The following is a 55,312-nucleotide window of genomic DNA, read 5'->3' as shown; positions in this document are numbered from 1 at the left end:
AAGCACCCCTGTCTTTCATATATATTAAACATATTTTAGCTTATATTATGCATCTGATAATTCCAGCACGTTAGGTCCTTGAGCCGTGATTCTTGCTATTTGTTGTTTCTGCGAATCCTCCCTTGGGGTACCTTTTGCCTTACACATTTTATAATTTCTTTTTCTGAGCTCATGTTCATGGAGTTCTATGAGGTTTGGCAGGGAGGTTCTGTTTCCCCTAGAGATTATTTATATTTACTAATGACCGGTGCTGGGGGGCAAACTGCTATCCACCAAGCACCTTCTATATTAATCTCAACTTGGGGTTTTCAGACTATGCATGTTGTGTGAATCTGAACCAAAATCCCACAAGAGAGTGGGTTTGGGTACAAATTCTCAAAAAAAAAAAAAAAAGAAAAAGAAAAGAAAAGACATTAGTTGCTTGCTATTAGAGAAAGAACCAAGACATACATTTTATTGCCATCTAACCCTTTCATGGAGAGTATAACCCTTCAGGGCAATTATCCCAAAGCAATCACTAGCTTTAACACTAGCTGAATTCAAGCTTAATTAAGTTTAATTTTTGGCCTCTTAAAGATTTCCCTTAATTTCTTCAAAGTTCATCTACGCATTTACAGAGGATTGTTGAAATATATTTTATGGTATGTTTTAGGTGTCTTTTACTACCGTGTGTCTTGTTCGTCTCATTTTGTTGTCACCTTGCCCTAAATGAAGTATTCCATGGGTCTTCAAACCCTGCAGCTAACCTCTATTCTTTGTCATTCCCTGCCAAATATCCTTCCATCAGGCTCCTAGTAAAAATATATAATGTGTAAAGTTTTAAGTCCCTTGGTAGACTTGGTACAAGTAATCAACTATTCCAAGAATTTAAGAGATACATGAAAAAGTCACCAGTTATTAACTGCTTTGCCATAATTAGCGAATCTACTGCATTCTGAGAAAACTGTCTCTATCTGGTTAGGAAGGAACAGGCAGAGAAGGTCTGGGATTCCAGCATTTGAATTGAACAATTAATGGAAACTAAGAATGGGAGTTACACATTTTTTTATGACAAAGCAAAGTTCCACTGATGTAGTTACCAGCACCATTTTTACCTTTGTTTCATAGGGATAAGACCTGACACAGACCAGTTCCAAGAGGAAGGCCGCCTAGGAGAAGTAGGGTCAGCAGTCACCATCAACCAAATACTGGAAGTCAAAGAACACCATCATTATGTGTCTGCTGAAGGCAACTATAGGAGATGGAGAGAATGACTGCTGTGTTAACCTCCACCTGGCCAGAAAAAACTTTCCTAATCCAGGAAAACAAAATGTCTTGGGTCCACTTACATTAGCAAGTGCACTTTTACCTTTTCTAATGTCAAGTTGCCAGCCAGGGAGTTCCACTTTGAAAAAGAAGTGTTTCGCCAAATAAACCAAGTCCTTATTTCCTAGATGAATTACTCACACGGCAGAGAGGTTTTTCTGTTATTTATTCAACATATTAACCTTCTTTTGGTTTTTCCTCACCTGAAGCCATGGATGGGACTTCAGTGAGTTCCCTTTAGCTTCCGGTGTGAAGATAACTGTTGTCTTACTGTGAATCATGGAGACTGTGAAATCCACACCAATGAGTGTGTACAAGAAGTAGGCAGGAACAGGCAAGATGGTAATGGCGATGAGGATGATGAGCAAGACTTTAGCCCATGATGGATAAACTCGGATCACCTCATTGGACTGTGGAGAAAGGGAAGGTTTAGAATACCCAGGTTCTCTGAAATGGAAGGCTGTAGAGGTTCGGGGTAGGTCATGAACCAAGGCCAGAGACTAGATAACTGAATCTCTAAGGGAACCAGGGAATAAGGCGACAGAGTCCTAGAGGCCAGAGGAGATTGGAACGTCCTCACCCACTCCCTACGGGGTTCTGGGGTCTTAGAGGGAGGCTCACAATGCTCGAATCCCAGGCCAAGTAGGTGAGGTTCTTCAGAAGCAGATGAATCAGGGTGCTTACAAACAGGACTAGCAGCACAAACGGAGACAGAAAACCCCACAGCCAACGATAGATGGGGGATATGGGGCGGCCCAACATGGTAATCAAGTCTGCAAGGAACCTGAGAGGAAGGGCCACAAGACTTTGGGGGGCCTTTTCAGGCTTTATCCAGCCTTGGGGAGGGGTCAATACAAACCCAGCCCGGGAGACAAAGTTTCGCATTTCTTAAACCTTTCTGTTCACCTCCACAACCAGTTTTCTTGCCTCTTAATACATCACCTTTCGGTCTGATTTCTGTCCTAGTCCCAAGATTTTTTAAAAAACAAAACCCCTAAACACTTCTCTCTTCCATCACCTTTAGAATCAAAGTCAATACATCTGGTTTCTAAATGTAGTTTCTTCAAGTTCACATATCTAGCTTTCTTTGGTACACCTTCTTAGCCCCAACATGGATGCACATCGGGTTTCTTTTGCCTAGAATGTCCTCCTCCTTTCTTTCCCTTGACAAACTCCCCTTCCTGTCTAGATTCTGTTCAAGCACCCCCTCCTTGCCTTCTTTAGATAACCATTTGTGTTCCCAGAGTGCCCTTGGCTGCCTCTATCATAGGCTTACTATCCTGCCCCCAAATCTACCTAATGTCTTCTTCTTTCAACTCTGAGAGCGGAAAACTCAATGTAATTTATCCCAGTATCCTCAGTGCTCACAAGGCCTGCCTGGTGTGCCTGCTTGGGCACACCTGGGTAATATGTGAGAGTGAGTGTAGAATCAGCAAACTGATGCCAAGAGCCACTATCGCCTAGAAACACCGCCACATTTGGATTACATGCTGTTTCTCAAATGTTAGTGTGCATACCATTTACTTGGGGGTCTTATTAAAATGCAGATACAAATTTAAAGGTTTGGGGTATAGCCTGAAGGTCTGCTTTTAAACTCCCAGGTGATGCCAATGCTACTGTTCCAGAGCACACTTAGAGAAGCAAGGGATTACCTGCCCACACTACCCTGGTTAAAATTAAGGTTCAGGAGCCACTAGGACTTGATATGGACTGTCCACCACTTTTTCATTCTCCACCTGTTTTCTCCAGGAATTAGCCCATGCTTTCTCCTTCCCACCCCTGGGGGCTCTCCAAAAGCCTGGGTCAGAGGCCTGACAGTGAGAGCAGGAGGGCAGTACTCCCTAGAGGCTGTCGCTGTGTGGATGCGTGACTGCAGATCCGGGGCTTGGGGCATCACCTCCTGGCCCCATAGATCCAGGCCATGGCTATGTTCTCCAAGATGATAATGAAGAAGAGGGGCAGAGATACCCAGTAATCATCCAGCAGGTTCACATAGTAGCTGCCCGAAGGCCTCATGAAAATGAGGCTGCCCAGGAACATAGGCACACAGACGCCCACTGAGGGAAAACATCAGATTTGGATCAAGTTCAGAATTCAAACTAGGTTGTGTAAGAGTCCCAGTAGGGTTAAGCTCAACAATGGTGTTAGGTAGGAGTGGGACCATAGATTAGAGTACCTGTGAGCAGTTTTCTGTATTTCCCGAGGGAAGAGAAAGTGTCCTGGAGGGGGGTAATGATGCCCTGCGTGATTCCGGTCATGGTGCTCAGCCCTAGGCTCACCAGCAACACGAAGGTGGTGATGGCCCAGAAGGTGGACCCGGAAAACACACAGATGAGATCAGTAAATGCCACAATGGCCACACCGGGACCCTCCATAACCTGTGAGTGAAGGGAGGAAGAGCAAGGGCTCTGAGCTCATTCTGTAGAATCCTAACTGCTTTCCTGCCCCCTCCCCTAGGAAACCATCTGTAGCTCTGTTAATAGACATTGTTGAATTCATCTGGCCTTGAGGCATGAGGACTTCATCCGGCAACAGCTGCTGGTCTGGCAACTCTTTGGGATGGTATGAACAGGCTTATGTGAACTCCAGTGCTTGGTGCTACAGAGGCTACAACTGCCTTACTGCAATAGCGTATGGTAAACCTCTGTCTTGGTTGTCCGGGATGCTGCCAAGAATTGTCTTTCTGGATTCTAGAGACATCTCTGCAGAGCTGAAGTTTCTGGTGCACTGGGGAGGGGCTTTGAGGGGAACATGAGGACCCCATCCCCAGTCCTTACCTACCTCCTTCAATTCTTGAGCTATGCTGCAAGTGGACACATAGGGTAGGACCATGTCTTTGAGTCGTTGAGGGAGGCTCTTGAGCCACCTGGAGTAGATGGAGCTTGGATGAAGATACATACTCTCTGGAGGGCTGGCCTCGACAGGCAGCACCCTGGAAGCTATCAGACCCAGCACTGTCTCGGCATTCCTGGGGACAGAGGTAGAATCACATAAAACCATTATGGCCCTTTAAGATAACTTCTCTTCTCTTCTACATGAGAAGGAAAACCGCTAGTCTAGAGTTTCTGAACTGCACTGCAACCTAGGTCTCCAGGGTCCTAGTGCTACCTGTTGGACACCTACTTTCATAAGGCGTCTGCCGAGGCCAGAGTTTTTCTGACTCACGCGGGGCCCTGGAGCTGGTCTTTCATACAGCTTTCATACATCATGGAGGGCTTTAGGACGTGTACCTCCTACTAGACAATCTCAGGACAATGTTAAATCTTCTCCACTTTCCTGACCAACTGGCCTCTCTAGTCTCCTAAAGTATAACTCTTCACTTTCTCTACTTCGGCCACACTCAACTATTCGAGCTGCTGCAACCAGCCATGCTCTCCAGCATGCCCAGATCTTTGGCACACGACATTATCTCTGCCTAGAACCACCCACACTCTGCTCCTGCTCAGTCTCCCCCAATTCTACCACTATACTGTTCTCCATATGCAAATTCCTACAAACGCTCATCAACTCCCTGAACTCTATTTATTGCCATGGAAAGCTATTCAAGATCTATTTCCATAAGGGCAAGTCAACAAGCTGCAGGAAAGTAGTATGGTTTCATCCAGTTTTTTCAATAACGTGTTTCTCTATGTAGGTCTAGGAATGGGAAACACTTGAAAGACCACTAGCTGTGGTTATCTGTCAGGAGACACACTGAACTGGGAAGTGCCTCCAGGAGGAAGTCTTCTCTGACTGCCTCAGGATGTTAACAGCTTGCTCTAGTGCATTTCTCATCACCCCTACTAACAGTTCTCATCTCCTTGTCATTATCTATTTAGTATCTCCTTCAAAAGACTGATTTTCCCGAGGGCAGGGATAATGGTCTGCTTCACCACTGGTTGTGTTCCCAGAACCCAATACAAACACAGGGTTGTCAGACAGATGTTTTATAATTGTCTGATGAGTATTTTTAGAATGAATCTCACAGGAGAAGAAAATCAGGAATGGGTTAAGGGGACTCTGGTGGGGCAGTAGCTCCTTTATTATTTTTTCTTATCTAATGATTCCACTGAAGCCATTCTCCCAATTTTCCATGGCAGACCCCAGTTAAGAATGGGGTGAACACAACTTTGAAAACCTCCAAGTTTGAGGGCTTCCCTAGTTTAGAAAGGCAGATCTGAAAGAGATAGAGTTGGAGTGATTCAGGTGTTTCAAAGCTTCAGGAGGCTCCTGTCTGAGGGTCCCATATTGACTGAGCCAATAGCCCTGAAGGATGGGGGCTTAGACTGGAATTTCTTGAGCTATTTCTCAGACTTTGGTCTTTTTGATGATCTCCACATGAAAGATTGGTCTCACCTCATGTAACATCTTTCGGTGTTCTCTGTGGCCACGTGGCCCATTATGGCAAATACAAACACGGTGGCAGTTAGCGAGGCAGTCAAGTTGAGAAGAGCCACAACAAAGGCATCCATGACACAGTTGTTGGCCCGAGGGATGTATGAGCTGATTGCAGTGAAGCTGCCAAAGCCAGGGCCCATGGATAAAAAGAGCTGGTTCCCTGTCCGGCGCCACACTTCCACAGAGTACAGGGCTGGCAACTGGGGAGAAGTACTGTGTAAACTGGGATATAAAGGGAAGTAAACCATGGGGTAAACCATGATGCGATGGAGGATGAGAAGGCACTGAAGGAGGGAGCCCGGAGGGCCTCTATCAGAAAAACAACAATTCTGTCCCTGACACCCCCATGTGGATAAGAGGATCAAAGGGCAGGGAACACCTCACCTTGGCAGCCAACAAATTCTTGAGACCAAAATGTGCACCTTCCAGCATGAGACTCCGGATTAGGAGACAGAAAAGGATGAAGTAGGGAAGGAGTACTGAGACATACAGCATCTGAGTAGGAAGTATGATTCAGAAATAGAGGTCAGCAAAGGCAGAAGCTGGGACAGTGGGATCCAAGACTACTGAGAGTCAAAGGTCATACTAGAAGGAGTTAGAAGTTGGGAGACCTACAGGCATCAAGTTAGGAGAATATAAGGGGGGGTCTCAGAAAGAAAGGAGTCTATCGGATTTTAAGTTAGAGGATGGCTCACCTTTCCAGTGGACTTTAGTCCTTTGATCATGGAGACGCAGATAATAAACCAGGTAACAAAGAGAGAGACACTGAGGTGCATAATGGGTAGCCCACCCACTTCAATTTCATCTGTGGCCTTCAATACATTCCGGTACCAAAAGTATGTGGTAGACGTTGTCCGCTCACATTCAGGATCTGAGGTGAACTCGCCATGGAGGAAACTGCAAGACCACAAGCCTCCCTCTTCCAGTCCCCCTCCACCCGCTCCTTCAATCTCCATCATCTTCCTGCTCATGCCTAGTCTCTCAGTGATCCTCTTCCTTCTTCATTGCTCTAACCTTTTACAGCCCTCCCACTTGCCCTTCTCTTCCCTCTCTTCTCACCAAAAGAACTGGAGTTCTTCAGTAAGGGGCACGTTGACCAAGGCAGTGGAGACTGGAAAGACTGAACCAAATAGAAGAGATTCCAAGCCATGAGCACACTGTAGTACGAGCCCACGATGCAGCACACCTAGGGACCATGAAGAGTTCTGGAGACAGGAGAAGAAAGGAAGGCCAGCAGAAGGGAGGGGATTTGACCAGAGGACTGTGGGACTGAAGAGACTTGACCCACAGAAGTGAAGTCATGGGACCCCTCCCAGGACAAGGAACTGTTGGGGTTGGAGCGGGGCATTAAGGGTAGGCCTGGACAGCCCAAGATTCCTTACCATGAAGCTGCTGTACCCCACACCACCCATCCAGGGGCTGATGACCTTCCATACACCAATGCTGCCCTGACGCATCCTCTGACTGGCTGCCATCTCCAGGAATAGAAGAGGAACCCCGATCAAGTACAGCATGAGGATGTAGATGATGAGGAAACTGCCTGTGCAGGGGGTCAGGAGGGCCTCTGAGAACCACCCAGCTCCTCAGTACCTGGACTTCCTTGGGGACTGGGAAAACACGCCCCCCCCCCAGTGACCTCCCTCAGAGCCACCAGCATCAGGGCTCAACTGTTTCCACATCCCTCATAGTCTCAAGTGTCCCTTAAGTCCCCAGTTCCTGGAAGACCAGAGGCCCAGTTTCCACTCCCTCCCTTAATCTTGGCCTTCAGCCCCACCATCCTCACGAGCCTAAGTGTTCCGATATCCTGCTCACACCCACCTAACACGCTAGGTGTTCAGGTACCTGGCTCCAGCATTGGTGGTACAGTGGTGAGCACAGCTGCCATCCAGGTACCTGGTTTCTGCCCTAGTCAGGTTCCCAAATCCCCCCACCCCTACATATTTCAGAGACCCCAGAGTAGCTAGGATAGTCGTCTGGCTCCCCACCCCCTTCTGGGTCCATGATTCCTAGTCCCCAGGCTCACCACCTCCATTGTGAAAACACAGATAAGGAAAGCGCCAGATGGTGCTCAGTCCCACAGAAAAGCCCACGTGGGCCAGCAGGTACTCAATTTTATTGGCCCAAGATGGTCGATTGGTGGGGGGTTCCTCCTTTGGCTCATCCTTGTTTATGGTCTCCAGTATTTCATCATTATCTTCATCAGACCAAATGTATGATGACACCGTGTCACACTTCTGTTCCTCTGCCATCAGTTCCTCAATAGCCAAATCAGGCTTTAAGAGCTGGGAAGCTGAGGTAGTAGCAATCAGGGATTTGGAATCCAAAGGTCTAGAAATCTGGGATTTCTCATCTTGGGCCTCCGTGTTTTCACTAACAGATGTCATCCTGGGTGGACTCTAGTTCCTGCTTCTGCAGGGATGGGGCTTCCTTCTTTGTTGACCTTAAGGACATCAAGAACTACAGACTTCAGACACATGAGCTAAGGAAAGACAAGACTCATCCCATAAGAACCACTGAGGCCTCCCAAACCCTTTCATCCTTATGTGAGAAGAACATGAAGTCTCTACCTCTGAAAACATACCAAGGACATGCATGACTCTGGAAGGTAATAATTTTAAAATAATACTATCTACAATAATACCAAAAGACATAAAAGGTCTAGGAATAATTTTAACAAAAGATGAGCAAGGTCTTTAGACACACACACAAGTGCACACACTAAAATATTACTGAGAGAAAATAAAATGAAGAGATAGAACATGTTTGCGAAATGGAAGTATAACAATGTCAGTTATCCCCAATTTGATCTATAAATTCAATGCAATTCTTATTGAAATCACATCAGGGTTTGGGGGAAATTGACAAGCTGACTCTAAAATGTACATGAAAAGCAAAAGCCCTAGAATAGTTAATACAATATTGACAAAAGAGAACCCAATGTAAAGACTAATTATAAAACTATAATAATTAAGAGAGTATGGTATTGGCACAGGGATCTATGGCACAAATAGGTCCATAAATCAATATCCTATACTGTTTAATACAGTAGCTACTAGGCACATATGGTTATTTAAATTAATTAAAATTAGTAACTTTAACAAGTTAGTTCCTCAGTCATACTAGCCATATATCAAGTGCTCAGTAGCTGTATGGCTACCTGTATGTCTATCAAGTGCTCAGTAGCTGTATGGCTACCACATTGGAAGGACAGATATCAGGCATTTCCATTACCACAGAAAGTTCTGTGGATACCTCTGGGAGAGAGTTCAGAAACACACAAATATGAACGCCTGATTTATAATAAAGATGGCATTGCAAAGCTGTAGAGAAAGGGCATTCTTTTCAATGAACACTGGTCATTAGAGCACTTGGAAATCTACACAGAGATAAACGAATTCTGCCCTCCCCAACTTCACATATTAAACAAAAATATATTCAGAGATTGAAGTTCTAAATGTGAAAGGTAAAACAGTAACACTTCCAGATAAAAAACTTGGAAGAATATCAAAAAGGACATAAGGGGCACCTGGGTAGTTCAGTGGATTAAGCTGCTGCCTTCGGCTCGGGTCATGATCTCAGGGTCCTGGATCAAGCCCCATGTTGGGCTCTCTGCTCAGCAGGGAGCCTGCTTCCTCCTCTCTCTCTGCCTGCCTACTTGTGTTCTCTCTCTGTCGAATAAATAAATAAAATCTTAAAAAAAAAAAAAAACTACTGTGCTAACAAATGAAAACCAAAAATAATTTTAAAAGGACATAAAAAGCACCCATCATAAAGGAAAAGTTTGACACCGTGGATTAAATTAAAAGGAGAAAATTCTTCAATGAAAACTTTGCATTAAGTAAGTAAACAGGGGCGCCTGGGTGGCTCAGTTGGTTAAGCATCTGACTTCACTTCAGGTCAAGATCTCAGGGTCCTGGGATTGAGCCCTGTGTCAGGCTCCCTGCTCTGCAGGGGGCCTGCTTCTCCCTCTCCTCCTGACTCGTGCTCTCTCTCGAAATCTCTGTCTCTCAAATAAATAAATAAATAAAATCTTTAAAAAAAAAAAATAAGGGAGTAAACAGACAATCCCTGGAGCAGAGGAAGATATTTACAACGTATGTGGTAGACAGAACAATGCCCTTCTCCAAGATATCCACATCCTAATCCCTAGAACCTGTGAATATGTTACCTTGTGTGAAGAACACTTTTTAAATGTGGTTAAGTGACAGATCTTGAAATGAGATGATCCTGGATTATCTATGATGGATGCAATGTAATTATAGAGTCCTTTTATGGGAAAAGGGGGTAGGAGAGTCAGAATCCAAGGAGAAAATGAGATGGCAGGAGCAGAAGTTAAGTGATGCGCCTTGAATGTGGAAGAAGGGGCCATGACTCAAGGAATGCTAGCTGGAAAAGGCTAGGAAATGGATTTTCTCCTGGGTCCTATTTAAGGAATACAAGCATGCTAATACCTTGCTTTTAGCCCAGTGAAACAGATTTCAGATTTTTGACCTCCAGAACAATACAATAATACACTTATGTTGTTTTATTTTTTTAAAAGATTTATTTATTTATTTGACAGAGAGAGAGACAGCGAGAGAGGGAACACAAGCAGGGGGAGTGGGATAGGGAGAAGCAGGCTTCCCGCTGAGCAGGGAGCCTGACTCGGGGCTGGATCCCAGACCCCTGGGATCATGACCTGAGCGGAAGGCAGGTGTTTAATGACTGAGCCACCCAGGCATCCCACATTTATGTTATTTTAAGCCACTAAGTTTGTAGTTATTATGAGAGCAAAAGTAGGAAACTAACAAAATATATGACCAAAAAAGGGTTGTTTCCTAAACAATATCTGTAACAAAGAAATACGTACAAATAAATAAGAAAAAGTAGACAAGTTATAAAGTGGAGGGAAGGGGCACCTGGGTGGCTCAGTGGGTTAAAGCCTCTGTCTTCAGCTCAGGTCATGATCCCAGGGTCCTGGGATGGAGCCCCACGACCCACCTGCTCTTCGCTCAGCAGGAGCCTGCTTCCCCGCCCCTCTCTGCCTGCCTCTCTGCCTACTTGTGATCTCTGTCTATCAAATAAATGAATTTTTTAAATTAAATTAAATTAAAAAAATTTTTTTAAGTGGAAGAGAAAGCTTGGACAAGCTTACTCATATACTAAAGATATACAAATTGATAACGATTGGAAATGGTGGTCATTATTTTATAAATCTTCCAACTTTCCTGTATGCTGATTTTTTCATAATAAAATGTTGGGAGGAAACCACAATGAGACCACTATATACCCCTAGATGAGTTAATATTTAAAAGTCTGATTAAACCAAATGATGGCACATTTGGAAACTTCTGGAATTCACACACACAGTTGGTAGAAGCATAGATTGGTATTACTTCAGAAAACTAGTTGAACAAAACTATATACCTTAAATACTTTCTTGTTTTATAATTCACTCCAAAGTGATCATCTAAGAGAAGTATATATCTAAGTACAACAAAACCCATGTCCAAGAATGCTGACAGTTGTGCTATTCCTAACGGTCCAAATCTGGAAACGACACAGATCTCCTTCAACAGCAGAACAGACCGGAGACAGTACGTTCATATAATGGGTATACAACAATGGAAAGAGTGAAATGCCGATATGCACAACAACGTGGATTAATCTCAGAAATATTACTTTGAATGAAAGAAGCTATATGAAGTTCAAGAACAGGCAAGACAGACTCATGGTATCAGAGGCCAGGATAGTGTACTTACACTGTGATAATTTATCTACTTATAATTATGATTTGAACATACTTCGAATGTGATACTCTAATGACAGCTTATCTTAGGGGTGCCTGGCTGGCTCAGTTGGTAGAGCATCCAACTCTTTTTTTTTAAGATTATTTATTTATTTATTTATTTGACAGAGAGAGATCACAAATAGGCAGAGAGGCAGGCATAGAGAGAGAGAGAGAGAGAGAGAGGAGGAAGCAGGCTCTCCGCTGAGCAGAGAGCCCCATGCGGGACTCCATCCCAGGACCCCGAGATCATGACCCGAGCCGAAGGCAGCGGCTTAACCCACTGAGCCACCCAGGCGCCCGAGCATTCAACTCTTGATCTCTGGGTTGTAAGCTTAGTTAAAAGAAAGTTTATCTTAAAAATGAACATTGGGGGCACTTGGGTGGCTCAGTCCGTTAAGCGTCTGCCTTTGGCTCAGGTCATGATCCCAGGGTCCTGGGATGGAGCCCAGCGTTGGCTCCCTGCTCCGCAGGAAGCCTGCTTCTCCCTCCCCCTCTGCAGCTCCCCCTGCTTGTGGGCTCACACTGTCAAATAAATAAAATCTTAAAAAAAAAAAAAAAGAAACACTGGAAAACAAACCAACAAAAACCCCTGGATTTCTATATAGTAATAATAAACAGAAAGTAGATTTTAAAAAAGAAAGATAGCACTCACACAGCAACAAAAACTCTATGGTATCAAGAAATAAACCGAAACATTAAACCGAGACCTCAAATATGCAAAAAGATTCCATGTTCATGAATATACTCAATACTGTAAAAGGATAGAATTTCTCCCCAAAATTGATTTGTAGATTCATTTGATGAATTTATAGATTGATATGATGAACTGATTATAGATTAATGCAATTCCAATCAAAATCTCAACATAATTTTTCATGAAAGTTAACAAGATTTTACAATTTATATAGAAGAATAATGTGCTGAAAATAATGAAGAGATTGCCACTAAGTTCTTTGTCACTGGCCAAGATGGAATAACATAGTGATACGCAACTAGTCTCTTCACCAATAACAGCTAAAACAGAATATAAGAAACAACAACCTGAGAGCTTTGAAAAGCAAACTGGAGAAAAAAAAAAAAGGCAGATTGGGGAATTAAGTTACAGCCTTAATAATGACTTACAAGGTGGGGGGTGAGTTTCGTATCTCTTTCCCCTCTTTTTTCCTGATCCAAGAATAAGCCAAACCACATAACTGTGCAACAAGCACCAACAGCAGAAACTCCAGGAGAAGTCTCCTATTTCCAAAGGACCAGGAAAAGTGAGCTTCTATGCACCAGAGAGTGGGGGGCGGGGGAAAATACCAATTTTCCCTTCTCACCTCAGAGGCTCACCCTGAACTACACAAGCAGAACAGATGTGAAGAAGTGCAACAAGGTTGTGACAACTGAACAATATAAACCACTGCCCGAGTCATAGACTGACTCCAGGGCGGCACATGCTAATACAAAAAGCACAGCAAAGGATTTGAAGATTGAACTAACATTGTTACCAGCACCCACATAAGATATGGCAAAACCTGCTCTCTGAACCTACCCAGGCTGATTGCCTCCTAAAACAAATAAAGCAAACAAAACTCAACATCTCCACAGGATTTTTTTTTTTTTTTTTACATTTTATTTATTTATTTGACAGACAGAGATCACAAGCAGGCAGAGAGGCAGGCAGAGAGAGCGGAAGGGAAGCAGGTTCCCTGCTGAGCAGAGAGCCCAACTCAAGGCTCCATCCCAGGACCCCAGGATCATGACCTGAGCCAAAGGCAGAGGCTTTAACCCACTGAGACACCCAAGATGCCCCATCTCCACAGGATTTTTAAAAAATTGTTTTTTCTCCACAGGATATTAACATGATCCTGAGTTCACAACATAATATTAAAAATTCCCAGGATAAAATCCTGAATTACTCATCACTTACACACACAGAACAATCTGACCATTTCTCAAGGGAAAAGACAATTAACAGATGTCAACTCTAAGATGACCCAGACGGTGAAATTTATTATTTTTAAAGACTTTATTATTTTTAGAACTGCATATATTTTTCCAGCTTCATTGAGGTATTATGTACAAGAATGTATATATTTAAGGCATAACATGTAATGTTTTGATATATGTATACAGTGAGATATGTCACCCCATGAAGTTAATTAATTTATCCCTTACCTCACAGCTATTATTTGTGTGTGTGTGTGTGTTAAGAACATTTAAGATCTACTCTCCTAGAAATTTTCAATTAGACAATACATTATTATTAACTACAGTCATCATGCTACACATCAGGTCTCCAGAACTCATTCAGCTTATAATGGAAAGTTAGTACCCTCTGACCAACAGACATCTCTGCATTTTCTCCCTCCCCCCATCCCCTGGTAACCATTCTTCTACCCTCTTTCTAGGAGTTTGACTTTTTAAAAATTTCACATATAATTGAGATTAGCAGTATTTATTTGTCTTTCTGTACCTGGCTTATTTTACTTAGTATAATGTCCTTGAGGTTCACCCATGTTGTTGGAAATGGCAGGATTTCCTTCTTTTCTAAGGCTAAATAATATTCCATTGTATGTATATATACATCACATTTTCTTTATCCAATCATCTGTTGATGGGACACTTAGGTTGTTTTCAAATCTTGGCTATGGTGAATAATGCTACAATGAACATGGAAGTGCCGGTATCTCCTCAAGATACTGATGTCATTTCCTTTGGCCGTGGACTCAGAAGTGAAATTTCTGGATTATACTAGTTCTATTTTTAATTATTTGAGGAACCACCATCCTGTTTTCCATAATGGTTGTACTGATTTATATTCCATTTACATTACGGTGTGTAAGTGTTCCCTGTTCTGAATACCCTTGCCAATGCTTGTTATCTTTTGACTCTTTGATAATAGCCATCTTAAGAGTATGAGACTCATGTGGTTTTGATTTTGCATTTCGTTGATGGTTAGTGATGTCCAGCACTTTTTCATACACCTATTGGCCATTTGTATGTTTTCTTTCGAAAAAGGTCTATTTAGGTGCTTTGCTCATTTTTTTTCTTTTGCCACAGAGTAGTATGAGTTCTTTATGTATTTTGGCTGTTAATACCTTACAGCTTGTAAATATTTTCTCATTCTATAGGATGCCTTTTTATTTTGTTGACTCACTTTCCATGCAAAAACTGTTTTTGTTTTTTTTTTTTTAAGATTCGTTTATTTGACAGAGAGAGAGACAGCAAGAGAGGGAACACAAGCAGGGGGGTGGGAGAGGTAGAAGCAGGCTTCCCGCCAAGCAGGGAGCCCGAAAGGGGTTGGGGGGGGGGGACTCCATCTCAGGACCCTGGGATCATGACCCGAGCGGAAGGCAGATGTTTAATGACTGAGCCACGCAGGCACCCCTGTGCAGAAGTATTTTAATTTGATGCAGCCCCTCCTGTTTAATTTTTCCTTTGGTGCCTGTGCTCTTTTGGTGTAGTGAGGACCTATTTAGAAATTGTCCCTGCTCCCCTTCCCCTAGGGGATTTACAGGTAACAAAGTCCAGATACAAAGGTGGGTCAGGCCAGGTGGAGACATCCAATCAGTGAGGGGGCATGCATACTGTCTCCCTGGTTACCAAGGAGTATGGGCCCCGCCCTTTGGGAGCCCTTTTGGCGCCAATCCCATCAAGGTGTAATAGGCTGGTTCAAATGTCTACTAGGGTAAATTGTAACTCAACTGGTCACCTAGCATCACTGTGGAGCTTCCTGTGTGTGTTACAATCTCACTGGCCACCTGTGCGTGGCCAGGCCAGACCGCATGACCTTTGCCCTTAAAAGCTAACCTGTGAAACCGAGAAGGGTCGCCCTCTCTTGTAAGATGTGCGGCTGGAACGTTCCGTTAGATTCCTGATGCTTGGCGCGAAATAAAGCTTTGCTTGACCTTCGCTTTGTATCAGTCTCGCTCCTTTAATCACGGACCCATTATTGGGGCATAACAGTGTCATAACCCAAAAAACCATTGTCGAGACTAATGTCAAACTTTTCCCATGTGTTTTTCTAGGAGTTTTAGAATTTCAGGTCTTACATTTAAGACTTTAACCAATTTTGAGTTGATTTTTGTGTATGGCATGAGACACAGTTCCAATTTCTTTCTTTCGCCTTTGAAAATCCAGTTTTCCCAACATATTTATTGAAGAGAATATCCTTTTCCCCATTGTGTATTCTTGGCACCTTAGTTGACTGAACATGTGTGGGTTTACTTCTTGGCTCTCTATTCTGTTCCGTTGATCCCTGTGTCTGTTTTTATGTTTTTATTACTGTAGCTTTGTAGTATGATTTAAAATCAGGAAGTAAGATGCCTCTGACTTTGTTCTTCTTGCTCGGTATTGCTGTAGGTACTTGGGATCTTTTGTGACTCCATATGAATTTTAGGATTTTTTTGTTTCTCTGAAAAATTGTCATTGGAAATATAATACCTATAAAAATAGGCACTGCATTGAACCTGTAGACTGTGTAGGGTTATACTGACATGTTGACACATACTATTTGTTATTAATTCTCCAGTCCATGAACACAGTATTAATTATTTGTGTCTTCTTCAATTTCTTTCACCAACATTTCATACATTTCAGTGTACAGATCTTTTACCTCTTCGGTTGAATTTATTCCTAAGTATTTTATTCTATTTGATGTAAATGGAATTGTCTTCTTAATTTCTTTTTCAGATGGTTGTTAGTGTATGGAAATGCAACTGATTTTTGCATGTTGATTTTGTATCCTGCAGCTTTACTGAATATGTTTATTAGTTCGAACAGTTTTTTTGAGGAGTCATCTGCAGACAGAGACAATTTTACTTCTCCTTTTCCAAATTGGATACCTTCTTTCTCTTGCTTAATTTTTCTGGCTCAGACTTCCAGTACTATATTGAATAACAGTAGTGAGAGGTAGCATCCTTATCTTGTTCCTGATTTCAGAGGAAAACATTTAAATTTTTCACCCCTTAGTATGATGTTAGCTGTGGGCATGTCCCATATGGCCTTTGCTGAGGTACATCCTTTATACCTAATTTGTTGAGAGATTTTATCATAAAATAATGTTGAATTCTGTTAAATACTTTTTCTGCATCTATCAAGATGATCATACGGCTTTATCCTTTATTCTGTTAATGTGGTATATAATGTTTATTGATATGAATAAGTTGAATCATGCTTGCATCCCTGGGATAAATATTACTTGATCATGGTATATGATCCCTTTAATGGGCTGTTGAATTCAATTTGCTAGGATTTTGTTGAGGATATTTGCATCTACGTTCATCAGAAAATTTGGCCTATAATTATCCTTTCTTATAGTCTCCTTGGCTGGCTTTGGTATCAGGTAATGCAGGCCTCATAAAATGAGTCCCCAGTCAAGTCCATAGACAGCAGGTCTGTTAACAGGCCTAGATGGCTGTAGCTCCTGCCAATCCCTGGTTGCACTTGCACCATGTCTCTGGACAAGTCCCCAAGTGGGAAGACAGACTGTGGCAGAGTGGGCTGGAGCTGGATCACAGGACTGCTTCAAGTTCTGCCATCAAGAATTAGGTCAGCCTAATTCTGGGCTGGCCTCTTCAGCTCAGAGGGGCAGTTTCTCACCAGTTTCTCTGGGTGGTCAGAACTGCTCCCAACCATGGCAGAGAGGGGTTGGCACTCAATCCCAGGGCCATTTCAAGGAACATAGCTGGGACTGACTTTAGGGTCTACATCAGGACTGAGGTTGGCAAGCCTGCTATGAGGAACACAGACGGGCAGTGCTGGATCCCTGCATAGGCAGGACAGAGATCAGGGCTGAAGCCAGGTCACAGAGCTGCTTCAGGATCCAAAGTCAGAATCAACATTGGCTGGACTGTTACCAGGATGATGTCTCCCACAGGGCCCCTGTGGAGGCAGGTCTGACCCTAGACTGGCAGTCAGAGTGGGGCTGGAGCTGGATCACAGGGATGCTTCAAGGATCTGCAACTGGACCCATGGTTAGCAGGCCTGACACTGGGACACGGATGACCGTGGCTCCTCCTGGAGCCTTGATGGATGGAACTGGATGCAGGACTGTAGCCAGGTGGGCGTGCAGCCAAGTCCATAAGGAGATGGAGTGATTTTCATTCTGCACCCAGATACATATTTGGTTGGCCTGCCACCAGGGCCAGTGCCTTCTCAAAGCAGTTTTCCTTAGTCCTGGAATTTCCTGGGATTTCACAACCTCCTACCAGAATCCCACAACTCCCACAAAGGCACTTTTGTCTGTGGATGGCTCCCAGATTGTTTTATGTGTAGGGGAAAGTGAGCTGGGGACCTCTTATTCCACCATTTTGCTTATTAGAGGGAAAAAAAACCCTAGACAAAGATATTAAATCTTTATATTTAAGATATTAAATTACCTCACTCTCTGTGAGGTAAAGGTGAAAACTCTTGAAATTAATGGAACATAGAAGTTTTCAGCAGAGAAACAAACAAACAAAATAACCAAACGGAAATTTTACAGCCAAGAAGTAAAAATGGAAATTTAAAAATTCATTAGATGGAACATGAAGACAGATCATTAGAAATGATCAAATCTTTTCTTAAAAAAAGATTTTAAGTAATCTCTATACCCAGTATGGGGCTCAAACTCACAACCCCAAGATCAATAGTCCCATGCTCTTCAGACTGAGCCAGCCAGGTGCACCTGAAATGGTCCAATCTGAAGAACTGAGAGAAAAAAACTGCAAACAAAATGAGCAGAGTCTGGGGACCTATAGGACAATATCAAAAGTCCAAGAATGAGGGAGAAAGAGATGGGTAAAGAAAAAAATATTTGAAGAAATAATGATGCAAAACTCCCCAAATTTGGCAAAATATATAAATTCACAGAATATATGTGATATATATATATATTATATATGAATATATAAATTCAAGAAGTTCATCAAATCCTAAATAGGAAAAAAAACTCAAAGAAAGCCATGTTCAGGCATATCATAACTGTACTGCTAAAAGGACAAAGGGAAGAATCTGTAAGGTAAACAAAGAAAGACAACAGATTACATAAAAGGCTAGATCAGAATAGTTGTGGATTTCTCATTAGAAAAGATGGCAGCCAGAAATAAGGGGAACAGTAGCTTTCAAGTGAGAACAGGAAAAACGGTATCATCACATAATTCTATATCCATAAGAGATATATATCCTTCAGGAATGAAATGAGATAAAAACATTCTCAGATAAAGGAAAACTAAGAAAATCCCCCACTAGCAGACCTGCTCTAAGAGAAAGGCTAAGGAAAGTTCTCTGGGTGTTAGTGAAATGGCATCCGAGGAAAGCTAGGAACATCAGAAATGAGAGGATAAATTCCGCAACAAGTAAAATGGACTTTTCCCCCTCCTTTTATAGACTTTCTTTAAAATGTTTGCAGTTGTGGGGTGCCTGGCTGGCTCAGCTGGTAGAGTGTGTGACTCTTGATCTCACGATTGTGAGTCTGAGCCCTATGTTGGGTACACAAATTACTTTTGTAATTTTAAGGGTGCCTGGGTGGCTCAGTCAGTTAAGCATTCGACTCTTGATTTTGGCTCCAGTCATGATTGCAGGGTCATGAGACAGAACACCATGTTGGGCTCCATTCTCTTTCTCCCTCTGTCCCTTACCACCTCCCATTTGCATGCTCATTCTCTCCCTCTCTCAAAATAAATAAATAAATACATAAATAAATAAAATATTTAAAAAAATAAAATGTCTACAGTTGAAAACAAAAAAACACTTATGATTGGGGAGGCTTTCAATGTATATAAACATCATATAAGTGACAACTATAATTTAAAGGGGAAGGGTTTCTTAAGGTTATAAGGCTTCTATATTTACTTGAAGTAATAAAATATTAGCTCAAGTAGTCTGTGTGAAATTAGATATGCTTAATATCATTGGTTCTAAGATGCCTGGGTGGCTCAGTCGGTTAAGTGTCTGCCTTTGGTCATGTCATGATCCTGGGGTCATGGGATCGAGTCTCACATCCTCCCTCTGTCTCTACCTCTCTCTCTCTCTCTCTCTCTCTCTCTCATGAATAAATTTTTAAAAAATCAGTTCTAGGGACGCCTGGGTGGCTCAGTTGGTTAAGCAGCTGCCTTCGGCTCAGGTCATGATCCCAGCATCCTGGGATCGAGTCCCACATCAGGCTCCTTGCTCAGCAGGGAGCCTGCTTCTCCCTCTGCCTCTGCCTGCCATTCTGTCTGCCTGTGCTCGCTCTCTCCCCCTCTCTCTCTCTCTGATAAATAAAATCTTAAAAAAAAAATCAGTTCTAGAACAACCATTAAAAACCTTAATTCAAAGATATATAACTAAAAAATTATAATACATTAAAAATGGAATCCTGGGGTGCCTGGGTGGCTCGGTCATTAAGCGTCTGCCTTCAGCTCAGGTCAGGATCCCAGAGTCCTAGGATCGACCCCCAAGTCGATCCCTCTCCCACTCCCCTTTGCTTGTGTTTCCTCTTTCACTGTGTCTCTCTCTGTGAAATAAATAAAATCTTTTAAAAAAATGGAATACTGGGGCACCTGGGTGGCTTCTTTCAGTAAAGCTGTTTTAAAAATGAAGGATAGGGGTGTCTGGGTAGCTCAGTGGGTTAAGCCACTGCCTTTGGCTCAGTTCATGATATCAGAGTCCTGGGATCAAGCCCTGCATTGGGCTCTCTGCTCAGCGGGAAGCCTGCTTCCCCCCCCTCTCTCTCTGCCTGCCTCTCTGCCTACTTGTGATCTGTCAAATAAATAAATAAAATCTTTTTTAAAAAATGAAGGATGGAAAATATGTCCTATGCAAATATCAAAACAAATCTAGAGTGGCTGGGTTGATAACACACAAAGCAGATTTTAGAAAGTAAAAAAAATTCCCAGGTTTAAGGAAAGATATTACATAATGTTAAAAGAGTTGGTCCACAAAGAAGACAAAACACCCCTGAATATATATACACTTTGAAACAGAGATCCAAATACATGAAGCAAAAAGTGATAGAAATGATAGGAGAAACAGAGAACCCACAATTACAATTTGAAACTTCAACACTCCTCCTGCATAATTCACAGACCAAGCAGACAGAAAATCAATGAGAACATAAAAGACCTAAATAACATTATCAACAACATAATCTAATTTATATCTCTAGAATACTTCAACAACAGCAGAATATACTTTATTTTCAAATGCCTGCAGCATCCACTAAGAAAGATCATATCCTGGCTCATAAAACAAGTCCTAACAATTATAAAAAATAAAATCAGGGCACCTGGGTGGCTCAGTGGGTTAAGCCTCTGCCTTCGGCTCAGGTCATGATCCTAGGGTCCTGGGATTGAGTCCCACATTGGGCTCTCTGCTCAGCAGGGAGCCTGCTTCCTCCTCTCTCTCTCTCTCTCTCTCTCTCTGTCTGCCTCTCTGCCTATTTGTGATTTCTCTCTGTCAAATAAATAAAAATAAAAAATCTTTAAAAAATAAAAAATAAATAAAATAAAATCATACACAGTATGTTATCTGACCATAATAGAATTAAACTAGAAGTAAAAAACAAAGATACCTGGGGCACCTGGGTGGCTCAGTCCGTTAGGCATCTGCCTTTGGCTCAGGTCGTGTTCCTGAGGTTCGGGGATCAAGCCCTGGGTTGGGTTGCCTGTTGGGAGCCCACTTCTCTTTCTCCCACCACCTCGTGCTCTTTCTTACTATCTCCCGCTCTCTCAAATAAATAAATTCATAAGAACAAAAACCAAAAAAAACAAAGATACCTTAAAACCCCTACATGTTTGAAAGTAAAACAACACACTTAAAAATAATCTATGGGTCAAAGAAGAATTGTTAAGGGAAACTGGAAAATATTTGCACTAGACATAAATGAAAATACAACATGTCAAATTTTCTGTATTGCAATTAAAGCAATGTTTAAAAGGAAATTTATTATCACCAATGCTCACATTGGAAAAGTGAAACAAAAGAAGAAATCCCAACGTTCTCAGATAAACAAAATCTAAGGGAGTCTATTACCACTAGACCTGCCTACAAGAAATGCTGAAGAATATTCTGCAGGGTGAAATGAAAGGACACTAGAAGTTAATTTGAGCCATATGAAGAAATAAAGATCTCAAAAGGTAAATTATGGGTGATTATAAAAACTGTATTATGTAACAATAGTTTTTAACTCCATATTTTATTTTCTACATGAAAGAGGATTTCTTTTTTAAAAAGATCTACTTATTTATTTGAGCGAGAGTGAGCAGGGGAAGGGGCAGAGGGAAAGGGAGAGAGAGAATCTCAAGCCTGACACGGGGTTTAATTTCACAACCCTGAGATCATAACCTGAGCTGAAATCCAGAGTCAGACGTTCAACTGACTGAGCCACCCAGGTGCCCCAAAAGAGATAATTTCAAGAAACCAATACATTTTTAAAAATTATTAGTTTAAAAATTGGCTTTATTGTAACCTATGTTTGTAACTCCACATTTGGTTTTCTATAGAAGTTAAGATACTAGTGCATTGAAATGAATTATTAGTTTGTGTTTGGGAACACACATGTAATTTTGTGACATCACCAACCAGAAAGAGTGGTGAGAGAGCTATAAAGGAGTAGAATTTTTATATGTTATTGAAAAGTTGGTAGGGATTCAAATTAGAGTGCTCTAATGTTAGGATGTTTTATGTAATCACCATGGTAACCACAAAGAAAATAGCTCTCAAATATACAGAAAATGAAATGAGAAAGGAATTTTAACATTGGACTACAAAAAAACCCAAAAACCCAAAAACCAAACACCAAAGAAGACAGTAATAAGGGAATAAGCATGGAGGGACTATAAGGCATATAGAAAGCAAATAACAAAATGACACCAGTAAATCTCTCCTTATCATTAATTACTTTAAATGTAAATAGATAAACTTATCTAATCAAAAGACAGGTTATTTTCAGAATGTATAAAAACACACGATCCAATTATATACTGTCTACAAGAGACTCACTTTAGATCCAAAGACACAAATAGATTGAAAAGATAGAAAAAGATATACCATAAAAATAGAGAGCAAGGGTGGCTAAACTAGTATCAGAAAAAACAGACTTTAAACTGAAATAGTTTACAAAAGACAAAGAAAGACATTATGTATTAATAAAAGGTTCAAAGCAGCAAGAATATATAACAATTCTAAGTATTTTCATACCTAATAACAGATTAAAATACATAAAGCAAAAATAAATAGAACTAAAAGAAGAAAGAGTTCTACAGTAACAGATGGGGACTTACATACCCGACTCTCAGTAACAGATAGGACTACCTACCATCTGGAAGCAGAGATCCTAAACAAGACAATAAACCAACTAGATCTAATACATAAACAAACAGAATACAGTTTAATGACAACAAGCACATATAGTCTTCTGAAGTGCATATAGAAGATTTTCCAGTGTAGATCAAATGTTAGGTCACAAATTAAGTTTCAACAGATTTTAAGAGGTAGATATCATTTGAAATGTCTTCCCTGACCACAAGAGATGAAGTTAGAAATCAGTAACAAGGGGTTCCTGGATGGCTCAGTTGGTTAAGCTGCTATGTTTGGTTCAGGTCTTAATCCCAGGGTCCTGGGATCAAGACCCACATGGGGCTCCCTGCTCAGTGGGTAGTCTGTTCCCCGCCCCTGACTTGTTCTCTCTTGATTGCTCTCTCAAATAAAGTCTTTTAAAAATTGACAAAAAAAATAGAAATCAATAACAAAAGTAAAACTGGAAAATACAAAAAATTGTGGAAATTAAACAACATACTCTTAATGAATGGAACAAAGAAGAAACTATGAAAAAAATTCCATTTACAGTAGCATCAAAAAGAATAAAATACTTAGGAATAAACAAAAAGAAGTAAAAGATTTGCGTATTGAAAACTATAAAATATCGCTGAAACAAAGAAGACATAAATAAAGGGAAACATACCTCGTATTCATGAATGGAAAGACAAAGTTGTTAAAATGTTAATACAATCCAAAGCAATCTACAGATTTAATTCAATCCCAATCAAAATCCGAGTGACTTTTAAAAAATATAAATAGAACATTTGTGTGGAATCTTAAGGGGTCTTGAATAGCCAAAAACAATCTTAAAAAGGGAGAACAAAGATGGAGGATTCATACCTGAGCTGACTTCAAAACAGTACACTAATGGAAACAATGTGGGACTGGCATTAAGACAGACATACAACAGGGGGCTCCTGGGTGGCTCAGTGGGTTAAAGCCTCTGCCTTCAGCTCAGGTCCTGATCTCAGGGTCCTGGGATCAAGCCCCACATCAGGCTCTCCACTCAGCAGGGAGCCTGCTTCCCCCCTACTCCTGCCCCCAACTCTGCCTGCCTCTCTGCCTACTTGTGATCTCTCTGTCAAATAAATAAATAAAATCTTAAAAAAAAAAAAAAAGACAGACATACAATAGAATGGAGAGCTCAGAAAGAAACCTTTGCATACGTTGTCAAATGATTTTTTACAATGCTGCCAAGACCATTTGATAGGGAAAGAATAATCTTTTCAACAAATGGTGCTGGGAAAATCCACATGCAAAAGAATGAAGTTGGACCCTTCCTTACCTGACAACATATATAAAAATTAACTCAAAATGGATCAAAGACCTAAAACTATTAGAAAACACAGAACAAAATCTTCGTGACACTGAATTTGGCAATGATTTCTTGGATACGACACCAAAGGCACAGGCAACAAAAAATATGTAGACTAATTAGGTATCATGAAAAATTTTCAGGGTACCTGAGTGGCTCAGTTGTTGACCATCTGCCTTCCACTCAGGTTCTGATCCTACCATCCTGGTCCTAAGATCAAGCACTGCATTGTTGGGGGAACCTGCTTCTCCCTCCCCAGCTCTCCCTGTTTATTTTCCTTCTCTTGCTTTCTCGGTCAAACAAATAAATATAATCTCAAAAAAAAAAAAGAAAAAGGAAAAAATTTTTCAAATTTGTATATCAAACGATAATGTCAGCAGAGTAAAAATGCAACCCACAGAATGAAAGAAAATATTTGTGAAATCATGTTATCTGACGAGGGATTCGTATCCAGAATACATAGAGAACTCGACATCTGATTCAAAAATGGGCAAAGAACTACCATGAGATACTATCTTACACATTTTCATACAGCTACTGGAAAAAAAGAAAAGAACAAGTGTTGGTGGAGATGTGGAGAAATTGGAACCCCTGTGCACTGTTGGTGACAATATAAAAAATGGTATAGCTGCTGTGTAGAAAACAGTAAGGCAGTTCCTCAGAAAATTAAAAATATAATTATCATATAATTCTGGTTATATACTCAAGGTAATTGAAAGCAAGGTCTCAAAGATATTCTTATACACCCATGTTCCTAGCAGCATTATTCACAACGGCTAGAACGTGTAAGCAATCCAAGTGCCTACTGAGGGATAAATGAATAAGCAAAAGATGGTATAGCCATATAATGAGGTATTATTTGGCCCTACAAATTTAGGAAATTCTGACATGTGCTACAACACAGATGAACCTTAAGGATATTATACTAAGTGAAACAATGCCAGTCACAAAAAGACAAAGACTGTATGATTCTACCTATATAAGGTACTCAGAATAATCAAAATGGAGGTAAGGAGTATTAAAATGGTAATTGCTAGGTCCTGTGGGGGTGGGTGATAGCAATTTATTGTTTAATGTATATAAAGTTCCGGTTTTACAAGAGGAAAGAGTTGTGGAGGCAGATGGTGGTGATGGTGTGCAACACTATAAATATATTTAATACCACTAAGTTGTACACTTAAAACTAGTTAAAATGGTTTAAGTTTTACATTATGTGTATTTTACCAAAATAGAAAAATTTGAAAAAAATGGAATGCAAAATGGTATAGCTACAGAGAGTCATAGTTTCTTCTAAAAGTTAAAAATACACTTTTTTTTTTAAAGGATTTTATTTATTTGTCAGAGAGAGAGAGGTAGGCAGAGGGATAATCAGGGTTCTTAGGAGCCCAATGCAAGGCTCGATCCCAGGACCTTGGGATCATGACCGGAGCTGAAGGCAGACGCTTAACCAACTGCACTACATTTCTGCATAACCCAGAAATACCATTAGTAGCTATTTTCCCAAGCAGTTTCATTTACAAAAACCAGTATGCCAATATTTATAGCTACTGTACTCATGATTGCCCAAACTGGAAAAACCCACATATCCTTCAACTACTGAATAATAAACTGTGGTACATTCATAGAATGCAATAAGTAGTAAAAAGGAATGAAATATTGATAGTCAACATCCATGAATTTCTTATCTATTACACAAAATGAAAGAAGACAGACTCAGAAGGCTACATAAAGTATGATTCCATTTAAACGACACAGGGGAAAAGGCAGAAGTATAGTGATGGAGAACCCATCACTGGTTGCGGCAGGCTAAAGGTGGAGATAGGGTTTGATTATAAAGGGGCAGCACAAGGAAATCTGGGAGTGATGGAGCTAGCTGTTTTGTATCTCAACTGTGGTGGTAGTTACATGACTCTATATGTATATGTCAAAAGCCATAGAACTATACACTATACATTTTACTATATGTAAATTTAAATTAAAAAATAATTAAGGGGTGCCTGGGTGGCTCAGTGGGTTAAAGCCTTTGCCTTCAGTTCAGTCATGCTCCCGGGGTCCTGGGATTGAGCCCCGCATCGGGCTCTCTGCTCAGCGGGGAGCCTGCTTCCCTTCCTCTCTGCCTGCCTCTCTGTCTACTTGTGATCTCTGTCAAATAAATAAAAATCTTTAAAAAAATAATGAAAACCTTGTGTTTCAATTATACTTCAATTTTAAAAAGATTTTAAAGGATGCCTGGGTGGCACAGTCAGTTAAGCATCTGCCTTCACCTTTTTCCCTGCTTGTTCTCGCTCTCTGACAAACAAATTAATAAAACCTTCAAAAAAAAAAAAGATTTTTAAATGAAGGTATTTTTAAAGATTTATAATCTTTGTAAAATATCAAGATTTATAACAAAGCTGCAGTAACTAAAACAGATATAAATCTCTACATAGATAGATGTCAGATATCTAAATATTTATACATATCAGCTCTTTAATATTGGGATAATTCCCTTATTTATATTCTATATATTGTCTGAGAAGATATTCTATATATTATCTGAAATTTTCATTTTTTTAAAGATTCCTTATTTATTTCAGAGAGAGAGAGCACAAGCGAGAGAGAGAGAGAGAGAGAGAGAGAGAACATGAGCAGGGGGAGTGGCAGCAGAGGGAGAAGCAGACTCCCCACTGAGCAAGGAGCCCAATGTGGAATTCGATCCCAGGACCCCGGGATGATGACCCAAAACAAAGGCAAACATCTAACTGACTGAGCCACCCAGATTTTTGCTTTGTAATACTTAAGACTTTAATCCATCTTACATTGATTTTTTTATAAGGTGTGAAGGGTGACTCTAAATTTATTTTTTAATATGGATATCCAATTGTATCAGCACCATTTATTTTATTTTATTTTTTAGATTTTATTTATTTATCAGAGAGAGAGAGCACACACGCACAAGCAGGCAGAGGCAGAGAGAGAGGCAGGCTCCCTGCCGAGCAAGGAGCTGGATGTGGGACTCCATCCCAGGATCCTGGAATCATGACCTGAGCCGGAGGCAGGGGCTTAAACAGCTGAGCCACCCAGGCATCCCATCAGCACAATTTATTTATTTATTTATTTTTTTTTCATCAGCACAATTTATTAAACAGAATTTTCTTTCCCTATTTATTTGTAGTGTCACCTCTGCCATTTATTAAAGCTCCATATATCTTTGGGTCTGTTTCTGGGTTCTTTGTTCTATTTCACTGGTCATTTTGTGTATCCTTGCATATTTACCTCGCTGTCTTAGTTACTGTAACTTTATGCAGACAGGAGAGAGAGAGAGAATCTCCAAAACAGGTAAAGCAAAACAATATAGGGATACATACATAGGTTCTAAAACAGTAAATCAGCAAGGAAATAATTACCCTATAAGTCAGAACATTGATTTCCTCTAGAGAGGAGCAAAACAGTGGTGTTGGGGTACTGGCACATGGGACCTTAGGGGATATAGATTCTTGACCAGGGTCATGGTGACAAGCATGTCTGCATTCCATATGAGTCAAGTAGGCACCATCGAAAACAATTCAGCTTAAACTCCTTAGCAGGTACACTGCTTTTTTTTCTTTTTTTAAAAAGATTTTATTTATTTGACAGACAGAAATCACAAGTAGGCAGAGAGGCAGGCAGAGAGAGAGGAGGAAGCAGGCTCCCCGCTGAGCAGAGAGCCTGATGGGATGCGGGGCTCGAAGCGCGCGGGGGCGGGGGGGGGGGGGTGTCGATCCCAGGACCCTGGGATCATGACCTGAGCCAAAGGCAGAGGCTTTAACCCACTGAGCCACCCAGGCACCCCAGTAGGTACACTACTTACAGAGGCTGACTTCTGGAGGAGGATATGAGAGGTAGAAGAGGTTACATTAGAGTCAAATCTCCTGTGTCAGCAAAGCATGCTGTCCAGGGAGAAGTCACACATACGCCTCCACAAGAAAGTCACAGTTCAGATTCCTCCTACACTCTGGGGAATCCAAGGCGAGGCTGCGTGCCCCCAGAGAAGCAGAGACCACCACCAAGGGACAAATGTAGTTCTATCTCCAGCAAAGTTGGAGATGACTGTCCTTTATTTTCTTCCATAAAGACTTAGGCTTGAAGAAAGGAGGGGTCTTAAGTTTGAAAACACTGGAGCACTTGTGGTGAAAAACAGGTTTAGAAAAGGGGGAGGAGGGGCGCCTGGGTGGCTCAGTGGGTTAAGCCTCTGCCTTCAGCTCAGGTCATGATCTCAGGGTCCTGGAATCCAGTCCCCCATCTGGCTCTCTGCTCAGCAGGGAGCCTGCTTCCCTTCCTCTCTCTCTGCCTACTTGTGATCTCTGTCAAGTAAATAAATAAAATCTTTAAAAATAAAAAAAAGAAAAGGGGGAGGTGATGAGTCAAAGGGGAAGGAAGAATAAAAGAAGAGATCACCTCTTTTCCAGTTCAGGTCCCTTGAGACAGTAGCTTGTCCAGGAATGGGAGTGAAGCAGCTTTGAATCAGATGAGATTGGAATTTCAAAGTAGATGTTAGACTGGATTTTTAATGAATGGAAATGATTGGAAGTTAAGGCATCTAGAACTCGGCAAGATCAAGTCAATAATACGAGGGCAGGCACAGAGCTTGGGGAAAAACAAGGCTGTTCATATCTGTGCTCTACCACATCAGACTATTTGAAAGGTTATGTGTGTGTGTTAACATGTATTTCTTTTTATTTATTTATTTAAGAGAGAGAGCATGAGTGGGAGGGGCAGAGGGAGAAGCAAAGAGAATCTCAAGCCAACTTTGCACTGTGGGCCTTGATTTCACGACCCTAAGATCATCACCTGAGCCCAAACTAAGAGCAGGAAGCTTAACCCACTGCACCACCCAGGTGCCCTGGGCGTTTTTTTCTAATTAAGGGAGAAATAACATATGAAGTGGAGAATTCTCACACCCAGACCTAAAATAAAATTGTTTTACCTATTTAAAAATTCAACTTCTTGACAAAATAAAAATAAATAAAATATCAGCTTCTTGGATTAATCTATCCATTGAACAAATATTTGATTGTCCACTTGGGCCTGGAAGCACAAATGACATTGTTCTGGGTATATGGACACAGTAGCAAACAAATAAAATTCCTGCCTTCTTAGAGCCTACTTTCTAGTACAGCTTAGATTCAGTAACTTAAAATATCTTATATAGTGGGGAATATTTGAGTTTCTAACATCTGTGTATGAAATTTGGGTAAATGCATAGATTTAGGGGAAAATTATAGAATCTTTGCATCCTATCATCTATACTAGCTCTCTAATCTTAGAATCATTCCCCTATGCTTAATGATTTAATTCCCCAAGAAATTTGTGGGATTATTTCCCCATCTCCATTTGACAGATACGAAAGCTAAGACTAAAGAGAGAAAGTGACTTGCTGAGGGTCACAGAATTACCTAAGGGTTTGATATAATAAAAACAGATTCTTTGTCTCCAATGCTATGTTCTTCCCACTGGGCCAGAAAGCCCCTTAAGACAGAGGCTATAACGATACTTCTACCACTGAGTGGGTCTGGGATTAGTCTTGCTGCCACGGACACCTAAATCAGTGAGAAGACATGTGGGCACTTCCATATCAGATGTCTACAAACTCTACTGCACAAATTCCTAAGACCGAGATTTTGCTTCAGTTTGCCTGCCTAGACTTCAGGTTCACCTGTCCTATGCCCTAGGTGGAAACACAGATGATTTGTAGGCTTGGGGACGGGAAAACTAATGGGAGACAGTGTTGAGCTCATTCTGGGAAACAATGAGGCTGAGGGCTTCTGGACACCAACTTCTAGCTGAGAAAAGAACACCAAGAGCATCAGACCACATGACAGAAAAATATGTAAATGAAAGATCTGAGAAGCTAAGTAAAAATCCCCATAATCCTGAATTTGAATTGAAAAAATGAACATGAGTTTTATAATATATTTTATCTTAGAGAACTAATTCCCAGCTGTTATCAATTAAAAAGGCCTAGGAACAATGACAGTAGCAATGAACACTCCTAGCGCAAAACTGTGATCTCTAAATATCATTTCCCATCAAAATGAACTAGATATCCTTGGAAAAATAGCTGATTTCAGAACTAGGGTATGAAATGTACAAATTAATTCTGATAAATAAGCAGAAAGAATCAAAGTTTACTTTGCTTTTCTCATACAAACCATACATTTGTTACTCAGGTAACAAATGTTTGGTCATTGGAAGTTTCTCTTTCTAGAAGTATTAAGCTAATAAAAAGAAGAAGAAGGAATGCTAGAGTTAGAATACCATCACTTTATAATCTCTAATGAGTATGTATATCTAGTGAACAACCATTCATGGCTGCTCAAATCACAAAAAGAGAGAATATCTTTTGCCTCCTGCTAGAAGTACATAATACCATTCGTGAAGTATTCTTGCCAAAATATCGACCCTAAAACTAACCAACTTCTTGACCTAACTACCAATATATAAGAAATCCATGAAGCACATTGGGGAAGATATGTGCTATGAAGTGTGTAAACCTGGGAATTCACAGACCTGTACCCCTGGGGCTAATAATACATTATATGTTAATTAAAAAAATAAAAAAGAAAATTAAAAAAAAAGAAAATCCATGAAACAGGGAGCATCTTAAAGGTCACCACTGGGAGGCTATCAGCAAATTCCAGATGGTTACAAACTTCAGGACAAATAACTCAGTTTCATCAGTAAATGCACTGCAGGGGAAGAAGAGAGAGGGAGATCTATAGATTAAAAGGTCCCCCAATGGATAGAGCAACAAACTGCCACATACAAATTTTATTTGGATGATGATTTAAGCAATATAAAAGAATTATGAGACAGTGTCTCATATAGTTGACATATGACAGAGCTGGCATATGATCAAGCAATTCCACTCCTAAGTATATGCCAAGAAAAATAAAAACATATGTTCACCCAAAAAACTTTTACATGAATGCTCATAACGGCATTACTCATAATAGCCCCAAAGCAGAAACAACCCTAAATGTCCATCAGCTGGGAACTGGATAAATAAAATGTAGAACTCTACAGTGGAACAGTCAGCAATAAAAAGAAATAAAATACTGATATATGCTACACATGGATGAAGTCTGAAAATATGTCATGTTTTGAAAGAAGCCAATCGCAGAGGACTGCATGTGTTGCATGATCACGTTTACATGAAATGTCCAGAATAAGCAAATCTCTTAGACCAAAAGTAGATCAGTGGTTGTCTAAGGCTGAGGTTGGAGGCTGGAGTAGTTGGGGTGACAGCAAAAGGGAGAGGGGTTTCTTTTGAGGGTAATGGAAATGTACCGAAGTTGACTGTGGGGATGGATGCACGACACTGTGATTTACGAGCCACTGAACTGCACACTTTAAATGGGTGAATTGGATAGTATGTGACTTGTATCTCAACAAAGCTGTTAAGGGGTGCCTGGCTGGCTCAGCCAGTAGAGCATGTGATTCTTGATCTTGGGGTCACGGGTTGAGTCCCACCCTGGGTGTAGAGATTACTTAAAAAAAAATAAATACATCAAAGTTTAAAGAAAGCCACAAAGCTGTTAAGATAAAGCTACCAGAAAAAAAAAAAATGAGACAACCAGGAAAATCTGACTACTGACTGGGTATTTATTTGATGGTGTTAAAGAACTACTGTTACTTATTTTAAAAATAGTGATAATAGTTTTGTCAGGTTTTTTTTAAAGGGTTCTTATTTTTTAGAGGTAAGTATGGACATATCTACAGATGAAAGGACAAATTTGGGGTTTGCTTCAAAATAATGGGGAGGTCTGCAGTGGGAGGAGGGAAAATGAAACCAGACTGGTCATGAATTGGTTACAAGACGGTGATGAATACAAAGGTATTCATTGTTATTCTTTCGTATGTGTTTGAACATTTCCGAAATAAAAGGGCTAGAAGCCACAAGACGAGAATCTTTATCAAGCTACCCCTGACTCACTGTGGGAACCCTTCTTTCTTCCCAGTCTCCTGATGAAAATTAAGGATGGCAAGAGCCATATCTCATACCATTCTTGTGAGGAAAGTGACGATATGTTTAAGGTAGTAAGGTACCCTACCAAGGGACGGGGCTCCATTTTGTCCAAGGCCAGAGCTTCCCAAGAGCAATGCGAAAGAAAATCTGCTCATCACACACAAAGGGGCTACCAAACCGGACTTCGGACTTCGGACAGTAAGGACCCCCACAGCTATGGAGAGAAGAACCTACAATAGGAATCGGTTTTTCTATCTACAATCAGTAGCCCCCACAGCAACGTTGAGACAGTGGCAATTCAAATAGCCTTGCAGTTAGACGCCAAAGGACATTCAACAAGTGTCCAGATAAGATAAAAATTTAGAGTGGGAGAGACAAACCAACAGCTTCATTCCACGCCCAGCCCATCCGTTTACCCAGTAAACCCCTCCTTCTTAATCCCTCTCCCACACGTTCCATTCCCAAAGCTGAAACTGGACGGGGAGGCAGAAGGAGGATGAACACCCGTGTCCCCTGAAGGAAGGGGGTTTAAAACTCAGACCATCAGGTAGTGAGAAGGTGACTGCCTCCTCTTGGGTTTTCTCCTTACCAGACTCAATAGCACCCGGCTTCCGGCGGACAGATCGTTTGGATGGGGGTGGGGGGGCGAATGAGAGTGAGAGGCGGGGCTACAAGGCACAGGAACCAATAGGCGATGAGCCAGAGGTTCACGTCCAGTCAAGCCCTCCAATCCCCAGAGCTTGCCCAGCGAGAAACTTAAGCGGTCCAGAGACTTGCGACCTTCACCTCTTCCTACTTACCCCGCCCATCCTCAGGGTCCCACCCGCCAATGGTTGGGTTTTGTCACAGAAAGTTACCGAGAAGCAGCCACCCAATGGTAGCTAAGCGATCCAAGATATGGAGGACATTTGGAAACACAATCCTTGGATCTTCTGGAATCCAAACCACCTTCCGCCACAGCTCCCAACCCCAGTCGCTAACTGACGGGCCCCATCTCCTTTTGGGAAATAATTCAGCTCAGTTGTGAAGTGGTTCCTCCCACAAGTCCTGAGATCCCTACTCAGCCATCACCCACTAGGCAAATTCATTCGATTTAGCCCTGCAGTAAAACTGCCATGTAGGGGTGCCTGGGTGGCTCTGGCTTAAAGCCTCTGCCTTCGACTCAGGTCATTGAGCTCTCTGCTCAGCAGGGAGCCTGCTTCCACCACCCCTGCCCCTGCCCCGCCCCTGCCTGCCTCTCTGCTTACTTGTGATCTCTGTCAAATAAATAAAATCTTAAAAAAAAAAAAAAAAAAAAAAAACTTGCCATGTCTTCTACCACACAGACATGGGACACTGGCGGGCTCAGCAACTTAGATTGGTAGTTGCCTAAACTGGTGTGTGTCAATTCACAGTCTTGGAACCTCTTTTTAATTTTTAGACTCAATATAGGATTACCATGTCCCATTAGCAAATGCATTTATAGTCTTTCCATCCTTGCTGAAGCCACCATTTCCCATGTTTGTCTAGGCTAAAGGCCAATCCCTGGATAAAGCAAGGTTAGTAATAGAGATTCTGAATTTGCCATGGCAAGAAGGCAGGAACTCTGGGCTGGACATCTGGCTCTCAAAAGAAAGAACTCCTGGGGAAAAGACATTTATAGAAAAAAAGTCTGCTGACACCAAGTACTTGGAGTCCCAATGTACTGATTTATTGACCAACAGTATTACTCCTCCAGCTCCCTTCTAGGAGCTGAACAGAAAAGACAAGAAGCAGATTTGTTAGGCATTACTGACAATGTGTGTGTGTGTGTGTGTATTTACACACACTCTCTCTCACTCTCTCTCTCTCTCTCTGAGGAAAGGGATGGGGAAAACACAGTAACAGTGGTAACCAGGGAGGATGGGTTCTGGGAGGGGGCTGCAAATCCAGGCCCCATGAGTCAACCAAATAATGCCTTTCTCTTGGGAGTAAAAGCAGTTCTGCATCTGGGGACATTAACAGTTGCACATTGGTATTAAGAGTTGCCCATTATGCTGTTTCAAGGAATGTGTGATGTCAAATGAATGAAATTGGGCAATCACCAACAGGTTAACCAGCAACTTGATTATCAGCTTACAGGACTTCTTCCTTTTGGACCTCTGTAGTAAGTGCTGGCTGGATTAAGGGTAAGCACTTAGAGGATATCACAGGCTTGCCCTGGCTTGTGGAGCTGAAGGAAATCCTTTAGGTGAGGCAGTTTACAAAGTATGTGGGGATGGGGAGGATGACCATGAGACAAAGGGCAATAATCGTAAGCAGCCCCCATGATGGGTATTGTTGAAGAACCTCTTTTGACTGTGGAAAGATGGGAAAGGGGCTCAGAATGTCAAAGTTCCCAGAAAAGGAAGGACTGTAGAAGGGAAGGGTGGGAGGCGAAGGAGGGCAAGGAGGGCGGAGGACTAAGGAGTCTTTAGGGAGCCAGGGAATGAGATGATAGGGTCTTTAGGCCACGGGTAGATTGAAAATCTAACCCCACTCCCTAGGAAGGTCGGGTGTCAGGGGAGGGAGGCTCACACTGTTTGAGTCCCAGGCCACGTAGGTGATAGTCCTCTGAGACAGATGAATCACAGTAATCACAAACAGGGCTAGCAGCACAAATGGAGACAAAAAGCACCACAGCCCACGAATGATGAGAGAAGCAGGGGGTCCCCACATGATTGCCAAGTCTTCAAGGAACCTGGAAGAAAGGGCCACAAGACTGTGGGAGGCCTAGTCAGGCCTCACCCAGACTTGGAGGTTGAGGCCAGCCAGACCTTAGCATCTTTCAAATATTCTACTTCACCTCCAAACCTCTGCTTCAGCTCAAGCCTCACCCTCTCTTATCTTCTCCCTAGTCAGTCCTGCATCCCAACTGAAGAAAATATTTTCAAACATCCCTTTACTGCTCAAAACCTTTCATGGGGGAATGCCTGGGTGGCTCAGTTGGTTAAGCAGCTGCCTTCGGCTCAGGTCATGATCCCAGCGTCCTGGGATCGAGTCCCACATCGGGCTCCTTGCTCGGCAGGGAGCCTGCTTCTCCCTCTGCCTCTGCCTGCCATTCTGTCTGCCTGTGCTTGCTCTCTCCCCTTCTCTCTCTCTGATAAATAAATAAAATCTTTAAAAAACAAAAACAAAAAAACCTTTCATGGGTACCCAATGCCCTCAGGATAAAGGTCTAGTCCTTTCATTCATTCCAAGAGTATGAAAGTGTTCATGATGTGCGAGGGACTCTTCTACATGCTGGGTATCCATGCTGAACAATGCAAACTAAAAAAAAAGGCAACACTTGACCCTCTGGGAACTTTCCTTAGTTTCTTCCAGCCCATGGATACAGCCTCCTCTACTGCAGGTTCTCAATCATAATAAATATCCAAGTGGGTTCTCTGGCCTAGAATGCCATTCTCTTTGTCTACCTATTCATCTTTCTGGATGATGCTCAACCATTTTTTCCTTTATGATGCCTTCCCAGTCTCTCCAGGTCCCCCTAGAGTGTCCCTGGCTACCTTGACTATAGACTTACCACCTGGACTGGGATTATCTGCTTATATATGTCTTCCTCTTTGGTGTCTGTGTTTTTTGAAAGAAGGAACTCACTCTAATTTATTTGTATCCCAGTAATGACAAGGCCTTCCCAACACAGAGAAAGCCTCAAGAAATTTTTTTGAATGTGTGAACAACTCTCATCTGAAAATGCTGCCACCTAAGCCTTCTGCTTCTGAATAATGCCACTTGGATGTCTACACACCAGCCTGTTAAAAGCCAGGCTCAGGAGTCCTTTGTGTTTTATTTGGATTTTCCCACTCTTCCTTGCACAGTTATGTCTATCAGTCCCTGATTATCTTGTTCCCTCTTCTCTGGTGGCTTTTCCTTGCAGCATTAGAAGACATCTCTTAACTTAACACCTCTACCACCCTAGCCCAAGGCATTGTTAGCTCTCACTTGGAATATTACAATAACACCTAACTGCTCTCCTTGCTTCACTCTTGAATCCTCAAGTCTATTTTCTGCACAGCAGTCTTATGTATATTTAAAAGTAAATAAATAAATCTGATGATGCCGCTCCCCTACTCAAAACTTTCAGTGCCTCTACCCCTGAAGTAATGTATAAAAGCTAACTCCTGCAAAGGCTTAGAAGGTCCTACATGATCTCCTGTTCTCTCTGGCTTCATCTACCAACAACCTACTCCAACCTGATCTCCTTCCTCAGAAATTCCAGGCATAATGCTTCCTCTTGCCTCGGTACTAAAGTGTTTCCTCTGCTTCTTGGAACACTTCCTCAAAATCTGTCATGGCTCCTTCCTTCATTTCACTCAGGAGTCTGCTCAAATGTCACCTTATCAGAAGGCCTTCCTTGCCATCCTATCTAAATTAACACCCATGCATATTCTTGATCATCTTACTTTACCCTTAGATTTTCTCCTGTCAATTATCAGCACCTGATCTTTTTATATGTTCATCTGATTATTGCTTATTACTACCACTAGAATATAAATTCCTTAAGGACAGGGATGCTTGTTTTATTCAATAACCTTAGTAAGTAAAACAGTGCCTGGCACGTAATAAGCACTCAATAAGTATGTTAAGTATTGAATGAATGAACAAACAGGTTTTTCAGAAGGCCCTGAAGTTAAGAGTACCTATGTCACTCTAGCTGGGTGATAAGAGAGGCAACAAGAAAGGGGTCAACCTTCCCTATAGACCCAAGCTATCACCTCCTGGCCAGATAGGCCCAGCTCACAGCTACATTTTCAAGTATGATGATGATGGTTATGGGGAAGACCGTCCAGTATTCATTCAGCAGACTCATGTAGTAGATGCCTGAAGGTTGAGTGAAGAAGAGGCCACACAGGAACATGAACACAAAGACAATCACTGGAGGAAACACTGGATCTGGATCAAGGTCAGAGGTCTGGTTGGAAGACAAGGGCTAAGCAGAGGTTATACACCTGGACTGGGTAAAAGTCTCAGAGAACTCAGGGCCATTGGTGGGAGTTGGGCACTGGTCAGAGTACCTGTAAGCAGCTTTGTATATTTCCTGAAAGAAGAAAAGGTATCCTGGAGTGGGGTAAGGATGGCCTGCATGAGCCCTATCATGCTGCTCAGCCTCAGTGTCAGCAAAAGCAGGAGGAGGAGGATGGACCAGAAGACAGACCAAGGAATGAATGACATGGCTTCAAGGAAGGCCACGAATGGCAATGACTGGGCCCGCCTTAACCTGTTAAGGAGAGAGAGGGCAGGAGTTAAAGTGTCCTTGAACTTAACACAAACATACAGACAAGGGTACTATCTATCTTCCCCAGGAAACTCTCTAAAAGCTGCGGGTCACTGAGAAGATCAGATCTCCAGGCTGACCCTCTGATGAGGAAAACCGAGCCACCTAATAGCATCCACAGAAGGCATTCTGCAGGCTATAGTTCTTTGCATTACCAGGGCTGTAGGTTATCCTGCTGCTTCTGAGATTTTTTTTTTTTCTAGTGCTAACAAAAGCTGAAATTTCTGTTTCGCTGAAGGCTCTGAGTAACTCTAAGCTCTCCTCACCTATTTTTACTGACCTTCGAAAACTGCTTCTCTAAGTTGCATTCAGTCACATAGCTGAGGACCATGCTCTTGATGGGCAGGGGAAGGCTGCTGAGCCAGGAGCTGAAAATGGAGGTTGGGTTATCAACCAGGTTGGGAGGGGGATGGGCCACAACAGGCAGTTTCCCCAGGGTTACCAGCTTTGCAAGTGCTTCGGCATTCCTGGGGATGAGGAGTCGAATCACATAGAACATTTGGCTCCTTAAGAAATGGTCTCCTTTTTCCTTATCTTCTAGAAAAGAAAGTATACCACTAACCTAGCACTACTGATCTAGGTAAGGTAGAGCCTGGGATAAAGCCTAGAAGGTACCCACCTCCATGATCATGAATTTGTGTGAGCCTAGAGAATTTATGACCCTGGAAAAAGGGTTTTCTATTGTCTCTGCGGGGACTCTGGGGTACGTGCTGCAGTGGTGGGGTCTCTGATTTACCACCTACCTCTTCCCTTTCTCTCTTCTTAGACTAGTGGGTAAAAGGCAATCTTCTAGGATTTGCATTACAAATGTCAGTGAGCACCATTTACTTAGATTACCACCTACATAATGCTCCCATGGAGTTGTGCTATGTGAGAGAAACTGCTTCTTTTTTTTTTTAAATTTTTTATTTTTTATTTTTTATAAACATATAATACATTTTTATCCCCAGGGGTACAGGTCTGTGAATCGCCAGTTCACACACTTCACAGCACTCACCAAAGCACATACCCTCCCCAATGTCCATAATCCCACTCCCCTCCCCACAGCAACCCTCAGTTTGTTTTGTGAGATTAAGAGTCACTTATGGTTTGTCTCCCTCCCATCCCATCTTGGAGAAACTGCTTCTTAAAAACCTTTAGATCCGAGCCCTGCTGACCTCTTTAACTTTACCTTCTTCCCATGACCCTCTGCACATTTCATGCTTTAATCAGATTCAACCACTTACAGTTTCAGGGTTGGCCATACTCTCTCATGCCCAAGACCTACCCTACCCCCGCTACCACTCTGCACTTGACTAATTCCTAAAAATCCTTAAAAATTCAAGTCAGCCTTTCTCTCTCCTGGCCATTTTGGCAGTGGCTCTTGGTTGGAGCCATCCACACCTAAGGTGGGAAGATGGTGGCCCCAAAGAAGATAAAAAAGTCGTGGGAGTCGACCAACTCTAGGCTCCAGCTTGTTATGAAAAGTGGAAAGTATGTGCTGGGGTACAAGCAGACTCTGAAAATGATCAGACATGGCAAAGCAAAACTGGTCATCCTCACCAACAATTGCCCAGCCTTGAGGAAATCTGAAATAGAATATTATGCCATGTCAGCCAAAACTGGTGTCCATCACTAGAGTGGCAATAATACTGAACCAGGCACAGCACATGGGAATTACAAAGAATATACACACTATTACTGGTCCAGGTGATTCTGATAACATTAGAAGCATACCACACAGACCAGTGAAGAGTAAATCATGCAGAATTTTTCTTTAATAAAACTGGCCACAGGGGCGCCTGGGTGTCTCAGTAGGTTAAAGCCTCTGCCTTCTGCTCAGGTCACCATCTCAGGGTCATGGGATCAAGCCCTGGCGGGAAGCCTGCTTCCTCCTCTCTCTCCACCTGCCTCTCTGCCTCCATGTGATCTCTCTCTGTCAAATAAATAAATAAAATCTTGGGAAAAAACAAAATTAGCCACAGCTTGTTTAATAAAAAACAAAAATAAAACAACTTGGCTTGTTGCTCTATTCCAAATACTTAGTGATAAGAGCAAAATGCAAGGTGCAGGGAAATAATAATTATTCGATCACATCTTAGAAAATAAAATATGCCCTCTTGGTAATAGGCAATTTAAATATTTGGATCAACTCTCTCACTGTAGGTAACTTAAAAGTCTGAAAGATATTTTAAATCTTCTTAAAAGAATTAAAATATTGAAAAAGTGAGGGATTACTAGACAAAAATTCAAGTACAGACAAAAACAATGGGGAAAGGGGACATCCAAAACAACTTTTTCCTGAAGTAAAAGTCAAATATAGCAAACTATACCTGTAGTTTCCTATTTTGTGATCTTTAAGAAATAAAAAGACCATGGAGGTCAGATATAAAGCACCAGAGTCTGCACAAGTAAGAATCAGGGTAAAAGGTTTTCCCTTAAACTTCACACCTCAAAGGGCTACACCTTCAGTATAAAAATGAACTAGATGGGCGCCTCGGTGGCTCAGTTGTTGGGCGTCTGCCTTCAGCTTGGGTCATGATCCCAGGGTTCTGGGATCAAGTCCCGCACTGACCCCCCTGTTTGGCAGGAGGGGGCTGCTTCCCTCTCCCACTCCCCCTGCTTGTGTTCCCTCTCTCACTGTATCTGTCAAATAAATAAATAAAATCTTTAAAAAAAAAAAAAGAACTAGAAATTCACACCCAAGCCTTCCACAAAACAGGGAATGCAAAGAAGTTTGCTTCAGAAATAAGCAAAATGGGGCACCTGGGTGGCTCAGTGGGTTAAGCCTCTGCCTTCGGCTCAGGTCATGATCTCAGGGTCCTGGGATCAAGCCCCACATCAGGCTTTCTGCTCAGCGGGGAGCCTGGCTTCCCCCTCTCTCTCTGCCTGCCTCTCTGCCTACTTGTGATCTCTCTCTGTCAAATAAATAAATAAAATCTTAAAAAAAAAAAAAGAAGAAAAATGAGCAAAATGAAGGGAAATATTTAAAGTTCCTGGCATGTCATAAGCACAAGCCAGCCCTACCTTGGATTTGCAGCCCAAATATTTGACTCTGGTCAACTCAAGAACTCAGGCTGAGAACCGAGATTCAAGTAATCTCTTTCTAATGTCCCCTGCATCAGGTAGAAACAAAAGTCCTATTTGGATGAATGCACCTTCATTCTAGGCCTTAAGAATTCCCACAAATAGGGGTACCTGTATGGCTCAGTTGATTAGATGTCGGCTCTTGATTTTTGCTTAGGCCATGATCTCAGGGCCCTGGGATCAAACCTCTTGTCAGGGTCTGCATGGAGCATGGGGGTCTGCTAGGGATTCTCTCTTCCTCTGCCTCTACCCCACCCCTTCCATTCACAGTCTTTCTCTCTCTCAAATAAATAGACCTTTTTGTAAAAAAGGAAGAGAGCACAAGCAGAGGGAGTAGCAGAGGGAGAGGGAGAAGCGGGCTCCCCACTGAGCAAGGAGCCTGATGCAGGGCTCAGTCCCAGGACCCTGGGATCATGACCTGCCTGAAAGGAGACATGTTAATATAACTGACTAAACCACCCAGGTGCCCCTAAATAGATCTTAAAAAAAAAAAAAAAAAAGAGGGGCACCTGGGTGGCTCAGTGGGTTAAAGCCGCTGCCTTCAGCTCAGGTCATGATCGCAGAGTCCTGGGATGTTGCCCCGCATCAGGCTCTCTGCTCAGCAGGGAGCGTGCTTCCTCCCTCTCTCTCTGCCTACCTCTCTGCCTACTTGTGATCTCTGTCTGTCAAAAAAAAAAAATAAAACAAAAAAATCTTTAAAAAACAAAAACATACTGGAGATTCCAATCAATGCCATAAAGCAAGTAAAATAACCTCTAAAAGATAAGCAGGAGGAATAAAAGTCTTCATTCAAATCTACATGATTATATATGTAGAAAACTTAAAGCTACAAAAAGATGAGTTTATCAAGATTAATATACACAAATCAGTTGTACCTCAATATACTAAACAATGAAGAATGAGAATTAAAGTTTAAGGATATTATTTACAATCAAATATAAAACATGAAATCATTAGGGATAAAATTTACAAAATATGTGCAAGACATCTTATATACTGAAACTTACAAAGTATTACTATGTGAAATTAAGGAACATCCAAATAACAGAGATACACCATGTTCCTGAATCAGAAGACACTGTATTGCTAATTATTCATTCTTCTCAAAATGATCTGTTGATCCAATCAATAATTCAATCCCAATTAACAACATAGTAGGATTTTATCTTTGTAAAAAAAAAATGACAAGCTAATTCTTGTCATTTAAATTAATTAAAATGTAAATTAAAATTTACATGCAGAGTGAAGATACACAATAGCCAAAACAATTTTGGAAAATAATAACACAATTGGTGAATTTACAAAACTTGATTTTAAGATTTAGTATAATAGGGGTGCCTGGGTGGCTCAGTGGGTAAAGCCTCTGCCTTTGGCTCAGGTCATGATCCCAGGGTCCTGGGATCAGAGCCCATACTGGGCTCTCTACTCAGCAGGGAGCCTCCTTCCTCCTCTCTCTGCCTGCCTCTCTGCCTACATGTGATCTGTCTGTCAAATAAATAAATAAAATCTTTTAATAAATAGGATTTACTATAATATATTAGTAATCACAACAGGATGCTCTTGGTAAATTGACTAGGATAGTCTGGAATCCGACTTAAACATCTATGGTCAATCAACTTTCAACAAAGATAACAAGGCAATTTGATGAGGAAAAGATTGTCTTTTCAACAAATGGTGCTGGAACAAATGGGTATCTAAAAGGTAAAAATAATTAACCCTGACTTTTACTCCACACCTTGCACAAAAATTTACTTGAAATAGAGGATATGTGAACAACAACAAAAAAGCTAAAACTGTAAAGCTCCTAGGAGAACATGAAAAAAGACAAATACCACATGCTTCTACTTATTAATAAGTAATCTAAAATAGTCAAACCAATAGAAACAGAAAGTGGAAAGATGTTTATCAGAGGTTGAGGAGAGAGGGGAAAGGGAGTATGTCGTTTAAATGGTGTAGTTTCAGTTTTGTGAAATGAAAACATTCTGGAGATCGATTTCACAACAGTGTAAATCTATTTCACAGTACTGAACTGCATACTTAAAGATGGTTTAGTAACTTTCATGTTACGTGTTTTTTCTAATCAAAAAATGCTACTAAAAATGGGCAAAAGACGTGAACAGACCTTTCTTCAAAGAAGACATCCAGATGGCCAACAGACATATGAGAAGATGCTCACCATCACTAATCATCAGGGAAATGCAAATCAAAACTACAGTGAGATAGCACCTCACCTCTGTCAGAATGGCTAAAATTAACAACACAGGAAACAGATGTCCTCGAGGATGCAGAAAAAAAGGAACCTTCATGCATTTTGGGTGGGAATGCAAACTGGTGCAGCCACTGTGGAAACCAGTATGGAGGCTCCTCAATAAGTTAAAAATAGAGCTACCCCATGATCCAGTAATTGCACTACCAGTATTTACCAAAAAAATACAAAAATACAAATTCAAATGGAATACATGCCCCTATGTTTACTGCAGCATTATTTACAAAAGCCAAATTAATGGAAGCCGCTCAAGCATCTTTCAAGAGATGGACAGAGATGTGATCCGTACACACATGTACAGATACACACACACACACACACACAGAGGAATATTATTCAGCCATAAAAAAGAGTGAAATCCTGCCATTTGCAACAACATGGATGGAACTAGACAGTATAATACTAAATGAGATTAAGTCAGTCAGAGACACACAAATACCATATGATTTCACTCATATGTGGAATTTAAGAAACAAAACAAACAACAAACAGGAGAACAAAAGAGAGACAAACCAAGAAACAGATTCTTTTTTTTTTTTTTAAGATTTTATTTATTTATTTGACACAGAGACAGAGATCACAAGTAGGCAGAGAGGCAGGCAGAGAGAGGAGGAAGCAGGCTCCCTGCTGAGCAGAGAGCCCAATGCAGGGCTCGATCCCATCCCTGAGACCATGAACTGAGATATGAGTGAACCTTAACCCACTGAGCCGCCAGCACCCCCAAGAAACAGATTCTTATCTATAGAGAACAAACTAAGGGCTACAAGAGGGGAGGTGGGTGGAGGATAGGTGAAATAGGTGATGGAGATTAAGGAGTACACTTACCATGATGACAAAAAAAAAGAAATGCTGCCATAGTCACTACACAAAACAAAAAAACACCAAACACAATGAAAAAGGCTGTGTGGTGAAAGAAGCAAAAAACAAAAGCTCCCATCATATTGTTTGATTCCATTTATAATAAATGTCCAGAATAGGCAAATCCATAGAGACAGAAAGTAGATTACTGGTTTCCAGGGGCTCAGAGGAGAATAATGGACATGACAGCTAATGGGGTTTCTTTTAAAGGTTATGAAAATAGGCAGTAGATTTGAAAAGAGAGGCCAGAAGAAATGTAAAATGCCAACAACACTTTAAAAGACAGCCAAGATCGGGGCACCTGGGTGGTTCAGTGGGTTAAGCCTCTGCCTTCGGCTCAGGTCATGATCTCAGGGTCCTGAGATCAAGCCCCACATCAGGCTTTCTGCTCAGTGGGGAGCCTGTTTCTCCCTCTCTCTCTGCCTGCCTCTCTGCCTACTTGTGATCTCTCTCTCTGTCAAATAAATAAATAAATAAAATCTTTAAAAAAAAAAAAAAAAGACGGCCAACATAATTAGTCATTAGGGAAATGCCGTTAAAATCCCAATGACCCAGCACTGTACACATCTACTGGAATGGATACAATTTAAAAAACTGATATTATCAAGTATTGGCAAGGTTGTGGAGCCACTGGAACTCCCATACTTTGCTACTACACATGTAAAATTGGTAAAAACAACTTCTAAAACAATTTAGCAGTTTTTTTATGAAGTTAAACATACAGTAACCATATCACCCTCTCCTAAGTATTCACCCAAAAGAAATGAAAATGTATTCACACAAAGTCTTATATATGAATGCCCCCAGCATTTCGACTCATCACAGCCCCAAATCAGAACCAACTCAAATGCCCATAAACAGGAAAATGATTAAACATAATTGTGGTATATTCATAAAACAGAATAGTTACTCAGCAATAAAAAGAGACAATCCAAAACACCTATTAATAAATAATAAATTTATTATTTATTTGACAGACAGAAATCACAAGTAGGCAGAGAGGGGGGCAGAGAGAGAGGGAGAAGCAGGCTCCCCGCTGAGCAGAGAACCCAATGCGAGGCTCAATGCCAGGACCCTGGGATCATGACCTGAGCCGAAAGCAGAGGCTTTAACCCACTGAGCCACCCAGGCGCCCCCCTCCAACAATATAGACGAAAAAAAGACAAATACCTTATGCTAAGTAAAATAAGTCAGATATAAGAATGCACTATGAATCCATTTACTCTAGAAAAGAAAAATATAATCCATAGTGATACAAAACAGATCAGTAATTGACTGGGGCCAGGGTACAGAAAACATAGATGGAAAATATGAGAGTTCAAGAGAGCTGGATGGTATGATGGGAAAATCTGACAAATGGGATAAGATGGACAATGAGGCAGAGGTAATATGTGAACAAGTAAAAGTGGAGAATTTTCAGAAGTAGTGAAAAACAGTAATTCACAGATACAAGGAGCCGAAAGAATCCCAAGCAAAACTGAAGAATTCCCCCTTGAGATATAATGAAATTGCAGAAAACTAAATAAAGAGCAGCAATCTTAAAACGAGCTTGAGGAAAAGACAGATTACCTCCACACGGACAAGTAAATGCCTAACAGTCACAATGAAAGTTCGCAGACCATGGGAAGAAGAGAGCCAGAAAGGGAGCCCCAAATTCTCTGTATAAGCTTTGCCCTAATCTCCAGCTGACCTCTAAATAACTCCAAGCTGTCCAATGGAAGATAAAAATGCTGAAACATTCAGTTGGTACATACGACAGGAAAGAAAGTTTCCGCTTAGAGTTTAGTCAAGTTAACTGCCTGCTTAGTAAAACAATTACAACAAAACCAATACACATTTGAGAAACATTACAAAATCCAGAGTCCCCACACCACATCTACAATGTGCCAGATACAATTAAAAAAAAAAAAAAAACTTGGCACACACAAAGATTCAGATGCTTCTCCCTCTCCCTCTGCTTATAGCTCATGCTCTGACAAAGAAATAAATAAAATCATTTTAAAAAAGGAGTCCAGCAAGAAACAGTACATTTCTTAAGTGCTGAAGGAAATGGACTGTCAACCTACAATTCTTCATCCAAAGGAAATATCCTTCAAGAATGCAGGTAAATTAGAGAGAGCAGGTCATATGATGAGCACTGGTATTACATGCAACTGATGAATTACTGAACTCAACATCTGAAATGAATGATGTACTATGTTGGCTAAATGAATTTAAATTAAAAAAAAAGGGGGGCACCTGGGTGGCTCAGTGGGTTAAGCCGCTGCCTTCAGCTCAGGTCAAGATCTCAGGGTCCTGGGATCGAGCCCCGCATCGGGCTCTCTGCTCGGCGGGGAGCCTGCTTCCTCCTCTCTCTCTGCCTGCCTCTCTGCCTGCTCATCATCTCTTTCTGTCAAAAAAAATGAATAATTAATTAATTAATTTTTTAAAAAGAATGAACGTAAATTAAGGCATTTTCAGATGAAGGGAACTCCAAACATTCACTGACAACATAACCTGCCAATATAAAAAAAAAAGTTGAAGGTTTCAGATGGAATAAAAATTATACAGGAGGGAAAATTCCCAAACTTCAGAAACGAAAGACCAACAAAAATGTTAGGTTTCTAGGTTAAAAATAATGGAAATTTTCCTCCTCTTAAGTTTTAGAATATGTGTCAGTTGAAAGTAAACAGACATTAATCGGAAGCAAAAGTTTTAACGTTATTTGATGGGGTCTTCAATATAAGTTAACGTAGTACATATGGCAACTATATCACAAAGGGTTGGAGGACAAAGGGCCATGTAGGGTGGAAAGGTTTTATATTCCACTTAGAGTGTAAAATAATAATTCTAAGTAAACTGTAGAAAGTTAAGTGTTCACTTTTGTTGGGTTGTTTTCTTAGTGAGTTTTAGGAGTTCTTTACATATTCTGAATATAAATGTACAGATATATACATTTCTCCAATTTTGGGACATGCATTTTCATTATTTTAATGAGTATGTCTTTTCAAAGAGAAAATGGTTTGAATTTTTAAGGCATCCAATTTTTTTTAAAGATTTTATTTATTTATTTGACAGATGGAGATTACAAGTAGGCAGAGAGGCAAGCAGAGAAGTGGGGGGAAGCAGACTCCCCACTGAGCAGAGAGCCCGATGCGGGGCTAGATCCCAGGACCCTAGGACCATGACCCAAGCCGAAAGCAGAGGCTTTAACCCACTGAGCCACCCAGGTGCCCCATCCAATTTTTTTTTTAATTTATATATTTTACAGACAGAGATCACAAGTAGGCAGAGAGGCAGGCTGGGGTTGGGGCGGGGAACAGGCTCTCTGCTGAGCAGAGAGCTCGATGCGGGGCTCAATCCCAGGACCCTGAGATCATGACCTGACCTAAAGGCAGAGGCTTTAACCCACTGAGCCAACCAGGTGCCCCATCCAATTTTTTTTTTTTTTTAAGTAGGCTCCATGTCCCACAGGGAGCCCAGTGCAGGGCTTGAACTCACAACACTGAGATCATGACCTGAACCAAGATCAAGAATTGGACTCTTAGCCGACTGATCCACCCAGGTGCCCGGCACCCAATTATTAACTATACCAAGGGCTCACCTACTAAGGGGGATGAGAACTGTAAAACACCAAGGAACCACAGATACAGAGAATGGCAGGCACTACCACCAGGCCTAAGGCAGAACATCTAAGAAAGGAATGAATATGGAAGAGTGATTCCCAGAATATATTAGTAAATGAAAAAGGAAAAGGCTACCTACTGTGTAAGAAAGAAGGCTAAATAAGAAAATATACATCTTTCTCCTTATTTCTACAAACACAAGAAGGATAAACCAAAAAAGAATGAGATTGGTTACCTACAGAGGATGGACAGGAACTGGGCTGAAGTGATGGTGGAGGACTGATACTTCTCTGAGTATCCTTTTATATAATTTTGTCTTTTGAAACCATGTTAATGTTTAACACTAAAATAAAAGTGTTGAGAGATATTAAAATTCCATACAAACAGAAATAAATGAACATAACTGTATTTCACGTGAGTAACAATCATACTGAATGTAGGAAAAAGAATTAACCCAAGTGATTTTTGAATACAGTATTTTGATTATAAAATTCAGGACAAAGACAAAAGGTGTCAACAAATACTGAACCCTGGGATTAGTATGTTTGTTTTTGCAATGGTATGAGCTAAGAAATCTTTAACTATTTGCTGTGCATTCTACCGTGGAGATTATGCATGTGTGTGTTTGAGAGAGAGAGAAAGAGACAGAAACAGCGACAGAAAGAGAGGAAAAAGAAATCACTACAATCCTAAAAATACTATGGAAAGTAACTTGGCAGGATCTAATGAAGCTACAGATACATGTGGTAGAAACACAGCTATTGTATCTTGCATCTCCTCCCATCAAGCGGTAAAGTCTATTTTTCCACCCTGCGAACCTGAGGTGGCTTTGGGACTTCCTCTGATAAAGCACTGTGGCAGCAGCAACACCAGGAGCATTCCCATGCTTAGGTTTCAATGCTTTACAGATTCCATCTGTGTTCGTGAATCATCAAGTGAGGAAGCCCAAGCTAACAGCATGGAGAGGTCTCCTGGGAGAGCAGCCCTTGCAGACCCACCAGCTGACTGAGCACTAGAGTGCGCCAGCCTACACCCGCCCCGTAACAAAGCAGTGCAGTCCCAGCTGGGCCCGGCTAAATGCAGAACTGTGAGGTAACTTGTGCAAGCCCAACAGAAGAATTTTCCAGCCAATCGACAAAATCATAAGAAATTAGAAATCGTTCTTGGGCTCAGCCAGTTACTTCTGGAATGCTCTGTTACACGTTAATAACTAACTGCATCAACAGTCTCACCCACTGATGTATACCCTAGACAAATGTGCACACACGGAGGAAATGAGCAACATGAGTAAGAATGTTTAGAACAGAGGCGCCTGGGTGGCTCAGTGGGTTAAGCCTCTGCCTTTGGCTCAGGTCATGATCTCAGTCCAGGCTCTCTGCTCAGCGGGGAGCCTGCTTCCCTCCCGTTCTCTGCCTACTTGTGATCTCTGTCTGTCAAATAAATAAATAAATAAATAAATAAAATATTTAAAAGCGAATGTTTAGAGGGAACTGTTCTAGTAGCCAAAAACTAGTAAGACTCCAAATGTTCCACAGTAGAATGGATAAATAAATTGTGACATGTTAATAAACTAAACATTCTACAGCATTAAAGGCAGACTAGAGCTACACACAACATGAATTTTACAAATATATGTTGAATAAAAGAAGAAAAATACAAAAGAATACCAAGAGAATGTACATATAAATGAAAAAATGAAACTACATAAACTATATTGTTTTACAGGGGCACCTGGCTAACTCAGAAGAACATGTAACTCTTGATCTCAGGGTCTTGAGTTTGAGCCCCACATTGGGTGTAGAGATTATTTAAATAAATAAAACTTTAAAAAAAGAAAAAGAAAAAAGTTACTTTAAAAACAAAGCTATAGGGGCACCTGGGTGGCTCAGTGGGTTAAGCCGCTGCCTTCGGCTCGGGTCATAATCTCAGGGTCCTGGGATCGAGCCCCGCATCGGGCTCTCTGCTCAGCAGGGAGCCTGCTTCCCCTCTCTCTCTGCCTGCCTCTCCGACTACTTGTGATTTCTCTCTGTCAAATAAATAAATAAATAAATAAATCTTAAAAAAAAAAAAACAAAGCTATATTGTAGGGGCACCTGGCTGGCTCAGTCAGTAGTGCCTGCAATGCTCAATCTCAGGGTCATGAGTTCAAGCCCCACGGAAGTACAAATTAAACTATATTGCTCAGAGGGGCAGCTGGGTGGCTCAGTCAGTTAAGCTAATGGCTTCAGCTCAGGTCATGATCCCAGGGTGCTGGAATCGAGTTCCACAATGGGCTCTTTGCAGTGGGGAGCCTGCTTCTCCCTCTCTTCCCTGACTCGTGCTCTCTATAGCTATCTCTGTCTTGCTCTCAAATAAATAAATAAAATCTTTTTTTAAAAAAAATTTAAAACTAGAGGGCTTAGAGAGGATCCTGCAGCTCTCGCTCACCGAGCACTGAGCCCCGAGCCCCTGGGAGGGCTGTCTGGGCTGCTCCCCACCTGCTTTTGTAACTTATGTATTTATAAACTCTCTGCTGCTGAGCTTGGGGCCTGGAGCCCTGGAGGTGGGCCTGCAGTGGAAATAAAGAGACTTTCAGCAGCAAAAAAAAAAAAAATTTAAAACTATATTTCTTAAATACGCATACATAGATAATAAAAGATACAGAAAAACAAAGAACTAATTATCATAAAAGCCATGATAGTAGTTGGGAGGAAAGAGGTTATAATCAGATACATAGTGAGTATCTAGGGTCATTCTAGTCCATAACATGGAGGATATTTATTTTATAGTTATTTATGCTGCACTTTTTGTTTTTTTTTTTGTTTCTGTATGTATGTAATATGTCATAATAAAATGTTTTTGAACATTACAAAGTGCCATTATACTTCCACCAGACTGACAAAAAGTCTGACCAAATCTAATCAAATGTGCAGAAAGTAGAATACATGGAATTCTCACACATCATAAACCACTTCGGTAATGAGACAGTATACGGTAAAACTGAAGGTGTGTACCCTCTACCCTGCAATCCCATTCCTGAGTATACACCCTAAGAGAACTCTCACACATATGCACATGTATATGCCCAGGTTTATTCTAGAAGAAAATGGTGGTTATCTACACAGGTTAGGAGTACGAGTACCAGGAAAATTTCAGCTGAGGTGTGCCACCTCTGGGAGTCTCTGATTGGCCCCATTAGAATTACTGGCTCTGTCTTCAGTCTTCCTCAACATCCCTGCTATTAGTTACCATGAGTTTACAACTATCTAATTATGTAATTCCCCTGCCCCCTCCCTCAAAAACTGAAAACTCAATGAAGACAAGAACTATGGTCTGATTCACCTGTCCACATCTCTGTGGTACACAAAGAATACTTTCTAAATGTCCAATAGGTGTTTTTGAAATTAATGCCTAAAGAATGAAAAACAGGGGTAAGCAGACCATAAAGATTCTAGTTCTGAGAGTCTCTTTGGGATTTAAGTATGATAGATTGACAGAAATCTCTAAATTTAGGAGATGAAAGTTACAAGTGAGGGCATTCAGGAAATGGAAAGTTCTCCAGATCTTGAATGATTGCCACTTTATTTTTTTAAAGATTTTATTTATTTATTTGACAGAAAGCGAGGTCACAAGTAGACAGAGAGGCAGGCGGAGAGAGAGGGGGAAGCAGGCCTCTCAATGAGCAGAGAGCCCAATGCGGGGCTCAATCCCAGGACCCTGAGATCTTGACCTGAGGTGAAGGCAGAGGCTTAACCCACTGAGCCACCCCAAATGTTTGCCACTTTTAACCTATCTCTGTGGTTGGCAATCTCAAGTGGATAGTAGCAATCTCCAGGTTTAAAGATTTCTAGGGCCAGAAAGGGCCCAGAGCAAGAAAATATGTGAGAGGGATTCTACTGTTCTACTGTTTCTGTTCTTTGCTCCAGGGGAGAGTAGAGGCTTGCAAGTGCATCTGGGGTTGTTAAGTGTGAATAGGAGTCTTGCAACACCTTTAAAGTTAGAGTCTGGGTTTTGTAGTTCCCTGGGGCTGGGACCCTCCCTAAGGGGCTACCCTTACTTCTCATTGCAGTGGTGCGTGATGACTGTAGCCCAGTAGCCCAGGATACAGAAGGTAGAAGTGACCAGCAGCATGGAGAACAGGTTGACCAGAGCCTCAAGAAACGCATCACTGAGACAGCTGGTGGATGGGTGCACATGCAAAGATAAGGAGACAACAGGACCAAAGCCTAGACCCAAGGCAAACAAGACTTGATTTTCTGCTTGATACCACACACTCATGTTGTACATAGCTGAGATCTAAAAAGGAGAAGACAATATAAGGAGAAATATCAAAGAAGGAGAGGAGAATCTTAACATAAATGGGGGGAAGGACACAAGTAAGTAATGGGGAAAAGATGCCCTAACAATAGACAGTAGGTATCTCCTAAGGCCTGGTAGGGGAATGAGGGAGACTTATGTTACCTTGGCAAGCAACAAATGCTGAAAGCCAAAAGCTGCCCCTCCAGCCGTAGACTCCGGAAGAGGAAACAGAGGATGATGAAATAGGGGGCTGGCACTAGGACACACATTACCTGAACTGAGAATGGGGCATATCAGCAACGGACAGTTGGTAGACCCCATTGGTACACCTGAATCGGGGGCACCTGGCTGGCTCAGTTAAGTGGTTAAGCGTATGATTCTTGGTTTCAGCTTAGGCCATGATCTCAGGGACTTGGGATCAAGCCCCATATCTGGTTCGACCCTCAGTGGGGAGTCTAAGGATTCTCTCTCTTTCCCCCTGCCCCTCCCCTCACTCATGTGTTCTCTCTCTTTCTCTCTAAAATAAATAAATCCTTTTTTAGGGTGAGTCAGAAATGAAGAGTTAAAAGAAAATTTTCAGCAACGGTCAAGGGCTAGTGGGAGCTGAAGACCAGAGGAATGAGACATTGGGAGATCAGTGAGAACAACGTTGGAGGAGGTCGAAGGCATCCAAGAATGTCAACGACGGCTTACCCTCCCTGTGGACTTGAGCCCATTAATCATGAAAGCACCAACAAGACACCAGGACACCAATAAGGGCAGGTTCAGACTGAAGACTGGTGACCCACCATCCTCAATTCTGTCTGAGGCCTTCAAGATCAGCCGGACCAGAAGTACAGGGAGGGTGATGTCCAAACACATTCGGGATCTGAGGGGACCTGGTTTTAGACACACCTGCTAGACAGGGCGACCCCTCCCCTCTTTAGCCCTTCTCCCACTTCCCACTATTCCTTACCCCTCCCATTTCTTCTTTTTCTACTATTTTCCTCTTCTCTAACCCTCTTCACTCCTTTCTCCTCTTCCAAATTCCCCTCCAGCTGTTTCCCCTTCTCCTCCTCTTTCGCTTCCTCCTCACCAAAGTCACTGGAGTTCCCCAATAAGGGACATTTTTCCCATGGAACTGGAGAGTAGAAGGACTGACCCAAGTAGAAGAGGGTCCAGGCATTAACCACATTCAAGTACAAGCTGGTGATGAAGCACACGTGGGGGCCAAGAAGGAGATGGCTGGCAGGGGGAAGGATTAGGCGAGGCAAAAGGGAGGGATCTGACAGAGGACTGGAGACTTGAAGGGCCTCAACCCATGGAAGTGAAGCCATGGGACCCCTCCCAGGACAAGGAACTGCTGGGGTGGGAGCGGGGCATAAAGGGTAGGCCTGGGCAGCCCAGGACTCCTTACCATGAAGCTGCTGTACCCCACACCACCAATCCAGGGGCTGATGACCTTCCAAACACCAATGTTGCCCCGATGTGTCCTCTGACCAACTGCCATCTCCAGGAATAGAAGAGGAACCCCGACCAAGAACAGCATGAGGATGTAGATGATGAGACAACTGCCTGTGCAGGGGGTCAGGAGGGGCTCTGAGAACCACCCGGCTCATCAGTGCCTGGACTTCTTTGGGGTCTGGGAAAACACGTTCCCCACCAGTGACCTCCTTCAGGGTCGCATCAGGGCTCAACTGTTTCCACATCCCCCATAGCCCCAGGAAGACCCAGATGCCTAGTTTCCACCCCAGTCTCCCTGACCAAGGTCTCCAACCCCACCATCCTCATATTCTGATAACCTGTGCCTCTCTCACTCTCATGATCCTAGGTGTTCAGGCACCTGACTCCTATTCTCATAGTGCCAAGCTTCCAGCCTCTACAAATCCCAAAATCCTTGGAGTTTAAAGCCCCCTGTGGATCCATGATTCCTGGTCCCTAGATTTACAACCTCCATTGTGAAGCCACAGGAGGAAAAAACGCCAGTGACTGCTTATCTTCATGGAGTAGCCCACCTCAGTCAGGATGTACTCAACCTTACTGGACTAGCATGGACAGGTAAAGAGGACCTCATGCTTTTCCTCCTCTGCAACTTGCACCTCAGGTAAGGGTTTCTGGTTCAGGGCCTGGGTAGCTTCCACCTCCAGTCCATTGACTGGCTTACATTGGTTGGCTCTGTGCTGGGCCTCAGCAGCCTGAATCTCCCAGGCCAGAGCCTTTGTGATCCGGGCCTCCAAATCCTGGTATTTTGAAACCCAGACCATCGGAGGCCAGTTAGCTGTGCTCCTGTCTTCCCAAGTCTGGCTTCCGAGGAAAGCCTCAGAAAGCTCTGTCTCAGCAAATAAGACGTTCGTCAGCAAAGATTTTGAAGCCTGGGCCTCTGTCTTCATTTCAGGCAGACTCTCTAGAGCAGCTCCAGCTTTTTCAAAGGAGTACTCACCTTCTTGAGTAGACCTTAAAAACACCAAAACTTAGATTTAGATTTCAGAGTTAAGAAATAACTTCCAAAACAATCCTCAGCACATCCTTAAAGGAAACCTTTCTGCTCCTACCACCACTGAAATTCAAAGCACACAATCTCTTACATAAGTTTCACCTCTTTGGAACACCTGTGTGGCTCAGTCGGTTAAGCAGCTGCATTCGGCTTGGGTCATGATCCCAATGTCCTGGGATCAGGTCCAGCATTGGGCTCCTTGCTTGGCAGGGAGCCTGCTTCTCTCTTTGGTTTTGCCTGCCACTCTGCCTGCCTGTTCTCTCTCTCTCTCTCTCTCTCTCTCTCTCTCTCTCTCTCTGACAAATAAATAAATAAATAAATAAAATCTTTATAAGTTTCACCCCTTAGAAATGTTTTGGTGCAAGGGATAAGGGTTGAGATAGCCAAGCTAACAACTGGGAATTGCACTCAAAGCACTTCTGGAAACACTGAGGTATACTCCCTACAGAGGGAAGTACCCTTTATAGTGGGCTTTTGAATCAAGAAACAAAGTTAAGGGCCTCTAGCTTGCTCAGTCAGAAGAGCGTGTGACTCTTAATCTAGGGGTTGTGAGTTCAAGCCCTATGCTGGATGTAAAGATTACATTAGTAGGGACGTCTGAGTGGCTCAGTTGGTTGGACGACTGCCTTCGGCTTGGGTCATGATCCCAGAGTCTCGGGATAGAGACCCACATCGGGCTCCCGGCTCCATGGGGAGTCTGCTTCGCTCTCTGACCTTCTCCTCGCTCAAGTACTCTCTCACTGTCTCTCTCTCAAATACATAAATAAAATCTTAAAAAAAAAAAAGATTACATTATAGTAAAAAAACTTAAATAAATAAAGAAAGAGGGGTGCCTGGGTGGGTCTGTCATTAAGTGTCTGCCTTCTGCTCAGGTCAGGATCCCAGGGTCCTCTGATTGAGCCTGCACTGGGCTCCCTGCTCAGCAGGAAACTGATTCTCCCTCTCCCAGTCCCCCTGCTTGTGTTCCCTCTCTCGCTGTGTCTCTCTCTGTCAAATAAGAAAAGGAAAGGAAAGAAAAGAAAAGAGAAGGAAAGGAAAAGATAGGATAGAAAGAAAAGAAATAAGAAACAGGGTCCCCCAGCTGGCTCAGTCAGAAGAGCATGTGACTCTTGATCTTGGAGTCATTAAGTTTGAGCACTGGGTGTGGAGGTTACTTAAAAAAAATAAAATCTTTTAAAAAAAGAAAGAAAGAAATTTAATACTACATCTTCCTTATAACCTTAGGAAGGCTGCTTCACCTCTCTGAATTTTCTCATCTATAAAGGACCTGGTCTTTGCTCAAATATCATCTCCCCAGAGATGTCTTCTCTGCCTGCCTATCTATAATAGCAGCTACCAGGGCATCTCGGTGGCTAAGTTGGTTATGCTTCGGACTTCAGCCCAGGTCATGATCTTCGGGCCCTGGAATCCAGCCCCACACTGGGCTCCATGCTCAACGGCGAATCTGCTTCTCTCTCTCCTTCTCCCTCTGCCCC

The 55,312-nt window shown here is 41.9% G+C and overlaps 2 protein-coding genes across 4 annotated transcripts; both read right to left on the bottom strand.

Moving 5' to 3' along the window:
- Positions 1 to 1,454: 1,454 nt before the first annotated feature.
- Positions 1,455 to 32,655, bottom strand: LOC101679623 (orphan sodium- and chloride-dependent neurotransmitter transporter NTT5). Of its 3 annotated transcripts, XM_004767336.2 has the most exons (12): positions 32,609 to 32,655; positions 7,706 to 8,122; positions 7,065 to 7,222; positions 6,742 to 6,868; positions 6,378 to 6,553; positions 6,067 to 6,177; positions 5,641 to 5,882; positions 4,087 to 4,273; positions 3,482 to 3,683; positions 3,203 to 3,362; positions 1,927 to 2,089; positions 1,455 to 1,715 (listed from the first exon to the last, which is right to left on the bottom strand). In XM_004767336.2, exons 2-12 carry the CDS (start codon positions 8,064 to 8,066, stop codon positions 1,467 to 1,469), a joined length of 2,136 nt encoding a protein of 711 aa, XP_004767393.2. In that variant the 5' UTR covers positions 8,067 to 8,122; positions 32,609 to 32,655; the 3' UTR covers positions 1,455 to 1,466. The 3 variants fall into 3 exon arrangements, with proteins under 3 accessions (XP_004767393.2, XP_004767394.1, XP_044932975.1); XM_004767337.3 differs by lacking the exon at positions 1,927 to 2,089 and having other exon boundaries at positions 1,619 to 1,715; XM_045077040.1 differs by lacking the exons at positions 1,927 to 2,089; positions 3,203 to 3,362 and having other exon boundaries at positions 1,623 to 1,715.
- Positions 32,656 to 34,224: 1,569 nt separating this feature from the next.
- Positions 34,225 to 53,733, bottom strand: SLC6A16 (solute carrier family 6 member 16). Its single transcript, XM_013063841.2, is given in 13 exon segments — positions 34,225 to 34,335; positions 34,555 to 34,717; positions 36,732 to 36,891; positions 37,032 to 37,228; positions 37,558 to 37,758; positions 51,123 to 51,361; positions 51,527 to 51,561; positions 51,564 to 51,636; positions 52,058 to 52,191; positions 52,194 to 52,232; positions 52,440 to 52,566; positions 52,761 to 52,918; positions 53,292 to 53,733. Coding segments are annotated over 13 exon segments (2,079 nt in total).
- Between the last annotated feature and the right edge of the window lie 1,579 nt (positions 53,734 to 55,312).

This window comes from Mustela putorius, unplaced genomic scaffold, assembly GCF_011764305.1.
Source record: "Mustela putorius furo isolate JIRA1106 unplaced genomic scaffold, ASM1176430v1.1 tig00000196_pilon_pilon_pilon, whole genome shotgun sequence".
Taxonomy (NCBI): domain Eukaryota; kingdom Metazoa; phylum Chordata; class Mammalia; order Carnivora; family Mustelidae; genus Mustela; species Mustela putorius.
The sequence above is the reverse complement of the archived record's forward strand: the minus strand, read 5'-3'. Positions and strand labels throughout refer to the sequence as shown.

What these genes read in the sequence shown, in the direction of transcription:
- LOC101679623 (XM_004767336.2), bottom strand. Translation starts at nt 8,066, where the DNA reads ATGACATCTGTTAGTGAAAACACGGAGGCCCAAGATGAGAAATCCCAG. An exon ending in GACTAAAGTCCACTGGAAAG is followed by an intron (nt 6,178 to 6,377) that starts GTGAGCCATCCT and finishes CTTCCTACTCAG; the next exon opens with ATGCTGTATGTCTCAGTACT. An exon ending in ACCGAAAGATGTTACATGAG is followed by an intron (nt 4,274 to 5,640) that starts GTGAGACCAATC and finishes CTCTGTCCCCAG; the next exon opens with GAATGCCGAGACAGTGCTGG.